Below are 71,031 nucleotides of genomic sequence, written 5' to 3'. Positions count from 1 at the left end.
CATTCATTGTTTTGGTATGAACACATATTAATTAACACTCGTCTTTCTTCTTTTTTCTAGCCCTCCGGATTGAGCACAACTTCGGTAAAGAGACGAGGCCCGAAGAGAAAGTTGCGCTCGGATGAAAGGTTTGAGATCACAGCAATCGCGCGCGACGGCCAACCGATTGAACCCATCCGGACAAAGGATGCATTTTCTGCTCAGTCCGGGGTTCTAGTTAGGGACAAGATCCCGATCAGCATCCACCAATGGTATAAGCCTAAGAAGGAAGACCCTGAGGTGTCTTATGTCAATCATATGCAGAAAGATGATCTTTGGACTGAGCTGAAGGCAAATTTCACCCTACCGCCAGAGGAGGATCCGGAGAAGCCAGTTAAAGAGCAATTAATCAAGTCTCATGCTCTTAAGAAGATGGCAGACCTATTCAGGAGGTGGAAGAATGAGCTAAAAACGTTTGTCGACAAAGAAGAGACACCAGAATTCATCGGCCGATATGAGAATATCAGAGATCATTGGCCCGCATTTGTGGCCCACAAGACATCAGAAAAGAGTAAGAAGATGTCAGCGACAAACAAGAAGAATGCTGCAAAGAAGAAGCTTCACCATCGCACGGGGTCAGGTGGCTACCTCAAAGCCCGGCCTAAGTGGGCCAAGGCTGAGAATGATCTGCTTGAAAAAGGGATCGAACCACAGACAATGAACTGGACAGACCATTGCCGGACTTGGTTCTTCGGGGCTGGCGGAACCTTGGACCCTGTATCAGGGAGGTGCGTTTGGACGAACGAGCTTTTGAGAATACCAGTCAAGAAGATTCAGCAATATATCGATGCAGCGCAGGAAGGGATGTTCGTTCCAGACAGAGAGAAAGACGAGCTCACAATGGCCCTCGGGAATCCTGAGCACCCTGGACGGACACGAGGCACGCCAGGCTCCGTTCCGTGGAAGGCTGGTTTTCCGGACGCGGGCAGTTACAAAAGCCAGGAGAGGAGGAAAAAAGTGGAGCAGATCCAAATTCAGAAGCTGCACGAAAGGGTTCAAGCGCTAGAGGAACGAGACGGCAATCGACATGCCGAAACTACCCCCGAAGCTACACCGCCATCTCAGCGGAGAAGCAGTGTGGCTTCCACCGAGCTGCTTCAGCTGGAGCATGTCTTGACGGCTCCTGCTAGCTACCCCGTGGATGCTATCACGGAGTCTCAACATTGCCACCTTATGGCGCAATGGCAGAACTTCAAAGTCAAGGCGGCTGTTGGCTCTGTTTTACCTCCTGAACCCGGCGCAACCTACCACTGCCGGCCGATTCCAGAAGGATATGCTAGGGTGATGGTGGATGAAATAACGGAGGGATTTGAGGACCTCCAGCTTGACCACCCTACCGGTGAAGGGGAGACTCGGCTGGGTTCTACTCTGAAAACTCCATGCTTATGGCAGAAGGAGCTCATCAACCTTCCGAACTGGACGGCTCCGGCGAGTAAGGGCACTCCGCCTCCTCCTCCGCCTCCTCCTCCGGCGAGTGATCAGGGCACTCAGCCTCCTTCTCCGGCGCGTGGCGGCATTCCGCCTCCTCCTCTGCCTCCTCCTCCGGCGAGTGATCAGGGCACTCAGCCTCCTTCTCCGGCGCGTGGCGGCACTCCGCCTCCTTCTCCGCCTGCGCCGGCGCGCCAGAGCAGCCAGCCTCCTCCTTCTCCGCCTCGTCACCAAGGGCGGAAGAGACCCGCCGCCGCTCCGGCTGCTCCGGCGCGTCGTAGTCCTTCTCCTCCGCCTCGTAAGCAAGGAAAGAAGACAGCCGCAGCCGCTCCGTCTGCTCTGCCGGCGTCTAGCAGTACAGCTGCCAGAGGCGGGAGGCAATACAGATTCGGTCCTTCTCTGAAGACTCCAGAGAAGTTACCATACGAGAGGACTGAGGAGGAAACCAGGAAGATCGTGCGAGCCGAAGTGACAAACTTCTTTGAAGGGGTGAAAGCAAAGAAACATCCACCTCCGGAGGAGAAGGTAGATCCAGTGAAAGCAAAGCGCACTCTGGCTACCCTGACAAAACCACCAAAGTCTCCGCCGAGAGGCAACTATGAGCGCATTCTTGCAAAGACATATGCCGAAGCGGAGCGGTCGGGAAGTACTGTCAGTGATAAAAGGTTAAAAGAACGACGAGCTGGGAAAAAATTGCCCAGCTCGGCGAACAAGCGAACCAATCGTGCCCCCCGCTCAAGGTGTCAAAAGACATCGTCGCTAATGATCCGAGGATGGTGGCCGGTTATAGCAATCTTGGAGATTACCTGCCCGACGATGTACATTATGAAATCATGGAGGTGGACGAACACAAATACCATTACGGGAAGCCTCTCGTCAAAGATGAAAGATCTCTAACAACGATGATGCGAAGATTACATGATTGGTACATGAAAACCTGCAGAGAGTCTGATGGATGAATACTTTGACGCTGAGAGTTAAACCGGAGCATGACCTCGTTGGAATTGAACTGCTGAATGTTCCATTTGAGGAGTTCTTCCAGTTTTACAATCAAAAGGCCCTCGATAAAACAACGATCACTTGCCACTGTCTGTAAGTAGTACTACTTCTGTCATTAAGTCTCTCTATATAGGTCAGCTCTTTCATTGCATGTATTTATAATTATCCTCACTATATTATGCAGATTGAAGATCGCCGAATTGAAGAAAAGACAAATCGGTGATATTGGGTTCATTAACACAAATCTCATAGATGCATTTACGGTTGAAAAACATCCCAAAGAAGCCGAGGCCAACTTGCTACGATCGTTGGTATTAAATCAAAACAAAGATATATTACTCATTCCTTACAACTTCAAGTGAGTGTTCCTGTCTTGTGCATATTCAGTTTCCCTTATTAGTCCAGGTTATGGTAATGTAATTGATGACTTATGCATGCATGCGCAGCTTCCACTATATTCTCCTAGAGATTAAGCTTGAGCAGGGAGTAGTAACCGTCTTAGACTCGAGACGAAAAAATCCCCAGGACTATGCGAACATGACTCAAATGCTCGAGAAGTAAGTTAAATCGATCATTAGCCACCATATCAGCAACTTTGTTCATTTCCTGATATCAAGTAATTGTTTTCTTTGTCTGGCAGGGTTTGGAGAAAATTCACCACAAAAGCTCCGGGACTGCCGAAGAAGCTGCAATTTAAACACCCGAAAGTAAGTACTCTAGTAGCATGTTCCGCGCATCTCCTAGTGATTCAAGCGCTAGTTTCATGCTTGATTATCAGTTTGATTGACCTCTATTTCTTGTAAAGTGGTTGTGGCAGGAACCCGGGAATAATTACTGTGGATACTACGTTTGCGAGTCCATCCGCCACACGACCTGTGAGCGGGGCTACTCTGACGAACAATATGAAGTGCGTAAGCAATAATATTCACAATTTTATTTTATTACCATCATTTGTGTCGAGTTTCATCTATTCATATATATATATATGTATTGACCCCCTTCTTCAAATTAGATCTTTCAGATGCGTGATGAACTCCTAGCACCAGATCGTATGCGAGGAATTCAAGAGGAATTGGCGGCATTCTTCCTTGACCACGTGATCGCTGAAAACGGAGAATACTATGTGGACCCTGTGTTCGTACAATTTAATTAGGAGATTATATTATAAGAGATAATTATTGTATATATGTAGCCGGTAGTGTCAGATAGATATACGAGAACTTGTTGTTCGACCAATCTCTCTGAGAAGGAGAGGTGGTCGATATCACTTCTCTCTGTATCCATATGTTCATGACGATCTTCTGTTTCCTTCATTTGCTTACTAGCTAGCGTGTCTAGTCCTCTCCATACGTATATAGTACGTAGCGTCGACCAAGCACGGAGATAAGAGAGGACACTTCTCTCTATTAATTAGCTAGCTAACACAATATATGAAACACCTAAATTAACCCCCCAACCCCCCCCCCTTTCAAAACAAAAAACAAAAACCCCAGCCCCTGAAATGCTGACGCGTGGATGCCTATTGGTCCCGGTTGGTGACACCAACCAGGACAAAAGGCCCTGCCTATTGGTCCCGGTTGGTGGCACCAACCGGGACCAAAGGCCCCCCTGCCTGGGCTGGCAGCAGCAGCCACGTGGAGGATCTTCTCCCGGTTCGTGTAAGAACCGGGACTAAAGGGTTAGGGCTTTAGTAACGACCCTTTAGTCCCGGTTCGAAAACCGGGACAAAAGGCCCTTACAAACTGGGGTAAAAGCCCCTTTTCCTACTAGTGCCATAACTTCCAACAGACAAATTAGAGGCCCATAACTGCAGCTCTTTATAGGCTTCTTTAGGTTAAGCCCATACATACTTTAGTCCAGTACTAGTACGAATGCTCGTGCGTTGCAACGGGCGATAAATTTATAGAACATGCTTCGTGTGTCATTTCTCGACATTTCTTATACTCAATTTTTTACGAACGTCAGAAATAATGTAACCCTAAGTACCACTTTTCAGTCCATGAAGTGCGAATGTGCAGAAATCCTACTAACATCGTTCATCAGGATGTATTGCAGCTCTGCACTTTCATCCGATGATAAAATAGTGATGCATGGAATAGTCTTTCGTCACTCTTTTTTTGTTGTCTAGAATAACACACGTTTTTTAAAAGATATTTTTTTGTAATTTTTTAGAACATTATTTGAAAATTTTAAATCATTTTTTTGATGATTATAACATTTTTGATTTTGAAACTTATGTTCATTTGTAATTTATTTGCACTATTCAGGCTTGGCCCAGATATAAGGACTTGGCTTACACAGCACGTACGCTCTCAGAAAAAGAAAACACTTGGACACCTGGAGTTAGTCACGCACTACAGCCTACAATTTTTGACTGGTTAGTCCCTGTTTCCGCTCAGCTCTCAATTAATATAAAAGAAAGCTACTCCATCCAATCCATATCACTTTACGCTCAAACCGATATATCTAGCACTGGATCGGAGGGAGTACTGGATTTTTGGATTTTTTATCAAAATACGGGCAAAGAACCAACAAGATACAGGCTGAGTCTGATAAACTATTTATGTCACATTAACATAAAAAAATAACAAGAAAAAGTCAGTATTGTGATACCGCAGCGAAAAAAGAAGTGTACTATACGATACATACTACAGAATTAGGAGCATCTTGTTCATCGTTACTACTTGCTTGCATCAGTTCTCATTGCTACTTGCTGCAGCTAGATTCACAAAGGAGCATTACTCTCTCAACACTGCTGAGTTTGTCACCAATGAAATACTACTGCTGAGTTCTCATGGTGTAGGCCTCAGGATTTAGATGGAAACAAAATGAGAATTGGGAACTAAATTATCAAACAACAACTTAGGTAATTTCCTCAAATACCTGACTCATTCACTGCTTAGGGGTGAGATGATCCATAACGCATGTCAAATACTATGTGCTCGTGATACAGTGAACTACCAAAAACTTCATGAAGCACATGAGAAATAAATTAATAATGCAGACTACTTTTAAATTAGGACGTCAGTGACATGTAAAAGTTGTGCCTCCAGAAACTGCATGTATGAAAGATCTGCACTAATTCATCCACTCTTGCAAGCACTCATGAGTAATCACCTAGCATACCAATAATCATGTACATGATCACCGACTATATATACATATATGAGTTTGGAACTGTTGGTTACTTGGTAACTTAGTGTGTGTTAACCCAATACAAAATTGAGATGATATGCTGCAATACTGGGTTCTCGTTACCTATCTACATCACTGTCAGGGATTGCATGTTGTGTCCACCAATGTACAATATACTATTAGGCCTGTAGATCAACCATGAATGCATGCGCGGAAAATGCATCTACAAAGGGTACATGCACGTCAGGAGGTCATATCTAAACTCATTTTCCCCTTAGGAAAAAACGTAACTTATATATTAAATCCAAAGGGATAAATTGTAGGAAGCAACTCTTGCAGAATTCTCGATTGCCTAGAAAAAAAGCATACAACAGTTGCGAATGTTACTGTCAGTCATATACATGAATGTATCTCTAATGCATACCACTATAATTCAGGACCTTTACACTTTGTCCTGGAGGATATGATCCTTGGCATGGATCTCTCCAGGAAGAAACATTGCTATCTCATCAAGGTTAATTAGTGTCAATAAATACGTCCAAAGGGAGATTAGTACGGGCCAAGTATATAGTAAAATAATAATACATCAGATCAAATTGAGATGCAGTCAAGCAGCCAAAGCGAGTTGGGAAGGAAGAGAGGTTGCAGACATATTTGAAGCAATGAACTGTAGATCGCCAGAGAACCAAAAGCTGTGGGACGCGGGCTTGTTTTTCGTCGAAGTCTGATGAGGCGACATTGGGCAGTATTCCGGTGAAGTAGGCGGAGGCGACATTGAACTGTCGGACTGCGTCTTGTTTTCTGGTGAAGTCGGTGAGCCGATATTGGGTGAATTTCCGGCGAAGTCAACGGGCGCGAGATATTGCAGGTGACATTGAATAGATTCTATCGGACGCCATCTTGTTTTCTGGCAAAGTCGGTGGAGGCAACATTTGGGCAAACTTCCGGCGAAGTCGATGGGGGCGAGATGCTTGCAGACTTGCAAATTTGTGATGCAATTTAGCTCGATTTCTAGTCTAGTTTTCGTTTTTATTACTTGAATTCTTTGTGGAATCCTGATCGGGGCATCGATGGCTCTGTATTGAAGTAGTTCTCCTAAGCGGATCAGATTCAAAACGGACACGGCGCTGGAGGATGGCAGCAGCGGCGGTGCCGTACGCACGGCATACACCGTGCGTTCTCTCCTCGGACGAGCGATGAAGCGTCCTTAGCGCAATATATGGGCTGGCAACTAAAATAGACATATGGGCCAGCCATCACGGTTTCCTTTCACGTACATCCTCGTTGCTTAGTTTTTTGTTTCCTCTGCATGTGGGCCGGGACGAAACGGGACGAAACAAAGCGGAACCAAACCAAGAATACCTATTTCCTTTAATAGTAGGTATAGATATAGATATAGATATAGATATATACACCAGATGTCGTCCAACGGCTCCAATCTTCAGCTACTACAACTAATCCGCTCAACAAGAGAACTAAAATCGTCGCAATCTGTCAACAACAACAAAAAAAGTCGTCGCAATGCACCGTACCAACCAGGAAGTGAAAGAAAAATGCACTCAACAAAGACATGCATGTTCATAGGAGATAGCACTACTTGCACACTTTTAAATCCCAAGTGCCCCATTCTATATGCCCACGAGGCTGTTGTCTTCCTTGCCAGCCCGATACCTGAGTTTCTTTACACGGGTCACCATCGACTAGCTAGCTACTTTTCCAGTACTATATACTTTACTCCCTCCGTTCACAACCTAAGGAGCTTTTCAAGGGTGGAGTGATTGTGCAGGTCGTATTTGAGATGCACCATATAGTGACTTTGGGTTTGGGTGCTCTCGTTTCTGGATCAGATGATGTTCCTTAGGTTGTTTTTTCTAGTTTTCTAGACCTCATAACCCTACCTCCCAGCTCCAGCGTTTTTTTGTGTTTTTTCTCTGTTCGGCTTTCGGCCCAGTTTCCCTTATAAACGGGCCACCTCTTCCGCGGTCGAATTCTGTTCGGCCGTTCTTTGGCAATAAATAACCCGCTAATGGTTGTTTCGTCAAAGAAAAAAGAAACCTCGCGACCGATCACTATGGTTTATTGATGCCTAAGGCGATCCTGACAACATGCCAAATAGTTTTAGCAAGAAAACAGTCAGAGAAGAGATGTTGTATAGTGCTCATTACGATTACAAAAACTGCATTTGAGGCTTCCTATCCAAGTCTGTACAGATGCATACGAGGGAGATATATATCAGATGAACCATAATAAATCTTTCAGGAAATCTATCTACAAAACAGATGTATATGAGCGAGGGGCGAATTCTGTACAGATTCAGATATATCTGCATTCTTTGTTTTTTTTAGGGGGGTGGGTGGGTTGTTGAGCAAATAGCAGTACAACATATGCACGATGGTTTATACGTAGCATACAGGAGGCCTTAATATGCCACAGACGCAAACAATGTCGGGGCTTACAGTATTATTAGGACTATTAATCATTACTGCAGTCTGACGGACACACATTGTAAGGAATCAAACGGCCTTATTAGGCAATAATTTGTCCTAAAGATGAAATCCAAATCAAACAAGCGAAAGAAAGGATCAAATCAGCTCACGGAACAGTGTACGCCGGATGCATGATACGGCCGGCGACCAAGGATATGAATGCCGGGGGGAGCAAGCGCCGTATCATTTGTCCACAAGCCGGGCCATCTGCCGCTGAATCTTCTCAAGCAGCTCATCCTTGTGTGCGCCACGAAGCGTGTCCTTAACCTCTAGCCTGTTCATGAACAGGAACATCGGCGCACCATCAACTTTGTATGCCTCGGCAATATACTTCATATCATCAATATCAACCTCGAGAAAAATGGCATCTGGAAACTGGTTGGCGAGATGAGCAAAAAAGGGAGCTATGGTGTCGGATGCCCTGCACCAGCTCGCGGTGAACTCAATCACGAGCAGCTTGTTGTCCTCCTGCTCGATCATCATGGTCCAGTGATCCAGGCTGCGGATCTTAATCACCGCCGATGGCTGCTTCTTCACATTAGAGAGCGGCCCTAGACGCCTCACCAAACGGCCTCGACGTTTTCTGTTGAATTCCAGTAGGGGATTGTTGGGGTTCTGAGACACTTGGTCTCTGATGTGGGTCTCCGCGGCAGAAACCGTTGTTGAAGTAGGCTCACAGTAGATGGTGGCACGGACCTGCACGAGACAAGAGAAATGCTGGATACCAAGCACAAAGTGATCTGTATCCTCCGATGACTGGAAGTCAATGAGAAGCCTTCGGAGGTGCGGCATGGAGCCTTCTTCAAACTGCAGCCCCGTCCAAGCGCCATGCTCGCAGACGTACCAGAACACCTTGAGGCGCTGAAAGCCATCCTTGCTGCTCACGGACAACCTTGCTGGGCTGCAATATGCATGGATACGTACAGTCAGTCACTAAGCTAATTAACTAAGCATTTGCCTAGAAAAATGCAATGCATGCGATAAAGAAAACACTTTACTCACCTTTGTGGTTCACCGGTGAGGCCATATACATGTTGTGGCCGCAGTGAATGCAATTTTAGGAGGACTAACTTTGGCAGCCCCCCGAGGGCGCGGACACCTTCTGCATCTACTATTGAAACTCCGATATGCAAGTGAGTGAGGTCAACAAGCAAAGAGATCTTCTGTGGGACTTTTAGGGGGCACAATAGCCAGTCCAATCTTAGCTCAAATTTCCGCAGGTAACGTGGCCTTACATGGCTCCAGCAGTCAACAAGTAAGTCGAGCAGACGATGAGGGTATTCATCAAGAAAAAGGAACTGCAAGTTTGATTTCCCCACCTCCTCCACCAAATGCTTGATGCCCTGCCGTTCCGCTTCTTCTGCAGTATTATTATACGTAATCCTAAATCTCACCCCAAGCATCCGCAGCCGCATCAACTTTCTAACAAGCCCTGCCACATTGTCAGCAAGTGAGCCATCACCACCCAGACAGACCGTTGATAGTTCCTCCAATTTTTCCATTTCCCCCATTCCTCCTCCCTGTCCCCGTATTGTGAGACCATTTGCAAGCAAACACGCCAACTTGGTCGTGCCCTTAAATTCTGGTAATTCATTTACCTCAGTCTGCCTTAAATCTAAGGTAGACAGGTGGTCAAGTTCCATAATTTGTTGAGGCAGCTCTGTGACATCGGCCCCGCCAAGTGCCAAGTACCTCAGCAGAGACAAACTTCCAATGCTTCCCAGTTGTTTGTTTTGCAAGCTGACATCACTGAGATCTAGCACCCGTACAAGTCTGAAGTGATCTAAAAGATCAGGGATCCTTCCAACATCCCCACAGAATGCAAAGGATCTCACCTGAGATAGGTGCAAAGAAATTGCTTTGTCTTGGTCACAAACTGAGCTTTCTTCACTGCTTGAGTCCTCCTCCCGACTCTTTTGTTTCGAAGAACAATAATATTTACTGCTAAGCAAGGCGTCACCTTCGTCTTGTTCGCCGCAGTCAAGGCAGATTCGCCGGACCCTTTCATAAGGAAATAGTCCACACTTCAACTTTCCACCTTTAGTAGTAAAGTTTTCTTCGGCTGACAAGGATTCCATGAAATCAAGAACAACACCATGAACAGTACAACCCGTCGGCTCATCATTATCATCATCAAATGCCGGTTGAATCAGTCTCCTATTGATAAGCTCATTGAAGTAGCTTTCCCCTGTTTCCCACAAGCTTTCTCCATCTCTTTTAGCAATTAATCCTTCAGCTTCCCATCTTCTTATCAAACTATCTTTCTTGATGGTACGATTTCCAGGAAAAGCACTCAAGTACAGAAAACAAGACTTCAAAGGAAGTGGTAGATCATCATAGCTGATCTCCAGTACCTTTCTCATCCATTGTGGTGTGGAATGACATTGGTCAGGTGGCAAGCATGCAGATTTCCTAGATAATAATGCAGCTGTAATAGTTATGGCCAATGGCACGCCGCCACCACACATTTCCAACATGTCATCAGAAACTTCAAGCAGCCTATGTTGTTCTGAAATAGGTACTTTACTATGAAATAATGTTTTGGAATCTTTCTCGCTAAGGCGCTCCATCGGATGAACAAAATCACTGGGATGTATGCAACATGATTCTGCTACATCCTTGGTACAAGTTGTAATCAATATCCTATCAGAAGACTTGTCTTTATTAGGCAAAGCACAACTGATCTTCTTCCAAGTCGATATGCTCCGCATGTCCACGAGCACAACAAAATAACTAGCAAAAAGAACAAAATGATAAAGTGAACATCAGTACGTATTGGATATGGCTTGATATCACAATGAGAGAAATATTAAGTTAGTACGTAATAGTAAGATAAGAAGATATGGTTCAGTACCTCTTTGTTTTTAAGAATGCCCAGAGTTTATTGATGACCTTCTTCTCGTCCCATGCTTCCATGTCCTCAGAGTTGTAGCCGTTCCATAAATACTCTTCGCAGTGCCAGTCCTGCATTACTTGCTTGAGTATACTGATCAGGGTCGTCTTCACAGACGGGTTCCGGCCGAGATGCACGAAAGCCCCGCAGCTGAACTGCCCTTGGAGCTGTCGGTATATTCCCGTGGCAAGAGTTGACTTGCCAATTCCTCCGGTTCCCACGATGCACACCACCTTACGCCGCTCTTCTTGGTCCATCAGGTGGTTAACAAGAACATTCCTTGGTTCATCGCTGCCCACAAGGCGGCAAGGCGCCTCCCCATGGAGCAGTTTAGGATCCATGGCAACTGATTCTCTGGTTTCAGCATCATCTTGTAGTGCACAAGTAGTACTAGTACTAGGCGTTGTGCTGCTGAGAAGGCCATACCTTGTGCAGCGGTCCCGTGCACCTTGGATCTGGGCCTTGAATTCTTCGATTTGTTCCTCCACATCGTCCAGCTTGGCCTTGGAGGGATCGCCGTCGATCCAGTCCTCCATGTCGTACACCATCTCCCGGACTTGCAGCATCCACTCGTTGATGAGGGAGTTCCTCGTCCTCTGCCTAGCAAAGCTGTGCAAGACATCGCTTAGGCTCATTCGCACACCTTCAGCGAGGTCGGGATACTGGTTCTCCAGTACTCCCAGCTTATCGAGGAGGGAGTTCATCGCTCCCGTGGAAGAGCTCACCATGGGATCCCCCATGATCCCCGCAGACACCCCCCCCCCCCCCCCCCCCCCCAAAGTCAGCACAACGATGCACAAACTGGCAACATCATGAGAGGCGAATGGAACTACGGCTCACCATGGGCAGCAGGGGATCCCCCATGATCTCTCTAGTCTCTCTCTCTCTCTCTCTCTCTCTCGGCGAATGAAACTAGGCTGGAACTATGGGAGCCATGCTGTGCGGCTGCGCCGGCCGGATGTGACAAAAGGAAACGATGCCTCGCACTCACGCATAATCTTTTAGGCTTAATTTCTGGCTTCTCACATACGACCCCTCGCCTAGTCTCCCAAATTCGTTGGGACGGCTTGTGGGAGAAGCTGGGCAAGGGAGACCAAGGATCTGTTTGTTGCGCTTCTGCTTTAGTTTTTGGTGTTTCTCTAGCGCTCTAAAAAACACTTCTCCTGTTTATACATAAAGTGGAGAAGCACGTTTGTAGGTGCTTCCCTCCAGAAGCTGCACGAAGCACCTCCGAACGTGCTTCTCAGCTTCATGTGTAAACGGGAGAAGTGCTTTTTAGAGGGCTAGAAGCATCAAAAGCTGAAGCAGAAGCCCAAACAAACAGGGAGACTGTAAGTTCTTGAATCTTGTGATGCACACTTTATATCTCGTGTGAAAAAATCATGTGCCTTGAGCGGCCTTGTGATGGGGCGATTGTGCGGTTAAATTTGCTTGGGTTAAAAAAAATTATTACGGCCGTTATCTTTTTTATAATTTTTTTAAAGATTATCACCGTCGGTTTGTTGCTACATATTTTTTTAAAGATTATCACCGCCAGTCCATGGCTCGAACCGATATTGAAAATGATTATCACTATCGGTCCTATGCAAAATTAGCACCGTCGATCTTTTCTATAATTTTTTAGAAGATTATCACCGCCATGAACAGGCGGTGAAAATGATTATCACCAATGGTTTTGTGCTAAATTATCACCGTCGATTTTTCCACGCGAATGCGAAAACCGGCCGTGATGGAGGGTTTAGAACCGCCGGTGAAAATGATTCTGTAATCTCACTCAGTTCGACAAAACATCTCATATAAATTTGTGCACTTATAGTGCGTTTCTAGTGACTGACCATTTAGAATGGATTAAGAATAAATAGGTGTGAGAAGTATTGGCCGGGTGCGGGAACCAAGAAGAAAAGTGAGATGTATTATGAAAGAAATGGCAAAATAAATAAATTATATGAGATGTCGATATAAATCCCGTTTATGTAATGGAGGGAGTTAGTGTCCTGTCCGTGGGCTGATAAACTTAGCTAGTAAGTAATATAATTAGGCAGTAGTGTTCTGTCCATGGGCTGCTAAACTTAGGAGGTGTTTGGTTCAGAAGTCCTAAGACTTTTTCTAGTCCCAGGGACTAATCAAAAAAGACTCTCTAGTAGAGTCTTTTTCTAGTCCCTGTAGAAAAAGTCCCTCCCATTTGGTTCCTAGGGACTTTTTCTAGTCTCTGGGACTAAAAAGTCCCTGAACCAAACACCCCCTTAGCTAGTAAGTAATATAATTAGGCATAGGAAAGAGTTTTGGTATTAACCAGCGTCCCCTTCATCTCAACATTTGCAGGGCCAAATGTCAAAGATACTTACGAGGACACTGATCTGATTTGATTAATTCTGAATATGCCTATGGTATAGTGTAATGTCATTTTAAGATCCAAAATAATTACTCTAAGATAGGAAAACATGTTAGTAACCATAACAAAAAAATGATTGGATCCCTAACTTATCCTGCGTGTAGATCTTAATATAGGCAATCTCCAAATCCAGTTATAGCTTAATTTAGTCCAAGAATCAGATTAGTTCCCACAACCGATTGAAGCCACTGACCGGTTCTGATCCTATACAGAGGTGACCCCAATCGGTTTGAATCATCAACAGCATCTAGTTTGTGTCACAAACTGGTTGTGATAGCTCCCAGAGGCATTATGAAAGATTTGTAACATGAACTGGTTGTAATAGGTAGCATCATAACCGGTTCTTGGCTAGCCTGACCTATTGTCTGGCGTTATATATAGCTGTTGAACTACATGCATTTCCATAAATGGTCCTGACATCACAAACACGCGTGAACACTCATCTCTATGAACGCACACACGCACACCCTATCCCTATGAGCACTTCCGAGATACTGAGTCGGGTCGGCGGGTCTTCTTGAGAGATTGACGAAGTCATCACAGGCACCTCGCTGTTGACGGATACAGCACCTACCACTGAAAGCAAAGCGCCAGTTAAATCCTGGATTAAATCCAGAAAATGTGAGCACCCATGCCAAGTCTAAGACTTGAACCTGGATGGGTTGGTTCCACCACAAAGAACCACACCACCCATGCAAAAGGCCATTTCTATTGTAGGCGCTCTGAGGTAACGTTCCTGAAGGTGTCGAAAAATCTAAGATGTTGACTGACGTTCGTGAGAGGCATGGATAGATTAGTTCAAACATGCCATCACTTTGAATGCTTCAAAGTAACTTTCACGAGGCATCGAGAAGGCAGACATGGCATGCTTCAAAGCAACTTTACCAAAGCATCGAAAAAGCAAAGATGCTATATTGATCTGGACTCTGGATGCTCCAATAAAATGGAACTCATTGGAATGCTCCGTCTCGAACACTCAAATAAAAGTAACATTCTTACATTCACGGGGGCATCGAAAAAGCAAAGATTATTTTGGTTTGGACCCCGGACGCTTGAATAATCTGAAGGAAATATGCTCCGACTTGACATTCATGTTCACATAGATACCCGAAAAGCAAAGATGATGACCACTAAAAAAAGAGAAAAATGATGTTCCGTGGATACTCATCGGATCGTCTAATTACTAATTGAGAAGTGGAAGGGGCATGAAAATAAACAAAGATGTTGTTAGTTTCAACACTCCAACGGTAGGTGTCAAAAGCAAAGATGCGTGGACAAACGCTCCGACCTAATATGTGATTATTTGAGTGTGTGGGGAAAACAATGATGTGAAGAGCGTGGCACGGGGGAATTCATGTGGTGCCCTCTGTGCCACCAAACCATTATAAACCAATTAAAATATAGATAAAATATTAAGCCAATGTATTGTCTCGTTATTGATGCTTCATATGCTTACGTGCGAGAGACAAGGTGTATTGGAAACACCATGCACATTGTTTCATCTAGATGGAACCCTTCTCATATCTCCCTTCACTAATTCTTTGCCACATCATAAAAAATGCTGACATGGCATTGTATTGATGATAATGAAACTCCTACGGAGAATAGCCTAGCTAGCAGAATTTTTTTGAGCCCATTGTCATAGACACAACCATACGGTAATTAGTTGATTTGTGATTCCTAGACACAGCATAACGAAACCAATTTAATGGCTGTATCATTATGTCTTCATATAACCTGACGGGAAGTAGTATAATGAAAACTATAGTTTTAACTTTCATGAGGGGTGCGGGTCTCGAGGAAAATTAAAGTTGCCCTCGATTTGGACGCTCCAAGGTAAAGTTGTACACAATGGCATCGAAAAAGCAAAGATGCTACTCCTCGGAATGGGCATCGAAAAAGCAAAGATTTTGTTGGTCTGTACTCCGGACACTTGAATAATCTGAAGGAAATATATGCTTGGACATGATGTTCATGGGAGCAGTTGCCATCAATAAGAATGCTTAAAGTTTACGTTCATATGGATATCCGCACAAAGCAAAGATGATGACCGCTAAAAAAACAAATATGATGTCTTTATGGTACTCATCAGATTGTTCAAATAATTGAGAAGTGGGAGAGGTATGAAAAAAACTCAAAGATGATGACGGCTCTAAAAATCGAAGATGAAAACCGCTCAAAAAATCAATTAAGAAGTGGCAGGGGCATGAAAAAAGAAGAAGATAATGACCGCTCAAAGAAAAAGAAGCAAAGATGAAGTCTTTTTGGATAATTATCATATCGTCTTCAATCTTTCTTTCTTTCTTGATGAAAAACGGTAGGGAAGGTCCTATTGTGTAATCTTTGCTACTGTCTCAAATCAATTAATAACTGGGAGATTTGTGGATACTTATTAGAGCATCCAATAAATTGAGAAGTTGGTAGGGCATGGGAAAAAAGTTGTTGTCAATGTGGACACTCGAACAATGGGTGTTAAAAGCAAAGATGCGGGGAGAAAAGCTCTGACCTAAAGTGTGATCATGAGGGGTGCGTCGGAAAACATTGAAGCTGTCGTTGTGACCTCACATCGTGAATAGTGTGGCGGGGGGCAATTCACGTGGTGCCCTTTGAATGCTTCAAAGTAACTTTCACAAGGCATCAAAAGGCAGACATGGCACGCTTCAAAGCAACTTTACCAAAGCATTAAAAGCAAAGATGTACTCACTCTGACCCATATTATTTGTCCTAGATTTCGTACAAAGTTGTACTAAGTCAGTGACAAGTAAGTCCGGCAGGAGGGAGTATTGGTCTGGACTCTAGATGCATCAATAAAATGTAATTAATTGGAGTGCTCCACCTTGAACACTCAAATAAAAGCGACATTCTTACATTCACAGGGGGGTCGAAAAAGCAAAGATTATGCTGGTTTGGACTCTGGACGCTTGAATAATCTGAAGGAAATATGCTCCGACTTGACGTTCATGTTCCCGAAAAAACAGATATGATGACCACTAAAAAAAGTATCATTTTTGGGTGCGTGGGGAAAACAATGACACTATCGTTCTCACCTCATACCGTGAAAAGTGTGACACGGGGGAATTCATGTGGTGCCCTCTGTACTACCAAGCCATTATAAACAAATTAAAACATAGATAAAATATTAAGCCAAAGTATTGTCTCATTATTGTTGTTTCATATGCTTACATGTAAGAGACAAGCTGTATTGGAAACAGCATGTGCATGGTTTCATCTAGATGGAACCCTTCTCATATCTCCTTTCATTAATTCTTTGCCACATCATAAAAAACGCTGACATGTCACTGTATTAATGATAATGAAACTCCTACCAAGAATGGCCTATAACTAGACAAATTTTGAGCCCATTGTCATAGACACAATTCATATGGTAATTTGTAGATATTGTGATTCCTAAGAAACATCATTACGAAACCACACAATTTAATGGTTGTACCATTCTGTCATTCATATAACATGACAGGAAGTAGTATAATGGAAAAGCTCTGGTATAACTTTTATGAGGGATGCGGGTCCTGGCGAAAGTTAAAGTTGCCCTCGATTTTGACGCTTCAAAGTAACATTCACAATGGCATCGAAAAAGCAAAGATGCTACTCCTCGAAATGGGCATCGAAAAAGCAAAGATTCTGTTGGTCTGGACTCCGGATACTTGAATAATCTGAAGGAAATATATGTTCCGACTTGATGTTCATGGGAGTAGTTGCCATCAATAAGAACGCTTCAAGTTTACGTTCATATGGATATCCGCACAAAGCAAAGATGATGACCACTAAAAAAACAAAGATGATGTCTTTATGGATACTCATCAGATCGTTCAATTAATTGAGAAGTGGGAGAGGTATGAAAAAAAAAGACCGCTCAAAGAAAAAGAAGCAAAGATGAAGTCTTTTTGGATAATTATCATATCGTCTCCAATCTTTCTTTCTTTTTTGACAAAAAACGGTAGGGAAGGTCCTATTGTGTCATCTTTGCTACTGCCTCCAATCAATTAATAACTGGGAGCTTTGTGGATACTCATTAGAGCGTCCAATCAATTGAGAAGTTGGTAGGGCATGGGAAAAAAAGATGCTCTCAATGTGGACACTCGAACGGTGGGTGTTAGAAGCAAAGGTGCGGGGAGAAAAGCTCTAACCTAAAGTGTGATCATGAGGGGTGCGTCGGAACACATTGACGCTGTCGTTGTGACCTCACATCGTGAATAGTGTGGCGGGCGGCAATTCACGTGGTGCCCTTTGTGCTACCAAACCATTATAACTAATTAATGCATAGATAAAATAATCAGCCAATCCGGTCCTTTCATGGTTTATATACTATTCACCTCATTTAGAGCAAGTACAATAGAGCTGAGTCAGCTGGCTATAATCAGCCAATCCGGTCCTTTCATGGTTTATATACTATTGTTACTTAGTTGGAGGAAAGAAAAGAGGAGAGAGAAGGTAAGCGGCCTCTTGGTGAAGAGCCAGCTCTAGCACGTGCTCCTAGACAATTTGTGAGAGTGAAAGGTGGACCATATAATAGAAAAGTAGTCCACTCTTCTAATCAACTATTGTACGTATTGACTATAAGATGAGCTATAGATGACATGGCAATGGCTTATAGCCAATAGTTGGCTATACCATTAACCATGCTCTTAACCCCAGTAAATTAAAAATGCTATCATTGGACCGATGTCTAGATCCAAATGCATCTTCAACGGCTAGCTACTCCCAGTATATATAAGCCTGTCTAACCAAGTGTTTTTTTTTTTGAACAATTATTGCATAGATAAAATAATAAGCTAATCCAGTCCTCCCCGCACCCCTAGCAAATTAAAAATGCTACCATTGTGGATGCCTGCTCTCTCTTCCCCCGACTCTTTTCCCCAGCCGCATCCCATTGTCTCTGCAAGTCGCCCACACACACACACACAGCACTGATCTAGGCCACCAAAAAATCTCCACCAGCCAAGCTGCCGCTTGCTGCTGCTGCTCCAAAGTCTCTCTTCTCGTCATCTCCATTTCTCGACTGATCACGGCAAGCCAGCAGCGGGGACCGGGGAGGCAGCCAAGGCGGAGCTTGGCTATCATATCTGGCGGCCGCTCCGCTGCGGCGACGCCGGCGAGCGACTCCGACGGCGGCTCCACCGCGGCGAGCGACTTCAACGGCGCTAGCTTCGTCCATCGCTTCATCGACTCGACCACTTGACGTCCATTCCCAAAATGATAGGAGGAGAGGTGATTCAAGCAGTGACCTTCGCCAATTCTGTGCTTAGCAAGGTGGCTGATGTGATCACGAGAGATAAGTCCATGAAAGGTGCAGTCAAAAGAGGCCTCAACGACATCAAGCTGGATATGAAAATGGTGATCAGCGAAATCAAGTTGAATGAGGAGAACAACCAAGGGGCGACACATGAGAGCAAGATTGTGATACTGAAGGAGTTGGCTAATGATATTGAGGACTTCATAGATCTTACGTGGGTTCCGGGTGCATCTGGCATTCTCTTCTCGGCATTTGGCCCGGACCACCGACCTCAAATAGTGCAAACAATCGACCATTTCAAGGACAGTATCCAGAAAGTACGGACCTGGCAACCTGATGCCGGATCCAGCAAGGGCGAAGACAGTGCTGCAACATGGTCCTGCCCTTCAGCCACACCTCCTAATCCTTATAGCCGAGATCTAGATCATGAGGCTACCTTCAGGAGCATCTGCAAACACAGATGTGAGCTGCAAGGGTTGCTGTCAGCATCCGAAGGGCAAGAGCTGAAGGTGATCTCCATTGTCGGTTGCCGTGGCGTGGGGAAGACAAGTCTAGCAACAGCGGTCTATGACGACTGTCGTGCCGAATACGATTGCGTTGCTTGGGTGGTGGCATCCGAGTGCCGCGATCTGGAGGACCTTCTAACCAAGCTTCTCAAGGAGGCACAAAGGACGGCTAAGCCTACATCTACAGCTGCACAAGGGAGCATCTCCGATACTGAGCAAACAAGCCTTCGAAATTTCCTGAGTGACAAAAGGTATCTCTCTCTCTCTCTCTCTCTCTCTCTCTCTCTCTCTCTCTTAATTTTTTGGATTGAAATTTCTTTTTTCTGAGGGAGACTTGAACTGTAAATTTGAAACAACATCTTAATAGGAGAAATTTACTTTTCAACTCAATGAACTTGAACTTCAACAGAAAGTTTTCCAGCTTGAAACATGACATTTCGGAAATTTGCAAATTGAAAAATGTATTAAATATAAAAGGATATGTCAGACCTTTCACCATGGTGGCTACAGAATAGAGAAATATGCTAGAATTTCTCTAACAAATATGAAAGAATAGAGTTCACTTGCGGTTGCTAAACCATGCCTGAAGTCTTGTCCCGATCTCTAAACTCTCGAGTTAACAATCTGGATACCCCATATATTTAAGTGATTTACCTAGGGTCCATAACCTTCCACCTAGCCTCCTCGAACAGAAATATATGACATGTTAGCTGCAAACTGCTCAAATACATCGGAGACCTATATCTGTAAACTTAAATTTGAGGAACTAGGATTAGACTTTCGAAATAGTTTGGGACCATGGGTGCATTCTAGTAAAAGAGAAAAATCTAGCCTAAGATCCGCTTCACATAATCCCCGAAGACATCCTGCTTTTAGTCCTCCCCCTCTGCATCACACAGATATGTCCTTTAAATCATGTAGCCCAATTGCCCTCCCGTAGCACACATAACACTGCCTCAACTTCCTTAAGTAGCATCGCTCCTTATGCAACATTTGTTGGAAACTAATCTCTGAACAGAATATTGCTATCTCTAAATTATGCATGTATCTAATTCTCTCTCACATAAAAAACTAAAGTTGTTTTCTCTATAAATTTCTGTCCCTTAATCCCATCTATTAAGCTGCATGAATTTACCAATTCAATCCCAAAGTTTAAGCTAATAGTGGAAGATGGACAATTCATTTATACTTCAATACTCTCTCTCACGTGTAGGCTCCATCAGGTTTTAAAGTGAAAATAGGAGTAGGCTACAATTATTTTATTTTATTCGAATCTGAGCTCGAGGCCTCTGCCTATGATATCATATTTGTTGGAAGCCAATCAAACAAATTTGATGAAATATCAGGGCCAGCGATACGAGGAATAGGGTCCCCTGCTTAACTTGATGCCGCGTCACCAAAGACGTGGCGAGTCAAGGGCATGTGCACGAGCGCCTGCCCCGAGCACTGGGATTGCCCGTCTTGACAAGGGGAGCCCCGCATCAACCCGGGGTCACCCCCCGAGCACCGGAAGAAATGTGGCTCCCACTCAGGGCGCCAATTGTCGTTCCCAGGCACAGGAAGGATAAAAGGGCCAAGGGTAGGTGCTCGGGCCTCCCTGAGAACCACAAAGCTCTCGGGCGATGGGGTGTCTACGGCCACTACTTCTGTCGGGAGTTTCGTCGCGACCGCGCTCCGCTCGGGCACCATCTCCTGGACGATAGGTGCAGGAGTCGGCCCTCTTGGAGCGTCCCCAGCGGTCGGGACAGTCTGAGCTTTCATGGGTGCCCTAAATATAATAAATAAATAAAATCCCGAGCTCGTGTTAGACCCCAAGCACACTACCTAACAGATAATACAGTACAAAAGAAGAGTTGGCTGACTTACAACTCCGTGGGCCTCTTGTACCGCTAGCGGGCGGTCAGGATCTCATAGCCCAGGTTCCTCTTCGTAGACACCTCCTTCTTTTTCTCGCTCATGGGCATGCGCTTGGAGGCGTCCAACCTCGGCTCCTTTGGGTCCCTAAGTGGCGGAGCTTATAGCTCCCTTGCCTAGAGCCGCTGCCTAAAGCTAGGCTGTCGCTGTTGCCTGTCGGCTACGCGGCGGTGATGGCGACGAGGGAGGAGGGGAGGGGTTCCATGTCGCCTTGCCCTTCAGATCTAGGTGGTCCTCACAGGTGGAGTGGGTTCCAGAAGTCATCGCAGTGGGCCCTCGTGGGCATCGCTGGCTCCCGGGTTGTCACCGCACCCCTCGCCCTAGCCCCGTCCGTCGATCTGATCCCCCTGGAGTCGAACTCATGGAGGGTCGACGGATCACGTTGCACTGTGGATTCTTGCAGAGCGCAAGACCTGGGCTGAGCAGCGGCTCGCTTGGGCTGAGGTTCCTCGCTAGACCGACGTGCGTCCGGCTGATGTCTACGTTGCTGGTTTACATCCAGACCGGGTGCCCCCTCTCCTGCAGCGGTGCCAGCCATCATCGCCGTCAGACCATCGTCTTACAGCTATGCGACCGTGTGAGCAATAGCCGCAGCTGGTTGATGCCTTCCAGCAGCAGCTCCCACTGCCGTCCAGTGGTTCGCCTACGCTGGCCCGGAAGGGAGCAGTAGCTACTTGTGCAGGTCAATGATGATGTAGCACCACTGGTTGCGCCAGTCGTCCCACTTGTTCTTCTTGTCCTGCGAGATGTACTCGTGCCCAAGCTTGTCCTTTAGGCGGAATGTTGCAGCTCGTGGCAGCATCGATCTGTTCTTAAGCCCTTTCTCTTCCCTACAAGCCGCAACACAAAGAAATAGCGAACCAACGCCACCGAGAGCACCACTCCCGCGGAGTTCGGGGAGAGATGGACCAGATAGATCTGGTACACCGTCAGCACCAGTATCGCTGCTATGAAGCTGGTGAAGATTATCGTCTCCTCCGACCTCGGCTCTGACAGATATGTTGCGGCCTTGCCATCGCCACTCTTTCCTGGCCCTCAGGGACCAGCATCTTCCGCACCTTGTCTATGCCCTTTTCGTTGAGGGGGCGAGACTTCGAGAGGTTCGCATTGCCGGCTGAGGTGGACGAGGGAAGAGTGTTGCCCTGCGCATTTGACATCTCATCATGGCGGCAGTATGGCATGCAATGCTGGAAGAAAAGAAAGTGAAGGGACTCAAGTTGGAAGAGAAGGCAAAAAGGCGTGGGGAGAAATCAAGTCTAAGGGAATGGCTCAGACTACCCACAATGCGAGTAACATAGGTAGTAACATCACATATATCTAGATAAAATAGATGATGTGGCAAGCAATAAATGAAGAAAGAGAGAGATGTGGTAACATAGCTAGTTACTACTAGTATGAGTAACATCACACATATCAAGGCAAGATGAGTCTATAGCCTAATAAATGAAGTGTTGCATGTTACCACACATATGTTACTCCCCACTATAGAGGTGGTAACATAGAGTAGTAACATGGGCATGTTACTACTCTATGTTACTACCCATTGTGGCTAGTCTCATGAAGAAGCGAGGTTGAGGGCAACGGCTCTGCATTGGTGGTAGAGTGCACCTCCCCATGACGCACAGAAGTCAGAGTGGTTTCCTCAAAGCATGTGCATAGTGGGCCTGCATCTTCAAAGCATGTTCCCCCGCTACATGCAGAAGTCGGAGCGGTTCCCTTGAACCACGCACAGAGTGAGTCGGCTTCGTCGTTGGCCCATTAAAAGTCGGCCTCGTCCCTAGTTTCATCCCCTTCAGGATCTTCACCTGATGACAAGGCCTCAGCGATACGGGGAACAGGACCCTTAAACTGTCGACGTGGGACGAACTTGACACTGCGTCACCAAGGACGTGGCAAGTCAAGGGCATGTGCACGTGCACCTGCCCTAAGCACTATGGCTGTCCGGCTTGACAAGGGGAGTCTCGCATCAACCCAGTGGGTTGTCCTCTGAGCACTCGAAGGAACGTGGCTCCCACACGGGGAGCCAAGTGTTGTTCCTATGCACATGAAGGATAAAAGGGCCAAGGGTACACAAAGCTCTTGGGGCTCCAGCTCCACACCAGAGCCAGCTCCCCAATCTCCGCGGGGTCCGTAGTCTGGCAAGTCTATTTAATGAGGGTCTTTCAGCATACCTACTCCATGTCTGCTACAAATGATGATGCCGGAATCCTGGATAGGTTCCATCCCCCAGTTGACAGGATTTGTCGGCTATCAGCTTTGACGGGGATTGGTGCGGCCAGAGACTTTGTTGACTTAGGTTTGCAGTCTTGGGATACGTCATGGTGTGACAAATCCCACCAAAGCGTAGCGGGAAATCTCCGGCTACAACGACAATCCTCCAACTACCGGCATGGGTCGCCCATGGAGGACACGCGAGCAACAGTACCACCCCGCTTTTTACCATACGGCCATTGTAGTGCTCCGAGTCTATAACGGGAAAACTGGGGCCATAAAAAAGGTCTCGATCTTTGAATTGCTAGTAGACTCGATCTCTCGTTGTAATCTTCCATACAATCATTCATACACAAAAAGCAGGATGTAGGATATTACACCTAGAAGGTGGCTCGAACCTGGGTAAACTCATCGTCTTACCTCCTGTTTGTGACTTGACGTAGCTTTTGAACGATTAGCCCCCGATCGAATTCCAAGAGGATCCATCCGGATCACCATTGCCGGTGCTTGTTCTCCGACAATCAGTTTCTTAAAAACTATATCGTGTATTCTCTCCCATGAATCAGTAAAGTTTTAGAAACAAGAGAATGGCTTATATTTTTCGTAGTATTTTATTATAACCATATATATTAATATTTTGTGAGATTTAAATAATATATTTAATAGTAGACATTAGAATTGGGTAACTCTGTTTGCACTTTTATTCAGAACCAAATTTTGTAGTAAAATGACATATACTGAAGTATGGCCACGCAATTGTGCAAGATATATATTTGGCTACTTTAATTAAAATAAAATATGAAAAAAAATATTTTCATGTGCAATTCAAAGTTTTGAACTTGTGATTAGGCAACAGCAGTATGAGGACTGTCAGCTGATTAGTCTTTTTCTCCCGCTGGTATGACGATGATTGTACGTTTCTGCAAGCATGGTTTCTCCTGGGTTGGGGGGTGGTGTTTTTAAGTAAACATCTATTTCTGCAAATGATACTATGATGCACAAATGGATGTGTGGTTTGTGTTAAGTTTTAATTTCCGATTAAATCTACCATGAGGATTTTAATTGTCCTTAGAAAGGTACCAAGTTTGATACCTAGATATTAAAACTAATTTAGCACTATCTAGATTCTAGAGGTACCAATTTTGGTTCCCTTTATGCTGAAAGTAATGGTGCCTCCAGGTATGTTTCCAAGGATGATAAAGAAAATGCTTTTCATAGTTTTCATAAATATATATATATACACACGTACAGGTTTTTCCTGATTTAATAAAGAAAATGGTTGTTCCTAAGAGTAAAGTTTACGTTGTGCTTGGTGAACCAGGTACTTTGTTGTTATTGACGATGTGGACCGTCTAGAAGTGTGGCAGGCTATAAAACGTGAATTCCCTAAAGAAGGCCACGGCAGCAGAATAATTGTGACCACAAGCATGCACTCTGTTGCGGCTGAATGCAGCTGGGGCAGTCATGTGTATACAATGCAATGTTTGGACAAAGATGAGTCAGAAAAAGTATTCTGGGAATCGGTTGGTCAAGAGAATAAGACACCTGCCCTAGAGCGGGCTTCAGAAGGCATCATCACGAAATGTGGAGGCTTACCTCTGGCGCTTATCAGCGTAGCCAATTACTTGCGTCGACGAGGACGAACCGAGAATCAAGTGGCAGGAGGACTCACAACAGAGCACTGCAAAAGTGTTGCCTGCACGCTCGGAGACAAGATACTAAAAGGACAGGATGCCGAGTTCTTGAAGATCAATAGAGCGCTTCTCCAGTGCTACAACAACCTTCCAGACTATGCACACCAGAGCTGCTTGCTTTATGCCAGCGTGTTCCCCAGAGGCCGCCCAATTAGAAGCAAGGTTCTGCTTAGAAGATGGATGAGTGAAGAGTTGGCTGCACATGGCACTGTCAGTGATGAAGAAGGTGTCAGAAGTTGTTTACAGGCCTTCATTGAGCGGTGTATCGTTGAACCAGTAGAGATAAAAAATGCTAGGGTAGCCAGGTGCAGGGTTCACAGCATAATGCTCGAGTTCATCATCCACAAGGCCGTCTCAAAGAAATTTGTTGCTCTGGTTGACAAGGATGAGCTCCTGTCCAATAATGGTACTATCACCAATGTTCGTGTCCGCCGACTCTCTGTTCAGGATAGCACCAAGGAAGGAGTTGATGATGTTGTGTGTACTGCGAGGGGTATTGACTTATCTGTTATGAGGTCACTAACAATCTTCGGAAGCCCTCTTCTTGACCTCCAAGCCTGCAAGTTACTGCGAGTTCTGGATCTTGAAGGTTGCAAAGGGGTAAACAATGATGCCGTTCTCGAAAACATATGCAAGCAGCGGCTTCTCAAGTATCTCAGCCTGAGGGGCACTGATGTTGACCATCTTCACCAAAAAATAAAGCACCTAGTGCATTTGGAAACACTGGATATTCGAGACACATCGGTGGAAGTCGTGCCCATTGAGGTCATCAGGCTACCACTGTTAGCTCACCTGTTTGGCCGGTTTGAGCTACCCCATCGAATCACTGAAGAAATATCAAAGCAAAGCAAATTGCAGACTCTGGCTGGAGTCGTGGTTACTGAGGCAGACGAAAGTTTTGAAAACATTATACTTCATGCCCGAAAACTGAGGAAGGTTAAGATCTATCAAGCAACATCATATTCCTCCAACAGCCCTTGCCGCTTGCCGCTTAACGAGCGCTTCACCGGTAGCAAAGCTCTCCAGATTCTGTCAATTGATTCAAGTGACTTGGCTAAAGAGTTCATAAGGTTCCTAGAGGCTCCCTGTGCAATTACATCTATCAAACTACGGGGGCAGCTGGAAAGATTACCTGCTACTCCTGCCTTAACGGAGCTGTGCGATCTAAATAGGCTGCTACTTATCTCCACTGGTTTGAGCATCGAAGACTTATCTGCACTGCAAAGTTTACCTTGCTTGGAATATCTCAAGCTAGCAGAAGATGGGCATGGGTTTCGCGGCAGCAGCTTCGTTGTGAAGAGTGGTGGATTCCCAAGCCTGAGGCGACTGTCCTTGGAGGCCCCAAGGCTCCCACAAGTGCGAATCGAACAAGGATCTATGAAGTCTCTCGCCATACTTGACCTACTTTGTCCAGATCCAGAAATTCGAGAGCCTCGTTTGGGAATCCATTACTCTTTCCTTCAGCTGGAAACCAGGCTTGGCGTGGAAGGCGTATCGTATCTTGAGAATCTCAAGGAGGTGATCCTCCACCACTCTATGAGTGAGTCAAAAGTGCAAGCTTGGAAAGAGGAAGCGATTGGGCACAACAACAAGCCATCTGTGAAGAAGCAACCACAACCAACCATCCATGCGGCACGCCATGGGATGCAAGCAAGGATCGACAAGAGGAAGAACCCGGACGACGGAAAGGGCAAGAAAGATGACAAGCTGAAGAAGAAGAAGAAGTGAGACGACGACAAGTGACTTCGATGCCAGGGAAGATGTGATGGGCGAAATTGGTACGAGACTCATTCCCAGCCCTCGGTGCTGGTGTATTTTGCGCGCTGTCCATCTGGCGCTGTTGACAGCCCAATTTTATTTCCCTTGCAGTAGATATCCTTTTAGAACTTGGTGTGAGTTCGTGCTAGCCTTGTCGGCGGCAAGTCTGTGCTAAAACTCTGTGTGGGGTGAACTTTATGTCTGTTCCCGTTGCAGTGGTCTTCTGTTAGCTATTTCTTCAGTTCAGAATAAGCAGGTCCGTGCCGTGAGCTTGTTCAAGCATGGATCAAGTTAGCTTTCTTTCTGTTACTCTCTCCGTTCCATAGTACTCGTCGCTGATTTACGACGAGTAATATGGAACGGAGGGAGTAGTTGTTAGCGGCCACAACTGTAACTGTGGGATGGCACGATGTAGCGCAGGGATGGCCGCGTCGTTGAGGCTGTTACCTCTGCCGCTGCCGGCAGTGTACACTACTGGAATTTTCCTTTTTGCCAAGTGTTAGGCTCTTTGCCGAGTGCATTATGTCGGGTCCCAAGCAGAAAGTACTCGGCAAAATAGCAAAACTCGGCAAACAGATACTTCGCCGAGTGTCGTGGACAAAACACTCGGTAAAATAATAAAACACGGCAAACAAGGTCTTTAACGAGTGCTACACTCGGCAAAAGGGGGTCTTTACTGAGTGCTACACTCGGCAAAAGTGGGTCTTCACTACGCTGCACGGTTTTAACTGTACAGGTTGCATACGACCTCGGATGAAGATGTTCCAAAAATCAAAGTTGTTCATTTTGACGAGACCTAAATTTTTCATGTTGAGAACTTTTTCATTTGAGGTCATATTAATTACACTTTTTTCCATGTAAATGTTTGGTCTCAAATGACCAATGTGATGGCCATATTTATTGCATAGTTTATGATAATGTGGTGAAGTTGGCCATATAGGTGCATCTTGCCATTACAAACAGTGTTGCCAAATAAAGTTTCCAACTTTTTTTACAAAAGAACCATTTTTGATTTTCTAAGAATAAGAAATGAGTATTTTTTGTGAAGTAAGTACAAAAATAGTGTGCAAAATGGCACTAGTCCAATTATCACAGTAAGTAGACCATATTTTATGCACAATTCGTTCACAAAACGGGCTATCGTGTATGAACAGTTATGGTTTCAAGTCAAATGACCAAGGTAATGGCCATATTCATTGCATAATCTTTTATAATATGCCCAAATTAGACACATAGGTGACTATTGACATTACAAACAATGTTGCCAAATAGAGTTTCCAACTTTTTTGTACAAAAAAAAACCTTTTTCATTTTCTAAGTGTCAAAATTGGGTAATTTTTGTAAAGTAAGTACAAAAAATAGGGTCCAAAATGGCACCACTCAAATTATTGCAGTAAGTAAACCATATTTTATGCACAATTCACAAGTTTCATGGATTTTCTAGTTTTCTAGCTACTTTCGCACATTTAAATGACTTTATGTCAATTTCCCGAAAGTAAGTCAAAATTGAACTGCAAGTGTGTGATAGCTCAGTCATAAAAAATGGCAAAAAATATTTTGAAGTACACAAGTAGTCATTATATGGGAGAACGACTTAGAGTTTGAGAGTTTCGACCCCTTGTGATGAATAGCCATGTCGACTATTTTGACCCCGTTTTGGAAAAAAAAATAAAAGAAAAAGAATACAAGTTTAAAAAATGCAATCCTTTCGCATGGAGTCTTTTTATGTGTACTAGTTACGAGGAAAAATGCCAAACTTTCAATATAACAAATTTGAAAAAAGAATCCTTCACAAAACGGACTACCGTGTATGAACATTCGTGGTTTTCAAGTCAAAGGACCAAGGTGATGGCCATATTCATTGCATAGCCTATTCTAATGTTCCCAAATTAGACACATAGGCGCATCTGACATTACAATCAATGTTGCCAAATAGATTTTTCAACTTTTTTTACAAAAGAATAAATTTTCATTTTCTAAGTGTAAACAATGGGTGTTTTTTGTGAAGCAAGTACAAAAAACAGGGTGCAAAATTGCACCACTCCAATTATCACAGTAAGTAGACCATACTTTATGCACAATTCCCAAGTTTCATGAATTTTCTAGTTTTCTAGCTACTTTCACACATTTAAACGACTTTATGTTGATTTCCCGAAAGTAATTCAAATTTGAACCACAAGTGTGTGATAGCTATGTCCTAAAAAATTTAAAAAATATTTTTAGGTACACAAGTAGTCATTATATGTAAGAACCACTTAGAGTTTTGAGAGATTCGACCCCTTTCCATGAATAGTCATGCCGACCATTTTGACCCCGTTTTGGAGAAAATAAAAGAAAAAGAATACAAGTTCAAAAAATGCAATAATTTCCCATGGAGTCATTTTATGTGTACTAGTAGCGAGGAAAAATTTCAAACTTGTAATATGACAATGTTGAAAAAAAAATCTTCACAAATCGGCATAGCAAGTATAAACATTTATGACTTTCAAGCCAAGTGACTATGGCGAAGGCCATATTCATTGCAAAATTTGTGATAATGTGTTGAAAATTGGCACATGGGTACATCTCGCCAATAAAAACAATGTTGCCAAATAGATTTTAGAATTTTTTGTACAAAAAAATCATTTTTTTTCATTTTCTATGTGTCAAAACTAGATTTTTTATTTGCAAAAAGGCAAATGAAGTAAGAAAATTGTTTTATTCTAAGTTTCAAAATTTTCGTGGCAACTATTACATGTGAAAGGACTCAGTGTCAAAGGATTTGATTTTTTGAAATTTTATTCATTTTCTTTTTTAATTTTTAGAATGGACAAAGAAGCACAGCTTTAGTTGCTTGCTTCTGATTGGCCAATGCTTGAAGTCATGGATCGATGACATGGCATGTCCTGATTGGTGCTCCTGGTTCATGTCTCTCTCCCTTATCTCCTCAAGTGCACAGCCGCAGCCAGCACCTCACGCCTCATCTCTTCGCTGCCTCGCCGGAGTCGCCGCTCCTCGCCGTAGACGCCGCTCCTCGCGCCGCCATAGGTCCTGTCCCCTTCTTCTTCTTCTTCTTCTTCTTCTTCTTCTTCTTCTTCTTCTTCTTCTTCTTCACCCAAGCAGCAGCAACAGGTACACTCGCTGCTCCTCGCCGGACAGCAGTGGCGCAGCCGCAAGCATCGGCCGAAGCACCAAGCAGCAGCAAGCACGCGCAAGAACAGCCCCGGCCGCCCGCCGCTGCTGCTCCTCTTCCTCGGCCACGACAGCAACAGGTGGTCAAGCACGTGTGCAAGCAGCATCAGTCCGGTGGTTTTGACGCAAGGCGTGAGGAGGCGGCTGCTCCGTGCAACACTGCATCTCGCCGTCCTCCTCTCGATCTGTGCCTTCCCTGAACGTCGGAGTCCTGTGCGCAGCTCACCAACGCGGCCATTGCGGCACTACGGCGGCCACCATGGGTGCATGGGCGGGGCACACGCGATGGGAGCAGCGCCGGCGACTGGATTTGGCCACGATTAAATCTGGGACGGGATCGAGCGTTGCAATTTTTTTTTATTCACTACTAAATATTAATGTCTCGTACAACAAAATCTCATTGCAATCCATTCCTGCACCAACGCGTTGCATATTATCTAGTAAAGCCAATTTTGGGATCATTAGGAGGTTCTGAGCTGACTTGTTTGAATTAAGCTAAATTTGTGGATTTGGAACCGATTTTGAGCCCTTTCTCACGAAGTCCAACCATCCCATACATAGATATTTGTGATAGCTCTATGCTTGTTCATGCGAAGTTTTTATGCAGGTTCTGCGATTTTTCAGTTAGATTTTCTTTTCGTTTCTAAGTTTTCTTTTATTTCTTTTTTGTGTATCGGTTTCTTCAGCTAAAGTCGGCTTTTTTACATTTACTATAATTTTTCCTTTCTTGGAGGAAAAAGTATCCATCTAAAATTAAATTTAAAAAATAACATTTAAAAAAATGTGAACATTTATCAAATCTGTAAATGTGAACAATATATTCCGTACATTGTTTAAAGTGGATGCATGTTTTACGATTTAGTTTTTTAAAAGCTTTGTACTTTTCCAATTTTGATTTATTTTTTAATATACGCATTTTTTAAATCCATTTTTTTAACTTAATACAAAAGTAAATTCACTACATTTTCATATGATGTTTTAAAAAAAAGTAAACATTTTACTTAATCAAAACCATGTGTTTCCATGCACCTGGCGTGGCACCCCTATTTTTTAGTTTTACTTTTCCTTTTCCTTTTTTTATTTTATGTTTTTGTTTTTTTCTATATTTAAATAATTCAGTTTTGTTTCTAAATTAAAAACATTTTGAATTGTTAATTGTCAAAACCAGTTCTCAAATTCAAAAATGTTCGAAATTCAAAATAATGCACACGTTTAAAATTTTAATTAACAATTTTTAATAATGATTAACATTGTTTATATATCCAACATAATTAATTCGAAGAATATTTTTTGAACTTTATGAACAAATTTTGAATTTGATAACATTTTCTGAAATCAATGAAATTTTCTGTAATTTGATGAGAATTCTTGCAATTAATTTCGACTTTTTATGAACATTTTTTAAGTCCGATGAACAAAAAATAAATTCTATGAACATTTTTTGAATTGTTGAACATTGTTTTACATTGATGAACATGGTTTTAAAAAAGAAAAATCACAAAAAAAGTGAACACCAGGAATGTACGTAATTTCAAAGAAATGTTAGTGTATTTGAAAAACTGGTCACGATTTCAAAAAACTGTTCACAATTTTAGGAAAATTATTCATGAAATTTAAAAAGATGTTTGAAAATTGAAAACAAAAATAAAGGAAAAAGAAAAAACACGAATTTATATGATTATCGCAAATATGAAAAAGGAATAAAAATCGAAAAAACAAAAAAAGGAAAATAGAAAATGAAACATAAAAGAAAAATAAAAGAAAAAGAAAGAAGAACCCAAAAAATAAACTGGAAAAACCGGTTGGGAATGAATTCCATTAATGGGACGGCCCAGACAAACTCCAGCACTCTCGACCTACACGCGCCCGATTGGGCATCAACTTTTCCTGCCGTGCTCCTGTCCAAACCCATTAGGCGAATGGCCGAGCATTTTAGTAATTTTTTAGATTTTTTTCTTTTTGAGAATCAATAATTTTTTAGATTGTCAAGCATACGGCGGAAAGGCCTATATGGGCCCGCTACATGCATTGCCCAGTTGACATCCTATTTATTATTTTAAGTAAAATGTTTATATTTATTTGATTTTGATTTTTTTGAAAAATCAGTTCAATTAATATAAACAATCATATGATTGAATACTAGAATTTCGCACACCTCAATACAGAATGATCATATATACGGAATAAAATGTTCATCTCATATTTAAAAAAGTCTTCTTGTGTTAAACATATACTCACGCATTCTTTTGTTCATCAATTTGACGAAAACTGTTCTTCGGAAATATTTGAATATATGTTCATGTACCATGTAAAAAATGTTTATGTATGTGCGGAAAAAAGGGGGTATATAAAGAACATAATAAAATGTAGAAAAGCAAACGCTAATTAAAAGTTGAAAGAAAGAAAAGGTAAATCAAAAGGTAAAAAATATGGAAATTTGAAATGAATAGAAAAAAGGAAAATGGAAGAAAGAAGAACATAAGAAAAAAAACAGAAAAGAAAGATGTCGAACATGGACTCAACCTATAAGTGAGACTGGATGCGTGTTTCCCCGAGTATTCCATGCACTCGGCGTAGACTTAGCTAGGATTATCCCCGAGCCCTTTTTTTTAGTTGTACCCCCAAGCCTTTGGTTTGCTGCCCCGCTTGGTGACCTTCTCTCCCCAGCCAGATAGTCGTGATGCGCTCCCACCCTCATGTAGGACAAAAGCTGATTCACATTTATACAAGATCATGTTTGTTTTAGCTTTGATTGGATTCGATCACCTATAGATTCATTTTAGTGGTAAAGCTAATTATGCTCGCCACCAAAGTACACTTTGAGGTGCTTCAGCAAATTCCACTGAAAATGGGTCAAATCCAGATTTAGCTTCACTGGCAAAGTTGTTTTGAAATAGTTGTTTGTTTCATATTCTAGACTTAGTTTCACAGCCAAAGTTGGCTTCATTGGCAAAGCTGGTTTGAAATAACTGTTTGTTTTAAATTCCAGATTCAGCTTCATTGACAAAGCTAAATCTAATCCCTAAAGCTCAAACAAACAGGGCCGTAGTCGGGACTTCTCTGATTCATCTCGGCGGAGAGACAAAGCAATCATCTTTCTGTTTTTGAGATGAAATAAGTTGTTTGCACCACAATCTCCTCTCAATTTGTCGCATATTAAATTGTTCAGTGTGACATGGAAACCATAGTGAAATTTGTGGTCAACCAAACAATTGGTTCCCATTAATTCACGAGTCAATTTAGTGAAATCGCTTCAAAGACTTATATTTAGGAATGAAAGGAGTATCATCTAACGCGATCAGCACGTAGAACAACAGCTCGGGTTTACGCTGCCTACTGTCGGCGCCACCACCGATCCTCCTTGTCTCTTGAGGCAATAGGGGCATGGAGGCGTGGTGGATCCCGCCCTTGAAAGCGGGAGGGCTCTGTTTTTAGCTTTTTTTTAAGCTTGGTTAGTGTTTGTGTCCTGCTCAGAAAGGCGGGGAGGTGGCGGCTCCCTGAAGATATAATAAGATCATCCCCGCCTAGCCCCCTCCCGGCGGTGCGTCTAGCGTCGTCGGAAGGCGTGTGGAAGTGTGGCTCCGGTGGATCTCACGGAATTGGTTGGTGTTTGTCTATGATGGATCCGGTTGGGTCCGGCCTTCGTACATGTGTCTACGGGTTGGATTCTTCTAATCGGCGCTTGTCTTCATCTGCGACGGTTGTTGTTCAGGTACACTGGTCCTATGGAGCCTTAGCTAGCACGACGACTTTTTGATAGTCTACTATAACAAGATTTGTCTGGCTCCGACGAGGAAGGAGCGATGAAGGCGACGTGCCTTCGGCTTGCTCCAGTGCTTATAGTCGTTGCTAGATGGTCTACAGACCTGGATGAACTTTTATTTCTCATGTTTTTTTACTACCTTTACATTTGACAAATACATCCGAAGTTCTTCCAAAAACAAAGAGGAGAAGTGGTTCCACCACGTCCCCATGTCGCCTATATGTCAATCTTGAAACTCCACTCTGTACTGGATCAGATCTTTGAGTGAAAAGTCATGCAGGTGTACATGTGCACGTGATAGCTAGCATGTGTGTACTACACTAATTTTCTTCAATACAAACGTGTTATGCTTGACTAGAGTTACTACGTACGTACCTGCATTTTTCTTCTTCTTGACAGCTCTGCTCGACTACAACAATTTACTACGACACCACAGGCCAACACCAAGCTATGCACCGCACAAGGTCGCATGATACCTCACCTCCGGCTTTATTGCTCCCACTGTGCGCAGCGCCGCTTTTCACGTCCCGTCAACCAACCAACCAACCAACAATTTACACCGTCTTTGCGTCGTCACGTTCTCTCACTCTCATCAAACAGCAGCAGCAGCAGCACAGAAGTTCGCTGCGTCTCTGGCGACAATGGCGGGGGTGGCGACAATGCCGGTGGCGGCATCTAGCACGCGCTTCCTCTTGCTCAGTTTGCTGCTGCTGTCGTCGCCGGCGGTGGCGGTGGTGAGGGCGCGGGTGACGGCGCTGATCGTGTTCGGCGACTCGACGGTGGACGCGGGGAACAACAACGCCGTGCCCACGGCGGTGCGGAGCAACTTCCCGCCCTACGGCCGGGACTTCCCGGGCGGCCGCGCCACGGGCCGCTTCTGCAACGGCCGCGTCGCCACCGACTTCTACTCCGAGGCGTTCGGTCTCCGGCCCTTCGTCCCGGCCTACCTCGACCCCGCCTACGGCATGCGGGACTTCGCCGTCGGCGTCTGCTTCGCGTCCGCCGGCTCCGGCCTCGACGCTGCCACCGCCGGCGTCTTTGTGAGTGATCCCTTTCTTTTCTTTCTCATCGTGCATGCACCGTTTGCTAGCTGCTGCAGAAATACCAGTTTTTAGCTGAAAAACAAGTGCAGAAAATTAATTAAGATATAAATAAGCATCATATATACGAGTATCTAGGTCATGGTACGTATGTTGTTGGTTGTTTGGATTTATTGGCTTTATTCATTTATTGGTTTTAAAGGGCCCATGCATGCATGTGTTGCAAAAAGTGATAGATATCGTGACTGTTAGCGTGATTCACGTCCATACATCACGCTCGCTCTCATACTGTGTGGACTAGCTAGCAATGTAAGCTTGTGAGTACAGTACAGTGTGCTAGTAGTACCATGTATGGTCCCAGTGGCATTTACAGCCAAGGCAGCTAGCAGCCGTGTCACTTGCAATCATCAAACAACAACAGCAAAAAAAAAAACACACCTATGGTTAATGAAGTAAATGTATAAGTTTTTATCAAACAAGTCTAATGGAGTAAACTTTTACTGTTTTATATGATCTCGACGACGCAGTCAGTGATACCCTTGTCGAAGCAAGTGGACTACTTCAGAGACTACAAAGCCCGGCTGGCGGAGCACCTCGGCGCGGCGGAGGCGAGGGCGGTGGTTGCTGACGCCGTCTTCGCCATCAGCATCGGCACCAACGACTTCATTGAGAACTACTTCGCCCTCACGACGGCCCGCTTCCTGGAGTTCACCGTCGGCGACTACACCGACTTCCTCATCGGCCTCGCCCGGAGCTTCCTGGTCGAGCTCTACGGCCTCGGCGCGCGCAAGATCGGCTTCACCGGGCTCGGGGCCATGGGCTGCCTCCCAATCGAGCGGGGCCGCAGGGTGATGCTCTGCATCGAGGAGTACAATGCCGCCGCGAGGTCGTTCAACGCCAAGCTCCGCGCCATGGTCGATGAGCTCACCGGCAGCCTTCCCGGCGCGCAGTTCCGGGTCGCCGAGGTGTACGACTTCTTCACCGGCATCCTGCAGAACCCGTCAAGCTACGGGTTCGTGAAGGTGGCCAGGGGTTGCTGTGGCACAGGGTTGTACGAGATGGGGTACACATGCAGCGAGTGGGACGCGCTCACGTGCGCCGATGCAAACCGGTACGTCTTCTGGGACGCCGTGCACCCGACGGAGCGGGCCAACAAGATCATCGCCGAGTACCTCATGAACACAACCTTCAGCCATTTCTTGTGATCGTTTCTTCTTCTTATATACTCTAAGGTAAGCAAAACCAGGAAATTCACGTCCCAGCTTGATTCATGTGCTACTTCTAGGCTTTTTTGTGCTTAGTTTGTTCTTCCTTTTTTTTTTGCGGGGTAGTGCTTAGTTTATTCAGGGTGGCAAGCCATACTCCCATGATTTGACGTAGTTCCATTATTTGTAGTAATAAACTTTGTAATGATTGATGTCATTAATTGTATGCATTTTTGCTATGTAGAGACCAGAAGCAATTAAAGCTTCCATTTTAAAAAAATCCTGGCTTGAAACTGAGCAAGTCACACCAGCTTTCAGCATAGAAATTTCTTCGGCACACGTTTATATTATGCTTTTTTGGAGAGAGTACATGTTTATGTTTTTCTTAAATTAAGACAAACGTACACGTTTTATGTAAGTGTGCATCGCAAGCTCAGAACCATATAGCCAGTTTTCCCTTTTTGAGGTAAGGAACTTTTTTCTTCTGAGGATACTAGGGGCGTATTTGGTTACATTGCCGATCCAGCCTGACCCGGCGAGCCTGGTTTTATTGAGCCGGTTTGAGGAGATGTAGGCCAAAAAACCCCAGATGCACATAGTTTGGTTGCCTGCATGTCCCTAGTTGCACGAGACAACCATTTCCGACCCGACGTTTGGTTGTCCGCGTTGCATTAGGCGCACATATGACATGGTGTTTGGTTGCAACCTGCATAAGGTGTTGTCACCACTTCTAACTAGTGGCGAGCTTACCACACAGAATCTGAACATGTAGCGTCATCTACTTAAACAAATGACAGTTCATCCTAACTACTATCAAATGACAGTTCAAATTATTAAGAGCCATTGGCTAAATAGGGGATAGTTCATCGGTGCTACCAGATCTTCCTCTTCCTCTCCTCTGCTTCTGCTTCTGCTTCTGCTGCTGCTTCTTGTTCTTCTTCCATCTTCTTCAAATCCTGCACTGACCTCTGTTAAGCCACATCGCCTCTGCCCACTCCAACCTTTTGTTCTTCCAAGCGTCATTGTCAAATGTCTCCACACCATGGCCGGAGCTAACAACATCGTCAGGCTCGACATCTTCCTCCTCAGGCACGTGTTCATCAAAGCCCCACTGCAGGATCCAGTTATGCAGAATGCAACAAGCAAGAACTAGCTTACCTGAGTGGAGTATGGGTGGAATGACTTCTGATCCAGGATCTTAAACCTATTCTTCAGATCTCCAAATGCCTTCTCAATAGTTACTCTAAGGCTGGAGTGTCTGAGATTAAACAGCTCATGTGCAGTCCTAGGATAGTTCCTACCAGAGAACTCGTTGAGATGGTACCTTGTTTTCCTGAAGGGTGGAAGAATACCCGGCCGACATCCATAGCCAGCATCTTCAAGGTAGAACTTTCCGTCGAGGATGTTGATCCCATCAGGTCGACTCATGTTGTCAGTGAGAATGTTAGCATCATGCGCTGACCCCTCCCAGCCAGCCAACACATATGTGAACTTCAGATCAAAGTCAACAGCAGCAAGCACATTCTGGCTTGTGTAGTGGTTCCTCCCCCTGTATGCTGCAGACTGTGACCTAGGAACTCTGGCAGTGACATGAGTACCATCTATTGTCCCAATGCAATCTTGAAAATGGCATCACAAGCCTGTGTTAGTCCTCAACTTGAACAATACAAGCATATCAAGCCATGAAAAGTGTATATTGTCAATGCTCACTTTGAAGTATGGATACCATCTTGGGCTTCCACGAATCTTGGGTGGAGTCTGACCAGATGGTCTCTTGATCATCTCTCCTCTAAGCTCCCCAATAGCATAAAGCACTTGCTTGAAGTACCTAGAGATGGTCTCCATTGATCTCCTGAACGTATTGTGAATGACCCTGAACCTCTGGTTATGGCCAACAACATGGAGGAACATGGCCACTTGCTCTTCGACACTGGTGTTGATGCTATCTTGTAGCAGCCCCCTTCTCCTGAAGGTCTCGACAAGCCTGGCAAATGGTGATCTTTTCATTCTAAGCATCCACAGAGCCTCGACGTCATTGCAGTTGTAGATGTAGTTCAGATTTTGGATCCTCTCCTGTTTTCGGAGAAACAATGGACCATAGCGGATCAAAGGTCTCCCAGCACGACGAACAGCTCTCTGGTGCATGAACATGACCCATACCTGAATCACACTAATCAGTGCTGCTGCCTGGATTATCAGCCTCATCCGTGCGTCCATAACGTAGTCGACATCGACGGTTCGTTCAGTGGGAAATCGATCCTACACCTAGCTTAACGGCCTAACCACTGAGCTAACAAAGGGGGGAGGGGTGCTGCTTACCGGCATCGGAGACGAGGACGGCTTAGGGGGAGCCATGGCACAGACTAGGTCGACCAGACGGTGGCCAACAGCAACGGGAGCACCAGATCCGCCGCAAACGCAGCCGCATCTTCCGCCGCCGCCGCCTATAGCGCAGATCTGAGATCGCAGCCGCCGCCGGTGGTGAGGCAGTAGGGAAGAAAGGGGGGCGGTGGCTATGGGTGAGCGAGTGAAATGGGGTGAGGCTAATTTGGCGCCGGGACGGCGTGCCAGATTTTCATCTCCCGCCATCCCCCCTCGCCCTCGCCTTGCTCCCGCCCGTGCGACCTCGCGCCACACTCAGCCTGGCAACTGCCGATCCGAGCGTTTCCAGTGAGCCAGGCTCTGGGCTGCTTTGAGAAGCGTGCGATGCTGGGCCAACAGGAAAACCAGGCAACCAAACAGGCCTCTCCCTTCCCGCACGGGCCTGGTTGGGCTCGATGCGGGCAACCAAACACGCCCTAGGAGCATACATTTTTTTAGAATACTAGGAGCATACATATACCCAGCTCTTCTTTGCTCAGGCTTATCGGGCTAATATACGAAGACCAACTGGCCCACACACGTGAAATAAATGTTATCCCAGCGAAATTTCCGGCAATCTCCAATATTCGGTTGTACCCTCAAAATCCTGTAGTATCTTTCCAGTGTTAAATATAGCTTGTTTTGCTCACAAAAATAATAATGTTGCTCGAGTTCACAATTTTAAAAGAGAAGATAAGTGCATGCACCAGTTCAAAAAATATAGAATGATTCTGGATTTTGGTCTACCTTTCCGCAAAAAAAAACTTTCTAAACTTGTTTCAAAAAATGATTATATGTTTTAATATTTCAGAAAAAGTATTTTAAAGGTATCCAGCTAAATCTTACGCATATCACGATTTGTAACTTGCATTAGAATATAAATAAGAATGTCGTGGTTTAATTTATGTAGCTTAAATTGTAGCATTATCTAGTTCTCATTTTTACACGGGTCAAAAAATGATCATTAAGTATGTTTGTAACCAATGTCTTTGCGCCTCTGCTTGAATTGTCAGATTGTGTTGGTGTAGCAGTTGCTGGAATTTTAGCCTGCATTATTTGATCTGTTCATCTCCCTGGTGTACCTGTAAGAAGATTTCAATGCAAGTTCTTTCATTTCCTACTATCACTATCATTGTGTTGATCCTGCTAGATTGCATATGTGAAGATTTTGGATGGCATTGAAAGTTTTGTATGGTCTATAGTATTTCCCTCTATGAACCTGTCTTCAACCAGTGAATCATCGTTGTGATATTTAGTAGTTGGTTGTGCCTGCTCAGCTGCTCCTAATTCCAAGGCCAAGCTTCTTGTGATAACATGTGCTGAAGAAAGACTTGGAAAGGGGAAGCGGCTTTTCTCTCGAAAAGTTTATCATTCCTGGCTTTCCATAAACACCACATGAAAGTAATAATATTGCTTAAAGTAGCAAGGGAGTGGTATGAACTAGCTAAAATTAAAATGATGTTAGTTAGAGAATCAAAGTTTTGAATCAACATATTTGTTCTAACGTGCCAAGGCCTAGCAAACCATGCTGCTCTACCAAGCCCTACCTAGAATGTAGATCAAGCTTTATCTTCAAGATAAGAAGATTACATAAATTTCGTGAGCTCCCTTCCAAGGAGGGCAGACAAGAGAAGATTAGAAGATAGGAGAACAATGTTCCTAAGGTCATAGACTTTTGAAGGAGTTTCGCCAAGAAAATTGACTCCATCATCCAGCTAGGTTTACATCTCATCTAATCTTGGTACCACCCCCACCCCCATTGTACTCCTCATTGAGATAAATAGGACACATTAGGGCTATTACCCCAATATAGGCATCAAATTATATGCAACAATGTCTTGAAGATCGCTTTACAAGAAACCTTGAGAATGATAAATGATGTGCATTCTACTTAGGTGAATGAAATGCAAGCAATAGCATTGTCTTTGCAACATTTTATTTGTGCTATTCATTTCAATATTAACAACCTTGTTTATGTTTTTACTTATAAAATCATTATATAGCACAAAACATGCATATAGTAGAGAACATTTTAAAATTATTGAATTAGTTCTACCTAAAATTGCTCGATAAAAACATTCAAAAATTATAATAACATGTTAATAACAACCAAATAACTAATGGTCGGCTACAACAATGTGATTCACTTTGACATTATTTATTATTTTTCGAATAACATTTTTATCTGAAAAATCAAATTAGAGTCTTCAATGCGATCGAGACTGTTGATAAGACGCTTAGAACGACCCAACAACCAGAGGCATGATAGAATCGGTTGTCTATTAAATAGTCTTCTAGATCACAACAGTGAAGATAATAGAGCAAAATAAATAGTTTTTTACTAACGCCCACAAAAATAAATGTCATTTATGATTATTTCCACCGCATTCAACACAAATAAACGTCAATATTATTCTGGTTAAATTGACATGTTTTTTGTTACAATATTTGGAGTCGATATTGTTTACAATAAGCTTGTCTTATTTATAGACAACCGAGTTAGAACAACTGGCATATTTTATTTATACTAAACATTTTTACTTATTTATAATTTAGTTGTCACTAATTATTAGTTGTTTTTACGATGGGATGCCTTTTTAGAATTAATCATTTTTAGAGGTTAAATGTTTTTATCCCCCAACATCAACCACATACATATATTTGTAATACTAAAATCAATATTCATTGTTATACATCTATCGTTCTAAATATACCAATGCTACGGTAGGAGAATTTTTGCTATGGAAATTATGTTATGTTTTCATAAAATCATTTGGCACGTTATTAAGTTGAACTACGTCCAAATACAAGAAAAACATACAAAGTTGTGCTACTTTGATGGTCTACTGTGTCGATACATGTTTGTTTTCGGTTACTATCTTGAGATATTGGTAGATGATTCTACAATGTGTGTGTTTGCCAAATATCATAATGGAGGTTCGGTAGGATGAGCTTAGTTGTAAGGAATAGAGAGATCTTGAACGTATGTTTTAGCAACAAGTGGTCTGTACCTAAGGGCCTGTTCGGATGGGTGCCCATGGGTGGCACCAGTTGTTCCGGCCCAGACGCGTGGGAACAGCAACCCCGTTTTTTGTTTGTTTTTTTTTGTTTTTTCGTTTCCTTTACTTTTGTTTATACTTCCAAATATTCTAAATAGACATATTATAAAATCACCCTAAATAAAACATTGTAACATGTTGACCAAGAATTTGAATAATGTTAAATGTGTACAGAGAAAATCTTTATCATGTAGAAAAATGTATATGAAAAAAAATGTGTATGAAACAATCTCATCATGTATTTAAAAAATGTTAATCAAGCATTTTCAAAATTCTAAATGTGCATAGAAAAAATGTTGACCATGTATTAAAAAATAATGAATTTTATTTATCATGTATATAAAAATGTTAATCAAACCTTTGAAAAAAAGCAAACAAGTATTTGAAAATGTTAAATATGTATATAAAAAATGCTGCACATATATTTAAAAAATTAGTTTATTATGTATAAAAAATGTTAAGCAAGCATTTGAAAAAAAGTTGAGAAGTGTTTAAAAAATGTTAATCAAGCATTTGAAAAATATGAAATGTGTTTAGAAAAATGTAGGCATTGTGTTAAAAAATGTTAATATTGCATTTAAAAAACAAAGCAATTGAAAAATATTAAATGTGCTTAGGAAAACTGTTGAACATGTATTAGAAAATGGGAAACTTGTATTCGAAAAAAGTTAATCAAGCATTCGAAGAAGTTTCAAAGTGTGTATAGAAAAAATGTTGAACACGTATTTAGAAAATTAACCTTGTATTTTAAAAAATGTTAAATAAGCCTTTGAAAAAAAATTGTATATAAAAAATGTTCACAATGTATTATCAAAAATTTGTTCAAATATACAAAAAATGTTGAACGAAAACCAAAAGAAAAAAAATAAAAAAATGAAAACCGGAAAAGAAACAAAATAAACCAAAGAAAAATAAAAGGAAAAATAGAACCAAAGAAACAAATGCAAAATAAATGAAAAAAGTGAAAAACAAAGAATAAAAAAATGAATACCAAGAAAAAATGGACAATGAGTAAGAAAAGAAAAACCGACAAAAACAATGAAAGAAATAAAAGAATAACCAAAATAAAAACAGAGAACAAATATAAAAACCAAGCAAAAACAAATGGAAACGGGAAAAAAGAAGGAAAACACCCATAGAAAACAAAATAAAAATAAAGCAAAAAAAGGGGGAGAATGGTGGAAACCTTGCTCATTTTGCTTTAGTTACAACACGCCCTATTTCTTCATGTGTATTCCTTTTTTTTTGCAAGAAAACTTTTGATCTATTCATCTTCAATCATGGCAGTACAACGAACCCCAGAAATAATAAAAATTACATCCATATTGGTAGACCACCTAGCGACGACTACAAGCACTGAAGCGAGCCGAAGGCGAGCCACCGTCATTGCCCCTCTCTCGCCGGGCTCGGGGCCATGGGCTGCCTCCCCATCGAGCGGGGCCGCCGGGTCATGCTCTGCATCGAGGAGTACAATGTCGCCGCGAGGTCGTTCAACACCAAGCTCCGCGCCATGGTCGACAAGCTCACCGGCAGCCTTCCCGGCGCACAGTTCTGGGTCGCCGAGGTGTATGACTTCTTCACCGGTATTCTGCAAAACCCGTTGAGGTACGGGTTCGTGAAGACGTCCAGGGGTTGTTGTGGCACGGGGTTGTATGAGATGGGTTACACGTGCAGCGAGTGGGATGCGCTCACGTGCGCCGATGCAAACCGGTACGTTTTCTGGGACGCCGTGCACCCGACGGAGCGGGCCAACCAGATCATCGCCGAGTACCTCATGAACACAACCTTCAGCCATTTCTTGTGATCTTTTTTGCTTCTTGTATACTCTAAGGTAAGGAAAAGTAGGAAATTCAGGTCCCAGATTGTTTCATGTGCTACTTCTAGGCCTTTTTGTGCTTAGTTTGTTCTCCTTTTTTTTGCGGGGTAGTGCTTAGTTTATTCAGGGTCGGAGGCCATACTCTCATGATTTGATTTAGTTCCATTATTTGTAATAAACTTTATAATGATTTATGTGGTTAATTGTATGCATCTTTGATATGCAGTGACCAGAAGCAACCAAAGCTTCGATTTTCAAAAATGAAATCCTGGCTTGAAATGGACTCCGTCTTTTTTTCATACTAATTGGAGAGCTTTATTCATCGAAAAGCATTCATGGATGAGTCAGCCAATAGGCTGGTCACCAGGAAGTTTGGAGTATCATCTATCCAGCTATCTGTTACATCCAGTGCACAAGCACGCTTTGCACAAAGATGTGCAGGAAGATTAGTTGATCTACTTACATGTCGAACATCAAAAGATGTAAAGTAAGTACTGAGCTCTCCTATCTCATCTAATAAATAGGCCACAATAGAACGTGAATTGTGGTGAGAGTTCCAAAGTGTCACCAACTCCAAGCAGTCTACCTCCATTATCACATGGGAGAAGCCTCGGAGAGTAGCAAAACGAACCCCATCACGTAAGGAGAGACCCTCCATAGTGAGAGGATCTGTGATCCCGGAATAAAGTTTGCACCACGCACCAAGCAAGGCCGAGGGAGATCGAGCAACACCACCAGCACCCCCTCGCCCCCCTCAAGATTAAGTCCGCCATCTGTGTTGATCTTGACAAAGCCCTCATCAGGCGGACGCCATCCAAATCTAGGCAAAACTTGTGCCTCTTTGCGAGGCAGATGAAGGAGCGCAATAGCCTCCTTTGTAGCCCGCATAGTAGACACCGGGTCCCTACCCTCTTCTCCATGCTTGATGCGATTCCTAGAATGCCAAATAGACCACATTATAGTTATGATCTTTGCTTGGTCCTCATAGGAGAAACTTGAGGAGCACGTAATGTCACGCGCCCAGGATTCCGCGTGAAGGTTGGGCAGCCGTAGACCAAACCACGCACATGCCTCTTCCTAGAAATTTTTAGCATGCGGGCAATGTACTAATGCATGCTTCAGATCCTCATATGTTGCAAGACAAACTTTGCATTGCCGAGCATCCGTAATATGTCGATGATTGAGTGTTGCTTCATCAGGCAGAATCCCTCGAAGCACTCTCCACCAGAACACTCTAACTTTTGGGATAACATTCAACTTCCACAAGGCTTTCCACAACTGTTGATCACTCAATGAAGTTCCGGTAGCCGTCCCTTCCTCTAGAGCCAAACGCTCGTTCTGAGTCACAAGAGATCGGTACGCTGATTTAACAGTGTACTTGCCTGTGTTTTCAAATGGACTCCGTCTTTCAGCATAGAAATTGCTTAGGCACATTTTTGGAGGGAGTACACGTACGTTTACGTTATTAAGACAAACGTACACGTTTGTTGTAAGTGTGCATGGCAAGCTCAGGGGTCAGGACCATATAGCTAGTTTTCCCTTTTTGAGGTAAGGAGCGATTTTTTCTGAGGATACTAGAGCATGCAACTTATGGTACAATGAGAGTTTATTCCGCAGAAGATTAAGCATGAGCAAAATAGGGTAGCAGATCGGTTGGCATTGTATATTCTTTCTGAGAGTACGACTGTTGTATAGCTAGATCGTAGACCACTGTGCATAGAGGAACTTTTTCCTCTCGATTGTAACCCTATTCTTATGGAATAAAACTCTTTTTTCACAAAAGAATAAAAAAAATACTAGAGCATGCATATATCCAGCTCTTCTTTGCTCAGGCCTCTCGGGCTGCCACTCCTCACTCGGCCGAATATATGAAGACCAACTGGCCGACGCATGAGAACTAAATGTTGTCCCAACGGAATTTCCGGCCCATCTCCAAAAAAAAAAATCTGAGGGGCCCCCTCTCCTATATTAGGTTATACGGTATCACCTCAAAATCCTCTAGTATATTTCCTTCTTATTTTTGCGAATTCTCTAGTATCTTTCCAGTGTTAAATATAGCTGCTTTTGCTCAAAAAATAATAATGTTCCTCGAGTTTCACATTTTGTAAAAGAGAAGGTAAGTGCATGCACTAGTTCGAAAAATATAGAATGACTATGGGTTTTGGTGTACCAACTTTCTATTTTTTTAAATCCATTACAAGTTTTAAAATTTCTGAAAAAGTATTTCTAAGGTATCCGGGTAAATCTTACGCATATCATGATTGGTCACTTGCATTAGAATAATAAAATTAGTATGTTGCAGTTTAATTTTTGTAGCTTAAATTGTAGCGCCATCAAGTTCTCATTTTTACACGGGTCAGAAAATGATCATTAAGTATGTTTGTAGCCAATGTCTATGCGCCTTTGCTTGAATTGCTAGATTGTGCTTGTGCAGCGGTTGCTAAAATTTTAGCCTGCATTATTTGATCTACTCATCTCCCTGGTGTACCTGTAAGAGATTCCAATGCATGTTCTTTCAAGTCCTGCTTCGCTATCATATTGTTGATCCTTTTAGGCTGCATATGTGAATATTTGGAATAGTAATGAAAGTTTGGTATCTATGGTATTTCCATATATGAACCTGTCTTCAACCAGTGAACCATTGTTGTCATCTTTAGTGATTGGTTGTCCCTGCTCAGCTGCTCCTAATTCCAAGGCCAAGGTTCTTGTGATAGCCTGTGCTGAAAAAGAGTTGGAAAAGGGGAAGCAAGTTTTCTTTCGAAAAGTAAGTCATTCCCGGCTTTCCATAAACACCACATGAAAGTAAGAGTATTGCTTAAAGTGGCACAGGGATGGTATGAACTAGCTAAAGTCAATATGATGGTAGTTAAAGAATCAAAGTTTTGAATCAACATATTTGTTCTAACGTGCCAAGGCCTAGCAAACCATGCTGCTCTACCAAGCCCTACCTAGAATGTAGATCAAACTTTATCTGTCAAGATTCAAGACAAGAAGATTACATAAAGGTCGTGAGCTCCCTTCTAAGAAAAGCAGACAAGACAAGATATAAGATAGGAGAACAATGTTCCTAAGGACCTAGATTTTTTAAGGAGTTTCGCCAAGAAAATTGGCTCCATCATCCATCTAGGTTTAAATCTCAACTAATCTAGGTACCACTCCCCATTGTAATCCTCACTGAGATTAATAGGACAAATTAGGGCTATTACACCAGTAGAGGCATGAAATATATGCAACAATGTCTTGAAGATCACTCTACGAGAAACCTTGAGAATAATAAATGATGCGCAGTCTATTTACGCGAATGAAATGTGATATGTGAAACTAAAAAAATATGTGCGGGCAGTAGATTTGTCTTTGCAAGGTTTTTTTTCTTGGCATTCATTTCAATATTGACAGCCTTATTTCTGTTTTATTTATAAAATCATCATATAGAACAAAACATGCATATAGTAGAGAGGTTTGTAAATTATTGAATTTATTGTAACTAAAATTGCTCTATATAAATATTATAAAATCATAATAACAAAAAAAATTAACTAGTGGTTAGCTACAACAACATGAGTCAATTTGACTTCATCTATTATCTTTCGAGTAACATTTTTATCTGAAAAATCAAAGTAGTGTCTTAAATGTGAGGCTGCTGATAAGACGCTTAACACGGACCCAGCAACCACGGGTCATGACAGAGTCGTGTGTCTCTACTGACTAGTCTTCGAGATCATAGTAGTGAAGATATCACAGGAAAATAAGTAGTTGTCGACGGATGCTTTTAAAAAAATCCTACGCACTGGAACTGGGCCTGAGTCGATCGGGAGCTGGAGCTGGGCTTGAGTCGAGGTCATCGAGCATAGGAGCTTTTTTCTCAAAAACGCGGAATTGTGAGTTTGTGCCAAACCGATTCAGTACTTCATGGATAAGTTTTTTTAGAACTATTCGTGGATTAGTTATGGATGCAAACAGAGTTTACAATAAAATCAGAATAAAATTATTGTCGTAAAACCAAATCTCTATAAACGGCATCCCCACGCAAAAAAAACACGCCATCCAAACAACACACGTTAAGTGGGGAAACGTTCCGTCACTTCCTTTTCATAAAACACCTCGCAACTAGAACTGAAAGCTATCAACCCGCAACCCCAGCAGTCAATCGCCAATCCAGTTCTCCTCGAGCAGCAGGGATGATGTTCAAGTCGATGCTCCACCAACTTTGCCAGCAGTGGGGGTGGTGGAATCTGCAGTACACCCACCAGCGCAATGGCTCGGCCCACGCACCCACGTTACAACTATCATTACTGAATGTTTCCAACACATTCAGCACAAATACAGGCTTGCTCTGCTTAATTCGACACATTTTATGTTATATTATTTGGAGCCAATATTATTTAGAATAAGTTTTTCCTATTTATAGACAACCGAGTTAGAACAATTGACATAATTTGTTTATATGAAACATTTTTACTTATTTTTAATTTATTTTTAACTAACTAATAGTTGGTTTTACGATTGCATACCCTTTAGAAAATCATTTTTAGAGGTTAATTGTTGGTATCCCCCAATATCAACCACATACCTACATTTGTAATACTAAATCAAGATTCTTTGTTATACATCTATCATTCTAAATACATACGGTAGGACAATTTTTTACATGGAAATTATGCTATGTTTTCATAAAATCATTGGACACGTTATTAAGTTGAACTATGTCCAAATACAAGCAAAACGTACAAAATTGTGCTACTTTGATGTTTGTTTTCTGTTACTATCTTTAGATATTACTCGCAAAAAATAAACTATCTTTAGATATTGGTAGAGGATTCTACAATGTGTGTGTTTACCAAATATCCTAACGGAGCTTTAGTAGGATGAACTTACTTAGTTGTAAGGAGCAGAGAAATCTAGATCGTATGCTTCAACAACAAGTGGTTTGTACCTAAATCCCCCTCTCACCCTCGCCGACAGACAGTGGTGCACACTTCATTCTTTCATTTTCAAGTTTTTCGCCCTTGTCTTTCATGGTTTGTTATTGGTCAGTTGGAATGCATTGCTCCATACATGATCACAGAAGCATTAAGTAGTCGGCCTATAGATCCATGGAAGCCTTGTATTTTCTCTAAGACAGGGATTTCTTTTACTTGTGTAGCTCTCATATGAAATCATTTCATCATGAAAAAATTACACATGTAGAAGACATATGTAATTATGTATGTACACTTTTTCTTGCGAGAAAACTGCCGATCTATTCGTCTTCAATCATGGCAGTACGACGAACACCAGAAATAATAAAAATTACATCCACACATGTAGAAGACATATGTAATTATGTATGTACACGTGGGGGAAGATCACATAACCTTTTGAACCTTATCAAAATAAATAGCAACTGCAGTTTTCAGAAAAGGCTGCATGGAGCCTGAGCCCCAAAACAAATTTCCGGTGGTATATGTCTTTAACTATGCATCGCGACCATCAACACAAAAACAGAAAGTGTGCATTTTTTTTGTTGAGATAATAAAAAACAACAAAGTGTGCATGGTGGGCTCAGCATAAAGCCAGGCCTTCTTGCTCAGGCCTGTGCATCGGGACCACAAACAGGCCCACAGATTCTACCATGATTTTCGGCCCCATCCCGTATTGGCCTGCCCGCATCACCTCAAGACGGCAAGCACTCTCATTTTTACCGGGGCTACAAGCGATCTTTTTCTCTTTTTTTTTGCAAAAACTTACATGAGAAATTTTCTAACTAGAAACTAGGCGCATATGCTAAGAAAAACTACTTGCATGAAGGGAAACATTCTCATAAATTTAGAAGCACGTCTTTTTCCACGTTCCTCTATTAATAAGCCGATTCTGGTGTACCTCGGACATATGGGGGCAGTCTATCCTGTGACATGACAAACGAAGGAACGCAACAGATAGCTAGTAAAAAGCAGCAGAGAAGGAAGGCCGGGAGATCTAGGGATATGGGCGGAGGCATGGCAGCCAGATTTGACGATTACTCCAAACGTGCCCGTGGCATGGTCGTCCATCTACCCTGTTCGTCCTAGCTTAGAAAATGGACAAAACGCCTTTACGTGAATCCGTAGGCAGCGCACATGCGCCTCCTTGAACGCTATAAACAATTTTATTTCGCTCAAGTTGTTCATGTATCCTCTCTCTCTCTCTCTCTCGGGAATTGTTCATATATACTTTTTTTAGACTACCCACACTGGGAGTAACATAGATAGTAACATCACACATATCTAGGTTAAATAGATGATGTGGCATGCAATAAATGAAGAAAGAGATGATAGTGATAACATAGCTAGTTACTACTAGTATGAGTAACATCACACATATCAAGGCCAGATGTGTCTATAGCCTAATAAATGAAGTGCTCCATGTTACCACACATATGTTACTTCCCACTATAGAGGTAGTAACATAGACTACTAACATGACCATGTTACTAGTCTATGTTACTATCCATTGTGGCTAGTGAACTGTTCATGCATACTTAGTCAATCAATAATGTGTTATACACGTGGAGTAGGTATAGATTGATTTCGTTCGGGTATATTCTAGAGGCAGAATTTTTGGTGCAATCCTGCTTGTGTGGATGGAGTTTTCCAAGAGGCCACCTTGAGACGTGCGCGCCTAGCGGAGGCGGAGAGCCTCGGCATGGACGAGACGTCCCTCGGATCTGGTGACCAGGTCAGAATGCATGCCTCGACACGTGTGCCCAGCTGCTGCTTATTCGTCCTCCCATGCATCCATCCATCATTCTCTGTGTAAGGTGCACCCAGATTCGCGAGCGGTGTACGTACGTACTGTACATAGGATCGGAGCAGAACGAACGTGAGTGAGCTGAATCAACGGCGGGTGGCCCGCGCCTGCTTGGAGAGAAGCTCAAAACTTTTGCCTCCGTTTTGAGGGAACCAAAAATAGAGAGAATGGATAATAAACAATGCTAATTTCAAGCTGGAGTGGAATTTGAGCTAGCCATCTGCAATAAGTGTCGTCGGATACTCCCATCTTGATTTTCACGTGGCTATGGAATCCAATCATATGCCATGGACGATTCGATTCGATGCCCTCTCACGCACACACACACACTTTTGTTCCGTTCCGGTTTGCAGAAAAGAAAATGTGGTGCGTACGTATGGAGCTGTACAGTACTCACGCACACAGTAGCTTTTGGAGCGCACGCACCAGCAGCACCTAACGTCGATGTACATGATGGATCCAGGCTCTCTTTCCCGCCGTGAAAGCCTAGCTAGCTAGCATCCAATCCAATAGTCTTTATTCGCTTCCTTTACTAGTTTCTTTTCTTCTCCCATCTCCGGCCGCCGTGTGCGCGCGAAACTTCGCGAAAATTACAACAGTGCATGCATGCATGCAAGGCCACCTGCATGGAACCCCACGCGCTAGCTAGTACTACGTGGTAGAGCTTAGGCATAGCAACACTTGTCCGCTTTGATCATCTCGTATCCTCGTCGACCACATGCCCGGTCTGGTCTACATATGGAAGTGCATGTACACGCAGTGAAAAGATAAAAGGAAAAATAGAAGCTACTACATGCTTTGATCGATCGCGTCTTGGATCCGGCCTTGCGTCGGCCGGTGGAAAGCTATAGTCTGCGTCTGCCAGTCCATCGCTTGGTCTGAACGGCTGGCCAGCTCGTCGATCTCATCGAAAGAGTAGCTTGCGTGCAAAGGCAAAACGGGACTTGATAACTCCATGATGCATGACTACGTACGTTTCATCAGATATGCTAAAACGGCGGGATTAGCAAGCAAGCAAGAGCGAGAGAGGCGGCCGGGCGAATTATCGGCTAGTTTGACGAGCAGCCGGCCAGTTGCCGGAATTGACTGGCCGGTTAGCTAGCCTCGTGTGTGCTGTGATGTGTTAGTTGCGACGGTACATATGGCCAGTGCGGTGTCGGTGGACACGGTCCAAGCACACCAAGCAGCCAACGTACGCACATGCGCATCTAATACTTCTTCTTGTTTACGTGAAATGCACCTGCTCTTGGACACGTACGTGTGCATGTACGTACTCGCCCTACCATGATGCATGCATGGGATGCTCGGATGCTCCTACTCATTCACTCACTCAGCATGACAGTATTTTGTTTCCTCTCCCCAAACTCCAACGTATAGCCAGCTGTGACCTGCCTTTCCGCTTTCCTCTTTTCTGATCGATTCTTTGCTTGTCCCGCGCCATCATGCCGATCGATCCATCGATCAGCAACGATCCACACGGAAACTTTCCTGCAACTCGCAACGCTCTCCACTTTTTGGGAAGTTGCAAGTCACGGGAATCGACCGGCCGGGAAAAGGCGCCTTTCCACGTCAACCTCGCACCACGCTAGCTAGCTCTTGGAAAACTAGTACTAGCTTCTACATGAACCGACCGACTAAGTTTTCGCGTCGTTGATCGATCGGCGAGTATGTACGTGGATCGTTAATTGTCTCAACGTGGTGCATCAAATTAATTTTGAGGCCATAAAATGCCTCAATCACTCGATCGTGTCATTCCAACAAGCGAGTAATGATGCACATTTTGTGAACAAATGTTGGGACCAAACGTAGTACGCGAAAACAATCACTCCCAACACGGGAAATGGGAAAGTAATAGCAACGATCGAGTATATATGCCACTACACGAGTACATTAATTATAACAAGAAAAAGGAAGAGGCACCGAGAAAAAGCACAAGATTCTTGCGATCACTAGCCACATATATTATGCTCCCAAGAAACTAGCCAGCAATATATAGTCGCTCCACTCACTACCCAAAAGCCAACTGAGCAATGAATCAATACAGAGGAATTGATGAGTACGATAGCTAAATAGTAATGGTGCCCCATTGTACATGGAGTAGTATATATCAAGAATCGACTACGAACGGAAAAGAAAAATGTGGGAGTGCTAGCTTAGCCAGTAACTGGTCGATGATCGGACTAGTAACCGACCAGGGTAGCAGCGGCAGTTACGGCGGCCACCAAGCAGAGGACGACCGCCGAGACGCTCCCCCTGGTCGCGGACGACGACGGCGGGGACCGGTAGTACCAGGGGTACCACGGCAGGATGGGGTTGGGGGGAGGCGGCGCCGGCCCGAAGTTGCCGCCACCTCCTCCGCCACCACCACCTCCCCCGCTTGCGGGAGGCTGGTAGAAGCCGGGAATGTAACCCCCGGACGGCGGCGGGTAGCTCCAGGACGACGGCGTCGGCGGCGCGTTCCCGGAGGACGACGGAGGTGGGTACGCGTAGCCGGAGCCGGAGCCGGACGGCGAGGAGGGTGGCGGCGGGCAGTCGGCGCTGGAGGCCGGGGGCGTGGGCGGCGGCAGCAGGCACGGGTAGGGGCAGTCGGCCGGGTAGGTGTCGGCGACTGCGACGTCGAGGAGGAGCGCGGAGAAGACGAGGATCACGAGCAGCCTGTAGGATGCCATGGCTGAGACCTGAGAGGGACGGGAGTGCAGTGCGGTGGTGTGTGTGAGGGAGATGGGAGTGGGAGTGTGGCTAGCTAGCTGCGTGCGGTGGTGTGTAAATGCGGGAGAAGTGGTAGAAGGTGATGGAGACGTGAGGGGGAAGAAGAGGAGAGGAGAGGAATGGTCTCCGGGGTTGGGTGGGTTTATAATTGGAGAGGAGGATGGAAAGGCATGGGAGTGGTTTGTGTTGTTAAGTGTACCTGCTAAATCCCGTCAAAAAAAAGTGTACCTGCTAAATGCATGCTAATTGATTCCAATTATGGATTGTGTTGGTAAAGTAATGCTAGTTAACTCCAAGGAACCTCAAGGAGTAGTCTCAGGGCATCTCTGCAATCCACACCCTCAAAACTCCTGTAAAGCCGTCCGGACGTTCGCCATCCAATCCAACTTAGTACTACATCATCTACCCGCGTACCGGTCTGATTGTTCCTAATCTCGCAAACCTGGTGCAAAGCAGGGGACTTGTGGGCATCTGGAATGCTACCACGTACGCGTTTGACACCTCGGACACACCCAAAAACCTCTTCGCTCGAAAAACACTCCGCTCGAAGTGGTTGTCGCAAATCCATGCTCGTCAGTGCCGCTCTAGAGCGGACATCACTCCATGATATTGATGCCGGTCAAAGCGATGCGAACGGACGAGCGGGCGGCAACGCTTTAATGCCGGTGCGACGACCGAGAAGGTTACTCCAGTCGCCGCATTGAAGCCAGCTTCCCGTCCCTTCGCCTGGTCGCGCCTATAAGCACAGCTTCGGCGCCGTCAACACCATGCCGAAGTCGTTGTTCTCTACGCCAGCAGATGGCGGCTCCGGATCTCTCTCCAGATCCGAATCTTGGCGCCGCCACTATCACTCTCCCGGCCCCTCCACCTCCACAGCGGCCGCCTCTTCCGAGGAGGAGGGGATTGTAATCTCCTTCGAGCATGCGACAACTACGCTGCCTCGACAGGGAGCTCGCTATGATCGACGAGGAGTGGTCTCTCAGCGAGACTGACATCGCTGTCGTCGATGGCAGGGGCAAGGGGAAGGCTCCACAGCCAAGGTCGGCGTTGACCGGGGCGGCCATCCGCACAACATAAGAGGAAGCGCAGCAGCTCCTCCACGAGCGCCAGTCACGCCTGGGCAGGATGGCACGTCCCCGCGCCCTTCTGCCGCTGGAAGGACCGCTCCGACTAATTCGACAATGACACAATGAAAAAGAGAAGGATTTGGTTTTCTTATGTTGTCATAATAAGTGTTTGTGTTCTTAGTTTTAGTTTTCGTATTATTCATCCAAATATCATTGTCAAAATAATCAAGTATCATGAAAATATATTATAATCGATTCCTGATGCATCACGTGGGGTATCATGATGGCAGAGCGCGAGTGATGCTAACTAATATTTTGTCCATTCACTGATGTTCTAACTTTTTTTCTAAATCAGATGTATGTAGGTCTCTTTTATTATGGTTGACCACTTATTTCAATACGTATCTCTACTATTAAAGGCGAATGTGTATGACGTCATTCGCACACAGCCAGTAATGCGAAAAACAACTTGGAAACCGAGCTTCGAATCAATGTGGACATCAAGTCATTAATGTAGTTAATAGTCAGAGAGTTATTTATCGTGTGCAATTATTTATATTCACTTGAATATGGATCTTTTTGTGCCGAATAAATTTGCAAATCGAGTTATTAATGCAATTAATTAATTTGACATGTCATTTATTAGGCATGCGGATAATTAGAAATATATAGTAGAGATATCATTCCAATTAGGCATGTAGATAATTAGAAATACTAGAGATATCATTCCAATTAGGCATGCAGTTAATTAATTAGGCACATAATTGATCACGCCCAACCAATCACGCAAACATTAATGTTAAACAATTTAGAAACCGAGCGCCGAATCAATTTAGAAATTAAATTCGATTACTTAGCCAAAAATTAAATACTTGTGCAATTCATTAGGTCCATTAAAACTAGTGATTTTTTGTGTTGAACCAGTTCAAAATCGAGTCATTAATGCAATTAATTAATTAGATAGGTACTACGTTGCAATTAATGCATTGGTAAACATATTTTTGTAAGGAAAACGAGTGCATTAATTGAATGCTTTTGCAAACTATAAAAATTATTCCACCACTCACCATATATCTTGGTTGGTGAGATTTTTGAATTGAGCCATATAAACCGGAAATGAGGTAGTAGTTAATTAGGCACGGAGACAGTTAAAAGTAAGTATTTTTTTTTCAATTGGGTATGCAACTAATTAGTTAGGCGGACAGTTAATCGCAGCGCTCACGGGCTATGACAGTCAGTAGATTCTCGCTGACGTTGGTGACTGCCACCAGGCTCACAGTGACATGGCTGGCCAGCGCTGGCCGATATGGACAACGACCACGATGTGCTCGCGACATGAGCGACCAAGCGTTCGCCAGATGGATGAAGAACAAGCCGAAACATTCGCGCGCGAGGTCGACGGTCGGGCCCTCGAGGACGCCAAGACTGACGACACTTGACTGTCAATAACAGATCGAAGTAAAGTTAACAAAGCCTCGAGAAATTAACGCGTCTGCTTGCTTTTGTACACTAGGTACGTACTTTGTTTTGTTTGGTTGGAGACAGCAGATCAAGATTCGGCGACGTGGATGTGGTACCTGATCGATCGACCTGACCGGCGTGATCGATGATGGCTGTGGGTTCTTTCATCTTTCGGGGAAGACACCTTTTTCCTTTTCTTTCTTTCTTTCTTGTTAGTCTTTCTGATCGATCACGGACTTTTATGCTTGCCGGGTATAGATAGCTTTGGACGACGTACTGCGTGCCAATGTGCCATACAGCTAGCTCTTCCCTAAAATTTGACTAAAGTAAACCTAATACACGCAGCAAAAAGAAATACACGGAGCTGTAGGTAACGTTACAAACGTCGCATGCATGGCAAATGGGCCTGGGGAAGGAAGAATCTGCTACTGCTAGGCGTGTGGAACGGACAGCACAACAGCCTAGCATTAGCATGGGGACGAACGTTCCAATTCCGATCTGCCGCCTGCATGGCTGCATGCACGTTATCATGATGCCTGCGTGAACAGCTCACAGGAGCGAGCAGCAAGATACGGCACGCCGCTGGGTCGGTGTGCTTGCTTCTTTGTTTGTTGAAGAAGAATGATTCAGAGGAAGCCAAGGGGACTGATGACTGACCGCGTCTTTTTGCCTGCCTGCCGCCGCCCGCCGGGGTAGGTAGGTATGCACTGCGTCTGTACGTACGCGTGGGGCTGTCAGGAGGAGGGAAGAAGCTTCCCTCCCTGCCCTGCCCTACATCGAACCACTGCGGAGTGCGTGTATGCGTGTCCTGTACGTACCCTGTCGGTGCCGCTGTGCCGTGCTTTTTTTTTTTTTTGGATTCGCAAAAAAAAAGGGCAACTCCAACACGCGACTCCAAATGGACGTCCGGTTGGTCTGGATTCGGTCCGTATGGGGTGGCAAAATGAACGCCCATATCCCGTTTGGGTCGTCCGCAGGTCGGTCCACCCAACGCGCGGCCGCATCTCAAACAATGTCCGTCTAGGACTTTAGAAAAAAAACACCCAAAAAAGCGTTGAAAATATTTATTTTTTTGCAAAATAGCTTAAAACATAGATAACTTAATTAAATAGTCCATCATAATCGGAGCTGGACGTGAAGCAGGCTTCGGTGGTAGTGGTGACCACGGCGTCCATACACGCTTCTCCGTGGCCTCCTCCATCACCTCCTGCTTCACGTCCAGCTCTGGCACGTAGACGTCTCCGGAGGCCGACGGCTCGAACATCTCCTGCAGGCCCTCCCATTCCTCCTCCTTGCGGCGCCTGCACTCCCGCTCAGAGTCCTCCATGATGGCCTGCACGAGCCCCTCCTCCTCCTTGGCCGTCATGGCCCGAGGCTGCGGGGGTGGCGACGATGGGGAGGGAAAGGGAGTCGGCATTAGGCTGCGCACCCACGTGTGGTCGCGCGCTCTGGGCAGGCTCGGTGGGCGCACACGAGGCGCACTCTGGGACACATGGGGCGGGCTACGACCACGACCGGCGAAAAAAGTTTGCCGGCTCATGTCGTGCCCGTCTTGGAACCATTTATCCCAGAGGGGCGAGTCAACGTCGTACCTAGGGTCGGCGTGGAGCCGGCGCAGAATCCGTGCGCGACGACGGTTGATCTCCTGGAGGCGGGCACGGCCGCTCACCGGGACGAGGGGAATGGGCACCTGATCCGGGCTCAGATGCCACACCGGTTGGGGAGGCGGGCATCTGACCACGGCAGCGGGAGGGAAAGGGCGTCGGCGTCAGGCTCCGCACCCACGTGCGGCCACGCGCTCTGGGCGTCCTCCTGCAAGCAGCAAGGTGGGCGGCGGCCCTAGGCTAGGGTTCGGTATCTCCGATTGAGGGAGCAATGGAGGTGGTGAGGAACTGGAAGTGGATGGGGAAGTGGAAGTCCGTGGCTTCGCCATAAAAAAGGATGTGGTCGGGGCCGTCTTGTCTGGATGGCTGACATGCAGGCCCTCCCATCCATGTGCATTGACTGGGGTACGTGGGAGGCAGTTGGACGGCCGACACACGGGTCCGAGACGGACGCCGAGAGGCCGCGTGCCCTTCCATTCTCTGTCCGTTTGACCGCAAAGTCAAACGAAGTTTACGCCCAAGCTGGGACGAGCTGTAGCGGATGGGGTCCCTTGTTGGGCCGGCTCGATCCGGGTGATTTGGGGTCGCGCGATTGGAGTTGCCCTAAATAAACCGGCGCCATGCCCGGCCGAGCGCTGCTCTAGGAGTCACCGTGGATGCAAAGGACACAGCATGTTTCTACTGCATGATGGTCAGACGGTGCATGCAAAGAACACGTGCAAAAGGACAATGAAAAGAATATATCATACTGATTGAGAAAGCATTTCGCGCCTCAAGTTGGCATTGCCTGGCCCTCGCGGCAGCCTTACTGCTTGTAGGGCTGCTGTGGGTCGTCAAAGATAAGGAGATGAGGATGAGAAGCTTCTCATCTCTGTCTCCAACCCACCCCTGTGTAGTGTCCTGTGTTAGAATAAATTGTATAGGGATAGAAAAGTAGTTTGAAATGTAATCTGTCTTTATATCCCTTCTTCTGTTCTGTCTCTTCTGTAACAGATGAGATCGATCTCTCTTTGATCGTTCCTTCCTTGTAAGCCATGGCAAACCGTTGATATAATACAATGCGGCCCAGACGAAGGGTTCTAGGCTTTCTATCTCGTTTTACATCATGTGCCCTGTTTCTTGACCTCTTCGCTAGCCAACAAATCGGTACTTGTGCTACGATATGCCGATATGCGTACCCTTGTAAACAATCCTTCTCCTCGTCCCATAGTGCACCTACACGGCGATTATGGACGGAGCTAGCGAGAATTAACGTTGCTCGTGGCTACTGGGCACCATATTAAGCTTGTGTCCACTGTGGTCGTGCCTGGCCGGCCCCGGTGGGCTCAAGTGAACCCAAGAATTTATGCGTCTGGTACGTGCTCGTGCACATGCACTTGAGAGGAGAATATTCGGCGGTCCAGCTGCAGCTGCCCGTACGTAGGCCGGCCGGGTCCAAACGATGGATCGATGCATGTACTTAGTGGCAAATCGCGTCTCGAGATCTTTCCGAGTCAGCGTCGTTCTTCGTGTTGCTTTCGCTGTATCGCCCGCGGGATCGTCGGATCTGTGTCACCGATACACCACGCACGCACCCACACTTGGGACGGACCGTATCCGTCCATCCATCCAGAGTTGCCCCTGTCGACCGACCGCCCTGTGAAATCTCCACTTGACTTAACGAGATTGACGATGCCAAATAACGTGTGCTTCCTATGTAAGAAAATATAAGAGCGTTTAGATCACTGATATTTTGCAGGAAGAAAGACTAGGACGTCTGATGGTGGAGATGGATCCATGTCGCCAACTTTTAACAAAAACGAAGTAGCAAAAAAAAAAGCCTCGAGAAATTAACGCGGCTAGCACGATCTCCTGTCGCTCGCGTCACTCCCGGGGGGCGGCACGGGCGATAACCTAGCCGCCGCCCCCCGCTCCTTCCTCGCTCCCCTGGACGGAGCTCCACTCCTGGTTGCGGCTGGGCGGCGGCGGGCCCTATCACCGGCGCATTCAAGCCGGGGCGGCGGCCCCGGGCAAGGTGGCGGCGCTGCTCCTTCCGACTCTCTGTTGAGGGTGTTTGGGGCGGTGCTCAAGCCGACCGCCGCGGATCTGACGACCGACGTACGGATCTGCCGGTGGTGGCACTCCGGCGTGCTGCCGTGCCGGCGCTGCGGCTTGCAGCGGCTGTTGGGGGAGCTGAGTGCTGGAGTCCCCTCCCTCGGCTGGGGGAGCTGCGGTGGCGGCGGAGAGCTGCAGTTTTTGGACGGCGGCACGGCGGTGCCGCGATGGTGTTTATGCTACGGTGGCTGTGGAGATTGGTCTCCGTCCCTGTACTGGTGTGCTCATCTTTTGCTTGTTCTGTAGCAGAGGGCTGGGCTTGAGGTAGTTGTGGCTGTGGCGTGGTGCTCCGTTGCATCATGCAGGTGGGTCTGGTGGTTGGCTGCAATGCTCCTTGCACAATTGTTGTTCTCCAGGCGAAAGTCTCGCACCTTCTCCGGTCGGTGCCGATGATGGCGGCGTTCTTGAGCGTCGCATACCTTCTTGAAGGCCTCATCGTGGAGATACACCCATTTATTCTCACAATTGTTATGTGATTCCGGGTGAAAACCCAAGCTCTGTCGGAGCGGGCGATGGCGACATTTATGCCGTTACCTTCTTGAAGGCACCGCCTTGGAATCCTTAACCTTTGTGGGGTGGTGGGTTCATGACAATTGTGCAGGTTTTGCGTCGTGGACTGGGCGGTGGAAGCCGGGGCGGCGGCTCCGGACGGTGGAAGTACGCCGAGGTGGAGGCCTCGGATGGCGATGCAACGGCGACTCTATGGGGTAGGTTCGTGGCTCTGCATGGCTTGGGTGGCGACTTGGTGCTACAAGGGTAGCGAGGTCATCGGCCCGGTTGGACGCGGCCCGAGGGGTTGGTCTGGCAAGAAGTCGGGGCGGCGGCTCCGGATGTTTGGCACAGCGTTCGTGGTCTGCAGTCGGTCGTCTCGTGTAGCAAGGGCTACAGGGGCCTCGAACCGTGCGGTGCTATGGCTCGTGATCGGGCGGGGGATGTCGGAGCGGCGGCTCCGGAGCTGGGGGTGTGTGTTTGTTGCGATTGTGGCCTTGTGTCGTGTGGTCGACAAGGCTTCGTTGCTTGTGCGGTTTTCGGCTCGGTTTTCCTTATAAACCGGCCACTTTGTGAGGTTTTCGATCCGGTTTCCCTTATAAACTGGATCAACTATCTTCTTCTATAATGCAATGCCAGAGCTCCTGGCCCTCTGACGAGGTTCCGTCAAAAAAAAAAATTTAACGCGGCTGCTTGCTTTTGCACACTATATATATACTTTGTTTTGTTTGGTTGGAGACAGCAGATGAATATTGGACGACGTGGAGGTGGTACCTGATCGACCTGACCGGCGTGATCGATGATGGCTGCGGCTTCTTTCATCTTTTAGGGAAGAAACACTTTTTCCTTTCTTTGTTGTTCGTCTTTCCGATCAGCGGCTTTATGCCGGGCATGGTGTTGTACTACGTACGTACTACGTGCCAATGTGCCATCCAGCTCGCTCTTTCCTCGCTGTCCGTCCAGTCACCGGACGCATGGATGAGCGCTATACATAGCTACGACGGTCGGTGGGAAAGTACCCGTCCCGTTTCTTTTTGTTTGACATATTATTTTTTGATGTTGTAGATGCTAATATTTTTAAATAAAATAAGTGGTCAAACTTAATAAATTTTGGCTTATAAGCAGCCATCACGCCGGCCGATGCAGAAGCGGGGAAAACCTCCTCGGGCAGAAGGGGGGCTGCCACCCCACCCTGGTCACCGGAGAGGGGCCATCGCCCGGAGCCCTTCGAGCACACGACGGCGCTGCAGCCGCCAGGTCACGCAAAAGATGGGTTGAGCCTCCCCCACTGCGCGCGCCTCCCGTTGAGCGAGAGGAAGGCCCCGCCGCTGCCGTCCGCCACGCGGGCTTAGCCCGGTGGCATCCTCCGGCGACGGCGAGGTGAGGGGGAGGGCGAGGAGGGGTCCCGACAGCGGCTTCCCGGCTTTCCGCCCGAGCCGCCAGAGAGGCGACACGGGGGTGTGGTTGGAGTCGTGAAACTTAATAAATTTTGGACTTATAATCAAACCTAATGCGCGAAGTAAAAAAGAGACAGAGGGAGTGTACTAGGGGTACACGTAGTAGCATGCACGTACATACAGATACAGACAGCTGCTAGCGCTACGTAACGTGACAAACGGCACATGCATGGAGAAGGAAGGAAGCATCTGCTACTGCTATCTACTCTAGCACAGCATCCTAGCATTAGCATGGGGACGAAGGTTCCAATCTGCCACCTGCGCTGCATGCACTGCACGCTATCTATCTTGGCTGCTGTCTGTCTGCACGAACCAAAGCTCTATACGTGATTGAATGAATGAATGATGGATGGATGATCACAAACTCATGGGCCATGCAAAAGGATCGAGCAAAGCAAGCAGCAAGATTCGCCACGCCACGCCGCTCGAGACCCGCCAGCTCGCCTGCAGTGCAAAAGGGAGCAGTACAAGCCAAGGGTACTTGCAGCAGATGACTGCGTCTTGCCCGCTTGTCAGGATGAGAAGCTTCTCTCCCTTATGCTCTGCTCTCTTCTGCCACTGTCCTGTTTTTTCTGACTCCTTCAGTAACCCAACTGCTTATTAGAATACCGTCAACTGTCAAAATAACCGCTACTACAAATCTACGTACAATGTTGCGGCGCACGCTGTAGAAGCAGGTCACTATTCGCCAGACAGAAGCAGCCAAGAAAGAATGGTTGAAAAGGCATTTCGCGCCGCTGATCACGTTCCTCAACTTTGCGTGGTCTCACTTGCACGGCCGCTGTAGCTTGGTCCTCGTAGGACCAAAGCTATTGTAGTAGTAGCACAGCACGTGCGGGTGTCAGAGATAAGGAGATAAGGATAAGAAGCTTCTCTGAACCACACCTGCGTCGTGTCATCGTGTACCCTGCCTGTCGGTGCTGCTCTGCCCTGTTTCTTGACCCCTTCACACTAGCCAACTGCACCTTGTGTAACCGCTGCCAACTAATCGGTGCTATAAAAAAAAGATAAATTATAAAACAAATAACCAACCTGTGCCGAGCCACTGCCCGTTAAAGCAAGTCACAGGGCAAAGAACACATGGTACAAAGATGAAGATGATAGTCGCAAAAAAAACAAAAAACAAAGATGATGATGATGACGACGATGACGATGACGATGATAATGATGATGATGCTAGGAACACATGGCACGAAGATGAAGATGACAGGAAAGAAAACTGCATTTAGTGCCATCAAGTTCGTAAGATTGGCCTTTTTTTTAGGGGTCACCACATTTTATTTAAACCTCAATCATGTTTGGTACAAATAAAACAGTAGGAAAAATGGATAACCAAAGGTGCCGTCCAGCGGCAAGAGAGGCCGAAGCCTTAGCCAAAGCATGAACTTCAAAATTGCATTCTCTAACTTCATGCACCACTTCAGACTCATCGACTTGCCTCATTCTCAGTTTTATATCCCTGATAATAGACGCCGAGGAGCCCATGAAGTTACCATATAAATGATTGACAGTGGCTAAGCAGTCAGTTGCAACTTTCACCCTTGCCTGGTCCTCACAGGTCTAGGCAACAAGCAAGCAACGCTTACTTGGCCCACTTGATGAATTGAATAAGCCCATTTTTCGCTTGAGATGGTGGTGATAACTGTTGAATAATTAGGTATTTTCCCGTTTAGTTTAATCCAGAAAAATAATGGATAAAACATGAATAGCAATATATTGATGAAACTAGAAACTAGCAACAATTCGTTGAGACTAGTCATGCAATCAAAATCATAAGAAAAATGCATCATATCCATGTCAATTGCTATTAGCAATAAACCAAATGCTAGCCCTAACACTGAGGACAAGATGGCATACGGCGCAGTAGCAGAAAGTGCAGATGTCCCGATCGTCATGTCGCTGAAGAGGTCGTTGACGTCGGGGAATAAGTCGTCGTTTGGGAACTCGTCGTCAGTGATGTCGCCGTCCGCAGCCACGATGAACAAGACTCCAGCAGTCGCGTAAGGACGCTCCCCAAAAACCTAATCGCCCCTCTCCCGTACCGGATCACAAGAGGCGGGGTTTCGGAGGCCTGCTGTCTCACTCTCCTGTGCACGCCAGGAAGCGAGATGGGAAAGAGGTAGGCGGTGCAATGCTCTGGAACAATGCGAAGAGTTGTGCCTTGTTGGGAAGAGGAGCGACATCTTATATGAGTAACGAGATGAAACTGAAATGGACACACTAATTCTCATTAAGGAGAGGAGAAACAGACACACTAAAAAACCTATTAAGTGGTCAGTTTCGTCTCCCATTAGTAGGCAAATCGTTTCAAGTTCTTGCATGACAAAATATGCTACTACCTCTCTCTCAGTTTACAGGGCGTGCGTGTACCCCTAGGTCTTCAATTTGACCAACCTAATACACATCATATATTACAAAAAATATACCAACATAAACTTCGGAGTTTCTATTTTCGAAAGGTATAATTTTTGTGTTATATAGTTTATATTAGGGTGATAAAATTGACAACCTAGGTATACGCGCAGGACTTGTAAACTGAAACGGAGGTAGTAGCACGCACGGTATGAAGAAACCAATGTACTAATGAAGAAATGAAACCGAAACCAAAAGATTGATGCCATCAATGAAGAGATGAATGTCATCATTCACCATAATTCGGTTTCATTTTCCACTAGCGCAAATATGTTAACTTCTTTCTTGTCATGCATGAACGTGCCACATGGGCCTATGCGTTTTTCCTAGGAATTATTGGATATAACAGATGGTTTAAATCCCAATAATTCTAACAATAACACCACCCCCACCTTTTCGTTTTAATTTGGGCCGCCTGCATCTGCACGCGCTGCGATCCGCCACTTTTCGTCTCGTCTCAAAAGAAGAAGAAAAACGATTTCTCGTCTTGGTCGTAGGTCTTTAGCAAGTGATCCTAAAAAAAAGTCTTTAGCAAGTGAAGAGTTTTGCGAGGTTGCCTCAGCAACAAAAAGAGAAAAGATGCTCTGATTCGTAGTATAGATTCGCCCGTCGTCTCTCTCCGCCTGCTGCTACAGGAGCATTGGGTTCCATGGTTCACTCACACGCACGCAAGCTACTAGGAGTGAAGTTGACTGAGGTTTGTTCTAGGCGTGAAATCTCATTCCCAGGTCCTCCGTGCTTGGCAAATGGGCCTGGAGAAACAAGAATCGTAGAGCATGTATGTATGTTTGGTACTGGTAGGTGGGCAACTTTGATCCCAGCTCCAGCACCTTTTTGTTTGGTTCTTTTATCTGCAAAATTGACCAAGCCATAATCCGGTGTGTCATGTATCTGATCAGAACCATTGGATCAGTGCAACTTTTATTCTCAAAAATAATTGCGTTTCTAGTTTTCCAAATAGCCCAAAGCATAGCAGAAATCCCAACCAGTACCAATTTCTTTTCTTGCTTAACAAAAGTTTTTATCCATCTCCCAAAGCAGTCTCCCCATTAGTTATTATCCACTAATAATTGGGTACTGATGACTGACTGCGTCTTCTCTGCCTGCCGTGCTCGCGAGCTTGTTGTCAGGATGAGAAGCTTCTCTCCCTGCCCTGCCCTGCCAACTTTTGCCTCGTCCTCACATCAGGCGGGTCGCTAATTGTCTGCATTCCGTTACTATAGCAACATCATGTCCAAACCTTGACTGAACATCTCAACGGCACTAGTGCTGTCCGACTCAAGTAGCACGGATCTGCAGCCGATTTTAAGTGCCAGTCCGAACTGCCTGAATCTCTGCAGGGACCACGCTACCAACGTGAGGGATGATGAACCATGCATCTTTGGAGCAGAGAATAAAATCACCGTTTTCATCTCTGGCAACGGCACCCGAAGCGCCCGACAGATTCTCTCAACACAAGGATGCATCAACATTTTATTTCACACCACCTGCCGCTGGTTTCTTCCGTATCTCTTCCCGTTTGCGAACTACTCCTACATACTTGCGTGATGCGGCCCCGTAAACATCTGTGCGTTTAGAATTATTGTGTTTTCACGGGCTGCCCGCTATAACAGCTGAGATCACCGGCCGTCTGTGCTCTGTCAAGGCTTGCATCGGAACATTTTCTTTTCTTTTGCGAATAAGGTTTCCATTTGAACCAACAAACCAGAGATGCAGTCCCTACATACTAGCATGCCAAGGGCACACGTTCCTGTGTGGTTATTGGTCAAGGTTCACAGACTGTGTGCTACTACACGATGATAAAAAAAGACCACATGGAAGATAACCTGAAAGGGAAAACTAAATGGGTGGCATTTTGTGTCATCATGTTGGTAAGATTTGCCTTGTTTTCTAGGGGTGGTAAGATTTGCCTGGTCCTCGCTTGTAGGATCTACTGTAGCTTCATTGGCCCACTTGATGAAATGAATAAGCCCACTAATTTTTGGATTGAGACCCCGCTGCTACGGCAGGGAGTTCCATTTTATCTTGGGCCACCTGCATGGAACGAGATATCTCAAGATGCTATGCCTCCCCAGTCTCTCGGAGATGCTCATATGGATAGGGTGTGCGTTCATAGGGTGATTGTATGCGCGTATATATGGGCGCTTGCGTCTATACTGATGTTCAAGGAAAAAAAACGCAGTCCCTAGCTACATGATGGAAGATAACCTGAAAACGCAGTCCACCGGAACCAGTAAGCCACGGGCACACATTTCTGTGTTATCGGTCAAGGTTTACAGACTGTGTACTGCTACACGATGGAAGATAAGCTGAGAAGGAAAACTAAATGGCATTTTGCGTCATCATTTTTGTACATTCGCTCGTCGTCTCCCTCCACCTGCTGAAAGAGCAGAGCAGACAGAGCATAGCATTGGATGGTTCCATCGTCCACTCACACGCACGCAAGGACTGAAAGCTGATTGATAGTGCATGACAAGAGCAGCGACCCTCTCTACTGTACACTAGTGATGTAAACGCTCTTATATTATTTTCGCAGAGGGAGTACGTGAGTAGACTGACCAAGAACCTAAACTGTAACAGAGGGAAACCCTCCCTCCCCGCACCGCCACCCGCGAGGCGGCCGGCGAGGGCCCCCAGATCCGCTCGCCGCGAGCCTCCCCTCCTCCTCCCTCCTCCCTCGCCGCCGCCAGGGGGCGCGGCCGGGCGAAGCCCGACCGACGCCGCCGGCGGCGGGGCCTGCTCTTCCCCCGGCGCGACGGGGCGGCGCGGGCTGCTTCTTCGGGTGCGGACGCGGGGCACCGCGGCGTGACGGCGTGCGGCCTCCTGGCAGGCGTGGCGCGGCGTGGCCGGCTGCGCGGTGGTGCGCGCCTCGCCGTGGCGGCCGGATTTGTCCGGCAGGCGGTGCGGCTCGGCCGGTGGCGGTCCGGCGACCTGGTGGTGGTGGCCGGCGGTGCGCGTGGTGGTGGTGCTTTCACTTGGCGGCTCTCTGTGCGGGGAGGCAGGGGAGCGGCTTGGACAGGGGCGGCGGCGTCGACGGCGTGCCGGCTGCAGCGCGAAGGCGGGAACTTTACGGGCCTCGGAGATCCCGGCCGGGCCTGTGCGGCCACGGGCCTGGTATGTTCCTGCTATTGCGTCCGGTCAGCTACCGTCTTCGACGGTGGAGGTGGGGCCCTCCCGCGTGCCGACGGTGCTGCTGCCCTAGTCCCGGCTCCTCTCCCTCTTTGTGCGGACCATGCTTCACGGTGCCGTGGTGAGACGGCTTGGGAAGCTTCGTGACCGGGTTGGCGCAGGGTGAGGGTCTGTTTGGTGGCGAGCTCTGGAGTGCCTGAGGTGGAGGTTGGGATCGGGAGAAATCCCTGTTGGCTTGGCCGACACCGACGCGGTGGCGCTTGTGGGTACCGCCTGACCTTCCTGAAGGGCGTCGGGGCTACCCTTCCTCTCTCCTCACAGCGTACCGGGGGAAACCCTTGGCAGCAGCGTCGTCATCGTCGCGTCCCTTCTTGGAGGTGTTGATTGGTACCGGTGCTTCGGAGGCTCGGAGCTTGGTGGGCGATCTCCGGCGGGTGCAGCGGTCACGAGGCTTCTTCGTTTTGTCGATCCGCCGTTGTTGGCATTAGTTTCTCTTGTATTTTCTCTTTCTTTTCTTTTGGATGTGACTGTGCTGCTTTCGCCCCAGCACCTATCGTTGGTTATATCGGTTGGTTGCTTTGTATACAAAGCGGGGGGAAATCCTTTTTCGGTAGAGTGACCAATCCCGGTACAAGGCCCATACCATGGCAGCTGAAACACCAAGTTTAAGTATTCGGTATACCTCCTAGGTTAATTGCTACCACAATCAGTCCAATCCCTGCACTCTTAAGTCTCAACCTGAGGACCGCAACAACAAAAAAAACCTGGTTGCATCCATGCACGACGAGATGTGCCGCCCAAGCTAGCTTGGCACCTAACATGCATTCATCGTCCTTTTTTCTATGCCGGATCACTTGATTGCGTTGTGGTAGGAAATAAAGCGATGCCCGCCTTTGCATGCCAATCTGTTGGCGACGCCACACAATGCATTACTACCCGTCCTCTCCTGCTAAAGGTGGCACGCGCAACAAAAATGTATACGAGCAGCATCTCGAATCGACGACTTTACGCTTTTGTGGAGAAAGAAGGTGAGCAAAAGGGTACCTGGACATTCTTCGCACCTGCTCCGCCACCTCCCGGCCTTGATTGCATTTCGACAAAAAAAGAAAACACGACTACGAAAATCGAAATAACTCGTCACATGGACAACGGGGAGTTCCAAATATCTAAAAAAAAATCTACTCCCTCCGTAAATTAATATAGGAGCGTTTAGATCACTAGTTTGCAGAGGAAGTACTATGCAAACCTTGGACTAATGAGGTTCGGTATATCTAGGGTTTCTGTGTGTGAGTCTCGTCGTGGCCTCACGCTTCCAACGAGAGGATTGTGGCAAGATGGGTGGTAATTAAGACGGTGCCATGTAATGCAAAGATGTCAACTACTCCCTCCATGCTAAAATGTAAGACGATCTTTGATGCATTTTGGAAAAAGACGCTTTTTGACACATTTTGGGACAGAGGGGATACATATCTACCGTCTTGCACCTCGACTCTGCTCCATACACCCAGTTAAACAAAACACTGCAGGAGACCAAACACGCACAACTTGGACTAATAATTGGTGATTAGTCAAAGAGAGTACGTACACAACAAGTACGCCAAAGGCGGCAACTTGTGTCGATTATACGCAGAATAAATTAGTCGCTCCACGGTCCAAAAGACTATGCTTCTTTTTCGTCTAGACATAGTGGCATGGCGATGCATGACACGGCCGGGAGCTTGACTTTGCTCCCAGCTCGAACAGCCTCATTTATCACCACTCCTGTCCGTTTCACCTTTTATTACTATCAGGCCCTGCCACGTGTGCATGCATGCATGCCTATGTGTCACCGAAAAGAAAAGAAAACATCACTGCTATGTGCGCAAGTGTGCAGTTCATCGATCCAGCGTGGCAGCTCGATGAGAGTCATGCAAGCTTCCGTCAGTCCGAAGTTCCAATGATATAGTACACTGTACATATTTGCACTGCACACGCATCAATGATTTATTTGCGTTGGGTGCGTATACGATGATGATGCGTGGTCGTCCGACCCCGATCGATCCACCAGCCCACGCACGTACGTTTGCACGCCTGGAGGAATTGAAGACATGGCGGTCGACGGACAGCGACGCCGCAACCACCGATCAATGTACATACCCATCGACCGCGACCCCTTCGTCTCGGACGTCGACACGTTTGCCACGACGCACGGCACGCGCGCGCGCACACACACATTTTCGCACCGCCCGGCACATTGCTTTTCGCCATTGATGATGGCCTAGTTTGGTCTCTCCATCGATCGATCTCGTCGGCCACTGGCTTGTTCATGGATGGATATCCTAGTGCACTTTGGCTGAAGAAAGATCGGATGGCGTGTGCGTGCATGCACCGGCGGCCGGTGCAACGCATGTGCGGGTGCTCAAAGTGTTAACACCTAACACAGAGGTTAGTTAGGTTGCATACATTGATCGGGATAGCAAAAGCAACAATTCAATCAGCACCATGGAGGCATGCATGGGCCATGGTGCATGATCGAGTTGGTGTTCATGGGAGAAACATACCATGTCGATCAAAGAAGATGAGACATGAAACATGGAGTAGAATTCAAGTGTGAGTAATCAGAGACATATATATATATGTATCAGTATCACATAGTCTGATCGATGAACATCCATCTTTTTCCTTCCTTCCTTCCTTCCTATGATTGACCAAAGTGAAAAAACGAGACCCAACTTACGTACATGACAAGAACGGTTCATCTGCCGACGCAGATGAAGGACATGAACATGAACAGCACGAATGAAAACTCAAAAAGAAAAATTATTAACACCGACATCGGCTTGCTTCCCTAACCTTGCTTATTATCAACACGGAATCAACGGAATTTCAATTAAAACGTACGTGCGCCGGCCATGGATGCGCCCGCGCGCGCGCTTGGGTTACCATGGTCGCCACGGCGCTTGGCTCCATGGATCGAGCGGTGCAGCTGCTAGCTCCATGCCTTCAGGCCACGCGTGCGTGTACCTTGGCATGGCGCGATCGGTGCGTCGAACGATCACAAGGCCAGGGCTCCGGCCACCGTCAAAGCCGCGAGGGCCGCCGCGCGCCATGACGCGGAGAGGCCCGGCGCGGCGTTGGGCCGGAACCCGGGGTCCTGCGGGTAGAGCGGGCCGGGCGGGGTGAGGTAGGACGGCATGTTGGGCGGCGTGAACCACCCGGACGGCGTGGGGTTGTACCCGCCCCCGGACGGCGTCGGATTGTACCCGCCGGAGGGCGTCGTCGGGGTGTACCCGCCGGACGGCGTGGACGGCGTGGGGGTGTAGGGCGCGGGCGTGTACCCCTCGGTGGGGGGCGGCGGGCAGTCGGCCGTGGGCGTGGGCGGCGGGTAGACGGCCTCGGGGGGCGGCGGCGAGTACACGGGCGCCGGCGGCGGGTAGTAGACGGGCGGGGGCAGCGCCGGCTCCGGCGGCGGCGGGCTGGAGTAGGTGCACGGGATGCCGCACGGGTTCCCGCACCCGCCCGTGCACTTCTCGCCGCTGTCGTCCGCCGCCGCCACGGTCACCGCGAGGAGCGCCGCCAGCAGCTGCACCGTCCGCCGCGCCATGGCGCCGAAAGCAAGCAAGAAAAGCTCGAGCCTTTCTAGCTGCGCGACTCTCTAGCTTCTTCTTCCTCCTCTCCTTTTTTCAGTGCTCGTGGTTCTCTTCTCTCGGTGGGGAATTTGTGTGGGTTATAATGGTCGGCCTCCCCTGTCCTTGGGTGCTTTAGCGGTTGGCCTTTGTGGAGTGGAGTGGTGCGGTGGAGGCCGGTCGTCGTCCGTCGTCTCGTCTCCTTTTTCCTCTGCTCTCAGCGTGTGCGTATGTATTCTAGCAGGGAGCTACCTAAGCGGCAGAATATTGTTCTGGTGGCAAAGCCAAGCTAAGCATGCTGCATTATACTACTAACTTTTGTCATCATGTCGTGGATGGACCAATGTTTGCGTCCTTGCAGAAAAGGTGACGTGATTCAAACGGCTCCATCTTCTTCTCATAACATGATTATCTCAGTCGAGTCGATTGATCCTACCCTACAGCCCTACTACCACCACCACTGGAAAGAAAGAAGACACATCTTTCTCTGCATCTTTTATTTTCTAGTCGACCGCTGAAAGGGACCGGAATGTTTTTCATTTCTTTGTGTATCTATCTATCTACCTATATATCTATCAGTAGGCACAAATCAATCTGTGCTTGGAATAATCTGAATTTCGAACTGCCGGGTAGATAGATAGAAACTGCTGCTACGTGGTGCTACTTTCTGAATTTATTCTTGTGCGTAGACTATACAAATTTATCCTGCTACTGCCATGTCGGCAATTAGTGGTGCCCTTGTGTTTTTCGTTTGGTGATAGTGAGAGATTTGGTGGAGGCCTTGACGCGTCAGCGCTGCACGCTCTGAAAACGCTCCCACCCACGAGTGATGAGTAGTAAGCCCGTCCATGCCAAATGGCAGTTTCTTAATAACGGGCCTCCCAAATTAACACCAAGGAGTACATGCATGTATGTTCAGTTTTCCTTGTACAGTTCCAATTGCTTTTGTTTTCTCGCAGGAGATTATTACTGTGCAGTGCTGAAACCCCCGCAGTAATCATCTTCATCTTCTGCCGGTTTGTTCCCTGGTGATGGTGAGAGATTTGGATTGGTTGAGGCCCTGACGCTTCAGTGATTCAGGCCAAACGGAAAGGTTTCTTTCTTTCTTGATGTGG

At 45.8% G+C, this 71,031-nt stretch overlaps 5 protein-coding genes and 1 long non-coding RNA gene across 6 annotated transcripts; 3 read left to right on the top strand and 3 right to left on the bottom strand.

Moving 5' to 3' along the window:
- Positions 1-8,020: 8,020 nt before the first annotated feature.
- Positions 8,021-11,740, bottom strand: LOC123076744 (disease resistance protein Pik-2). Its single transcript, XM_044498858.1, has 3 exons — positions 10,942-11,740; positions 9,090-10,820; positions 8,021-8,988 (listed from the first exon to the last, which is right to left on the bottom strand). The coding sequence occupies exons 1-3, from the start codon at positions 11,718-11,720 to the stop codon at positions 8,271-8,273; spliced, it is 3,228 nt and encodes a 1,075-aa protein (XP_044354793.1). The 5' UTR covers positions 11,721-11,740; the 3' UTR covers positions 8,021-8,270.
- Positions 11,741-18,248: 6,508 nt separating this feature from the next.
- LOC123076742 (disease resistance protein RGA4) lies at positions 18,249-26,988 on the top strand. Its single transcript, XM_044498857.1, has 2 exons — positions 18,249-19,383; positions 24,579-26,988. Exons 1-2 carry the CDS (start codon positions 18,587-18,589, stop codon positions 26,677-26,679), a joined length of 2,898 nt encoding a protein of 965 aa, XP_044354792.1. The 5' UTR covers positions 18,249-18,586; the 3' UTR covers positions 26,680-26,988.
- Positions 26,989-29,372: 2,384 nt separating this feature from the next.
- Positions 29,373-30,341, top strand: LOC123073588 (uncharacterized). The gene is made up of 2 exons (XR_006435696.1): positions 29,373-29,736; positions 29,821-30,341. It is a non-coding gene; the product is annotated as an uncharacterized lncRNA (long non-coding RNA).
- A 3,862-nt stretch (positions 30,342-34,203) lies between these two features.
- LOC123073586 (GDSL esterase/lipase At2g04570) lies at positions 34,204-36,168 on the top strand. The gene is made up of 2 exons (XM_044496667.1): positions 34,204-34,683; positions 35,211-36,168. The coding sequence occupies exons 1-2, from the start codon at positions 34,285-34,287 to the stop codon at positions 35,886-35,888; spliced, it is 1,077 nt and encodes a 358-aa protein (XP_044352602.1). The 5' UTR covers positions 34,204-34,284; the 3' UTR covers positions 35,889-36,168.
- A 15,570-nt stretch (positions 36,169-51,738) lies between these two features.
- On the bottom strand, positions 51,739-52,720 carry LOC123073585 (branchpoint-bridging protein-like). Its single transcript, XM_044496666.1, has one exon. The coding sequence runs from the start codon at positions 52,556-52,558 to the stop codon at positions 52,070-52,072; it is 489 nt and encodes a 162-aa protein (XP_044352601.1). The 5' UTR covers positions 52,559-52,720; the 3' UTR covers positions 51,739-52,069.
- A 16,179-nt stretch (positions 52,721-68,899) lies between these two features.
- LOC123076741 (leucine-rich repeat extensin-like protein 3) lies at positions 68,900-70,120 on the bottom strand. Its single transcript, XM_044498856.1, has one exon. The coding sequence runs from the start codon at positions 69,892-69,894 to the stop codon at positions 69,346-69,348; it is 549 nt and encodes a 182-aa protein (XP_044354791.1). The 5' UTR covers positions 69,895-70,120; the 3' UTR covers positions 68,900-69,345.
- Between the last annotated feature and the right edge of the window lie 911 nt (positions 70,121-71,031).

This window comes from Triticum aestivum, chromosome 3D, assembly GCF_018294505.1.
Source record: "Triticum aestivum cultivar Chinese Spring chromosome 3D, IWGSC CS RefSeq v2.1, whole genome shotgun sequence".
Lineage (NCBI taxonomy): Eukaryota > Viridiplantae > Streptophyta > Magnoliopsida > Poales > Poaceae > Triticum > Triticum aestivum.
The sequence above is the reverse complement of the archived record's forward strand: the minus strand, read 5'-3'. Positions and strand labels throughout refer to the sequence as shown.

Excerpts from the sequence above, each read along its gene's own strand:
- LOC123076744 (XM_044498858.1), bottom strand. The coding sequence starts at position 11,720 with ATGGGGGATCCCATGGTGAGCTCTTCCACGGGAGCGATGAACTCCCTC. Across the intron at positions 10,821-10,941 it reads GCATTCTTAAAAACAAAGAG|TTATTTTGTTGTGCTCGTGG; the intron begins GTACTGAACCAT and ends TCTTTTTGCTAG. Across the intron at positions 8,989-9,089 it reads CTCACCGGTGAACCACAAAG|CCCAGCAAGGTTGTCCGTGA; the intron begins GTGAGTAAAGTG and ends TGCATATTGCAG.
- LOC123076742 (XM_044498857.1), top strand. The coding sequence starts at position 18,587 with ATGATAGGAGGAGAGGTGATTCAAGCAGTGACCTTCGCCAATTCTGTG. Across the intron at positions 19,384-24,578 it reads AATTTCCTGAGTGACAAAAG|GTACTTTGTTGTTATTGACG; the intron begins GTATCTCTCTCT and ends TTGGTGAACCAG.
- LOC123073586 (XM_044496667.1), top strand. The coding sequence starts at position 34,285 with ATGGCGGGGGTGGCGACAATGCCGGTGGCGGCATCTAGCACGCGCTTC. Across the intron at positions 34,684-35,210 it reads CTGCCACCGCCGGCGTCTTT|TCAGTGATACCCTTGTCGAA; the intron begins GTGAGTGATCCC and ends TCGACGACGCAG.
- LOC123073585 (XM_044496666.1), bottom strand. The coding sequence starts at position 52,558 with ATGGCATCCTACAGGCTGCTCGTGATCCTCGTCTTCTCCGCGCTCCTC.
- LOC123076741 (XM_044498856.1), bottom strand. The coding sequence starts at position 69,894 with ATGGCGCGGCGGACGGTGCAGCTGCTGGCGGCGCTCCTCGCGGTGACC.